The sequence below is a fragment of the Eumetopias jubatus genome, unplaced genomic scaffold (assembly GCF_037043125.1).
Source record: "Eumetopias jubatus isolate StellerSeaLion01/CBP00866 unplaced genomic scaffold, mEumJub1_p1.0 scaffold_8, whole genome shotgun sequence".
NCBI lineage: Eukaryota > Metazoa > Chordata > Mammalia > Carnivora > Otariidae > Eumetopias > Eumetopias jubatus.
The window spans coordinates 9,586,077-9,658,165 of record NW_028274814.1 but is presented as its reverse complement, the minus strand read 5'-3'; the positions used below and the strand labels follow the sequence as shown (position 1 = coordinate 9,658,165).

General features: G+C 39.7%; 1 protein-coding gene and 1 pseudogene across 1 annotated transcript; one reads left to right on the top strand and one right to left on the bottom strand.

The window, feature by feature from the left end:
* Nucleotides 1-13,383: 13,383 nt before the first annotated feature.
* On the bottom strand, nucleotides 13,384-15,290 carry LOC114205032 (RNA-binding motif protein, X chromosome-like; annotated as a pseudogene).
* A 19,423-nt stretch (nucleotides 15,291-34,713) lies between these two features.
* Nucleotides 34,714-69,415, top strand: LOC148163647 (patched domain-containing protein 3-like). Its single transcript, XM_088025518.1, is given in 9 exon segments — nucleotides 34,714-34,885; nucleotides 50,197-50,378; nucleotides 50,764-51,245; nucleotides 51,247-51,367; nucleotides 52,315-52,436; nucleotides 63,634-63,779; nucleotides 67,613-68,203; nucleotides 68,206-68,409; nucleotides 68,412-69,415. Coding segments are annotated over 9 exon segments (2,748 nt in total). The 3' UTR covers nucleotides 69,140-69,415.
* Nucleotides 69,416-72,089: the final 2,674 nt, after the last annotated feature.

Below are 72,089 nucleotides of genomic sequence, written 5' to 3'. Positions count from 1 at the left end.
CTTAGCTTAATGTGATCAAGGTTCATACATGTTGTAGCATATCTCAGAATTTCATCCCATTTTATGACTGAATAATGTTCCATGATATGTATAAACCACATTTTGTTTATCTGTTCATCGAGCACTTGAGTTGCTTCAGCCTTCTGTTGTAATACTGCCGTCAACATTGTTGTGCAAATATCTGTTTGAGTTTCTGCTGTCACTGCTTTTGGGTATATACTAAGAGTGGAATTGCTGCCTAATACGCTAATTGTATTTTCAGCTTTTTGAGGAAACATCAGATTTTCTTCTGTTCCTAGTTTGTTGAGCGTTTTTTATCATAAAAGGATGCTGAGATTTGTCAAATACTTTTCTGCATGAATTGAGATGATCATGTGTTTTTCCCCCCATTCATTCTTTAATGGGATATATTATTTTGAGTGATTGCTCATATTCCACCAATCTCGTATTATGGAGGTAAAACTCACTTTATCATGGTGTATAATCCTTTTAAGAGGCTGCTGAATTACGTTTGCTAGTATTTTGCTGGGGATTTTTTGCATCAGTATTCCTCTGGGATATTGGTCTATAGTTTTATTTGTAGCATCTTTGTCTGGCTTTGGGATCAGAATAGTGCTAGCCTCCTAGAATGAGCTTGGAAGTGTTCCTTTCTCTTCCGTTTTTTGAAAAGTGAGGAGGGTTGGTGTTAACTCTTTAAATGTTTGGTGGAATTTACCAGTGGAGCTATCTGGTCCTGGGCTTTTCTTTCTTGGGATGATTTTGATTACTTACGGTCTCTTCAGATTTTTTTTTTAATTTTATTTATTTGAGAGAGAGGCAGAGTGAGAGAGAGTGAGCACAAGCAGGGTGAGGGGTAGAGAGAGAAGCAGACACCCCGCTGAGCGGGGAGCCCAATGTGGGGCTCTATCCCGGAACTCTGGGATCATGACCTGAGCCGAAGGCAGACGCTTAACCGACTGAGCCACCCAGGGGCCCCAGATTTTCTTTTTCTTGATAAGTCGATTTTGTCAATTGTGTGTTTTCAGGAATTCGTTCATTTCATCTAGGTTATCCAGCTTGTTGGTGTATATAATCATTTTTTTGGCTGTAAAATTAGTGGTAATGTCCCCACTTTCATATCTGTGTTTTGTAATTGGAATCTTCTCTTTTTCCTTCGTCTAGTTAAAAGCTTGTCAGTTTTGTCAATCTTTAAAAAGAAAGAAAGAAAGAAAGAAACCAGGCCTTGGGCATGGATTTTTCTCTATTGTGTATCAATTCGCTTTGTCCTTTAATTTGGTTCTGATCGTCATTATTTCCTTCCTTTTATAGCCCTTAGTTTGCTCTTCTTTTCTAGTCCCCTAAGGTGTAAAATTAGGTTATTGAGTTGAGATATTTCTTCTCTTATAATGTGTTTAGAGCTGTAAATTTCCCTCAGCACTGCTTTTGCTACATCTCAAATTTCGGCGTCTTGTGTTTTCATTTGTCTCAAAGTATTCTCTAATTTTCTTGTGATTTCTTCTTTGGCCCATTAGTTGTTGTTTAAAAGGGTGTGATTTAATTTGCACATGTTTGTGAATTCTCCAGTTTTCTTTCTGTCACCGATTTCTAGTTTCATTAGGTTATGATAAAAAATACTTCAGATGAGTTTAGTCTTTTAAAACTTATTCATACTTGTTTTGTAGACACCATAGGGTCTGTCCTGGAGAATGTTTCATAGGCGCTTGAGAGAACTGTGTTCTGAAGTCGTTGGGTAGCATGTTCTCCGGGGCCTCACTGGTCTTTGCTGTTGTTCCGCTATCCTATTTCTCTGTTCTCTCTCTGGTTGTTTGATCCATTATTGAAAGTGGTGCATTAAGATCTCCAACTAATACTGTATTTGTCCCTCCAGTTATGTGAATGGTTGCTTCATAGATACTGGGATCTGTCCTTTGGTGTATGAGTCTCTTAAGAGACAGCATGTACACTTGGATCTTTTTTATAGATTTATTTATATACTTGGGTACTATTTTTATATATATTCCACCAACACCACCTTTAATATAATTACTGGTAAGGGAGGATTTACTACTGACATTTTGCTGTTTGTTTTCTGTGTTTCTGTGTGTCTCAGAGAGTTTTTGTCACTTATTTCCTCCATTACTGCTGCCTTTGGGATTAGTTGATTTCTTACAGTGACATGTTTTGATTTCCTTTTGTTTAAATTCTTTAGGTATTTTGTTTGTGGTCTGTTTCTTTTTGAGTCAATTCTGATAGTTTTTAATCTTTAATGGAAATTGACATTTCATCTGAATTGTCAAATTTTTTGGCATGAACTTGTTTGTAACATTTCCTCAGTTACCTTTTCACCTCTGTATAATCTGTAGTGATGTGATCTTTCTCATTCTTTATAATGGTAATTTTTGTCTTTGTTTCTCTTGATCACTTTGGCTAGAATTTATCAGTTTCTTGATTTTTCCTTATAGAACCAATGTTTTGTTTCATTGATTTTACTTACTTATTTTTATCTATTTTTAAGGATTTTATTTATTTATTTGAGAGTGAGAGAGAGTACAAGCTGGGGGGCGGGGCAGAGAGAGAGGGAGAAGCAGGCTCCCCACTGAGCTGGCAGCCTGACATGGGCTCTATCCCAGGACCCCAGGACCATGACCTGAGCTGAAGGCGGCTATTAAGCTGACTGAGCCACCCAGGGGCCCATTGTGTCTTCATACTCACTTACGTTTTCTTCTGTGATGTCTAATTTTTGTTAACCTCATCTCACGTATTTTACATCTCAGACATTGTCACTTTATCTCTAGATGTTTGATTTGGGTCTTTTTAATCTCATGTCTACTTTTTAAACATGTGCTATACATTTAAAATAGTTTTTAATTTCCTGTGTGCTAATCCTAGCATCTTTGTTCTCAGTCAGTTTCTGTTGATTGCCCTTTACTTCTGACATGGCAGATGATTCCATTGATTTGTTCTGGTTTCTCACTGACAAGGATCTCTTTATGATACAGTTGATAATATCTTTGGTAAACTTTCATGTTCCATTCACTGCTTGTTTTAAAGGTTTTATTGACCATAATGTCTAGTTTTAACTGAACTACCCCTCACAAAATAGCAGATATGCCTAAAAAAAGATTACTTTAAAAAAACTGAATTAAATATTGTATTAAAAGTGCAAGCCCAAACGAACAACAAGAAAAAGCTAAAATGGCAGTTCTTCTGTGGATATTGTGATTTATAAGAAATACATATTTGGCTCCTGGCAGAGAGTTTTTAAAACCCTTTGACTTGCTTAACTGATCAAAGCAGTGACGACGTCTTTTGCTTTTCATAACTAGCCCCTTCCAACCGTACCCGACTTTATGTTAGCGCTCTGACTTCTGGAAAGCCTCTAAGGGTGGAGGCTGGTTGCCTGGAGAACCACCCATGTGATTAGAGGGTTGGGATTTTCAGTCCTACTGTCTCCTACCTCAGGAGAGGGGAGAGGGAAGAGGGACGGGAGATTCTGTCCAGTCACTGAAGGACAGTGATTTAATCAATCATGCCTGAGTAATGAAACCGTCATAAAAATGCTAAATTTACTGTTTCTGAGAGTTCGGTTTTGGCAAACACATGGAAGTTCTGGGAGGATGGCATGCTTGGAGAGGGCATGGGAGCTTTGTGCCCCTTCCCCCCATACTTTTCCTTATTTGTCTCCTCCATCTGGCTGTTCCTGGGTATATCCTTTTATAATAAGATGATACTCTAGTGAGCAACTCTTCCTGAGTTCTGTGAGCCACAAATTAATGCAATCAAGGGAGGAGATTGTGGGAACCTTTGATTAATAGCCGGGTGGTCGCAAGCACAGGTAACAACCTGGATTTGGGATGGCATCTGAAATGGGAGTGCAGCAGTCTTATAGGACTTCTTATTAGTTGGCCCTTACCCTGTGGGATCTGACTGTATCAGACTGAATTGAACTGTAGGACACTGATGGCCGTCCCTGGACAGTCAGAGAGTATCTGGTCACAGAAGTGTTCAGTGTTGTAGGAGAGTAGAGGAGATACACAGGAGTGTTTTTCTCTAAGACGTTCAGCTTCAAACTGTTAAGAGCTCCTTGTCATCCACATGAGGAGGTTGAACAGATGGTTTAATCAAATCTAGTAAGAAGTTGGCAAAGTCAGATTTATTGAAAAGATTCCTACTGTGGCCACCTTTTTATAAAAGCAAGTTAAGAGCCACTGGCGAAACAGAAGAACCAGACTTGGTGAAGAAGCCGTTTGAGCAGGTGAAAGCTAAAGAACTCAGTGTCTGCATAGGAGATTCACCAGAGGGACCAAGGAAAGATGAAACCGGGACTTGCAGGGTCTGGATCCAGATGGGGTGCCCTTTCAGGCTACCTGTGTGTATTGACTTTGGTGGTAGGATGCCAGTGGGCATTGTTACCTGAGGATGTTCTCTGTCACTTTCAGATCTAATATCTCAGAAGAGTAACTTAATGATACATATGACAGAGACCGTCACTAGACTGTCAAGAAACATATGAAAAACAGGAAATTGTAAAAGGGAAGAAGGAGATTGGGAGAGGGAGGTAAACACAAACATTTTGGGAAAAGTGAGTTTCTTTTCTTGGGTAGCTAGGAAAAAGTCAGTCTGCCCTTGAGCATGTTGTCTGGAGTAATTAGGAAAAAAAAGTTCTTTATGCTCTGAAAAACTTTGAGAATTTAACTGGAGAGTGTGTATGACAGGTTTTCTCTATGTAATGTCTACAGTGGCCTTAATTTAGTACCTGCACCAAGTCAGAACCATTTCCCTCATCTGAATTTTCTCAGGCTTTGTTCTGTTTTTAAAGTATTATGAATAAAATGTAAATAATTTCATACTTTTTTAAAAAAGATTTTATTTTTATTTTATTCATGAGAGACAGAGAGAGGCAGAGGCAGAGGGAGAAGCAGGCTTCCCGCGGAGCAGGCAGCCCGATGTGGGACTCCATCCCTGGACCCTGGCATCATGACCTGAACCGAACGCAGATGCTTACCTGACTGAGCCATCCAGGCGCCCTTCATACTTTTTATATAAATGGTGTGGCATAATATTTATTTATCTAGACCTGGTGAATACAAGATTGTTTAATAGGAGATTTTTGTTTGTTTAGCTGCGAAGAAACTTTAACTTAAATTTTCCTGGGAATATGTTATTAGCACTGTCATAATTGCCCCTGATTCTAGGTATGGCTTTATCAACTCCTTTATCACTCTAGCCCAAAACACAAATTTTTTTTTTTAAATCTTTGGCATACAGAAAGACCTGGTAAAGTGCATTTTTTATTACCTAATTTGTGTTTGTAGTGGATCACCAGAAATCATCCAAGAATTACTCATGTATTTCCATATTGGTGACAGGTGTTCTCGTAAGCATTTCGTATATGAGGGTGCTGTTCATCTTACTTGTGACTGTTCTGAATTAATTGTGACAAGCTCTAATTAGAGCTTTTGAAAGTTTCATTCCAGGCTTCTTGAGCTGATGTTTTGCCTCTAGCCAGGGGGATAGACTGCACATTAATTTTGATACTCTTTAAAGACATGTGCGCAGTTACTGTTCATTTAAGCCAGATGGCATGTGTCAACTCCTGTTCCTGGAAAGGGAGAGGTTTTTTGGTGGGGGAGGGGGGCTTTGTAGTAAAACCTTACGTGTCTTCTTATGGAGCTCTTCTCTTTACATAATAAATTAGTACGTGTCTTCTTATGGAGCTCTTCTCTTTACATGAATTAGTACTTACAGAAGATTTTCATAGCAATGTAAGGGCTCCTCCTTTCACTTATGAAGAAGATTCCTAGGGGATTGGGCACAGATGTTTTCGTGTGTAAATTCTTTTGCAGTTGTGCAGTAGCAAGGGATCACTGATAAAGTTACATAGAACGAATACTGTTTTTTAGGATAAAAACAAACCAAGAATTCATAAGAGAAGGAGTAAGTGGCCCTTTTATGTTTTTACCAAGCTGCTTACAGTCAGAATCTGAGTCAGGGGATTGGCTGGCTCTGGACAGAACTCTTAATGATGGAGTGTCGATGCATTTGGAGCCCCTTAGAAAATTGCTCTGATCCAGAGTCAGCCATAGATAGTCTTCTCTACACGAGCACCGTGAATTCCAGCGCTTGGCTTTTAATGTGCATCATGAATCACCTTACATTGAAGTTTATTTTTCCATGAAAATTTTTATTTTTTTCAAGCAAGTACAGGTAAGTAAGTGTTTGAATTCTGCAAGCATTTGGTTTTCATTTATCCTGACTAAACCTTAAGCTGCTGAACTTTAGTGACACTTTTTGATTTTCAGATCCATAACTCCCAAGAATTTAGGGTGTGAATTTGGGTATTGGTAAAGTGGCTTTTCTATGTTCTTATTTTCTTGGAAATTGATTTTACAAGTATTATTTTACTGGGATGCTTATCAACATTTTCATTTTTTTCAAAGTGTTGACTTTAAGGTGAAAACAATTTCAGTGGATGGCAATAAGGCTAAACTTGCAATTTGGGTAAGAGTTTTAAAAATGTATTTTGTATAAATATTCAACTTGCATTTTTTAAAGAAGCAGAAGTTGATGTGTGTAGAGTTCTAGAGGGAAACAATTTGTATGAAATAATTTTTGGACAATTTGTTGGTTAATGGATAAACAATAAATGGCTATGTTTTATATTGGGTAATGAGGCAGAGACTTGTTCCACTTAATCAAAATTTTAAAATATACAATCCCTTAAGAATACTGAAAAACAAACTGAGGGTTCTAGAGGGGAGGGGGCTAGGGGGATGGGTTAGCCTGGTGATGGGTATTGAGGAGGGCACGTTCTGCATGGAGCACTGGGTGTTATGAACAAACAATGAATCATGGAACACTGCACCAAAAACTAATGATGTAATATATGGTGATTATCATAACAATAAAAAATTTAAAAAAAAGAATACTTAAAAGCAGAATAAAGTATAGAAAAATCATCTTATCTGCCAGAAGGGATTATTGCTATTGAATACGTTTCTTTAAAGTTTTAAGAAGACAGTGTATACTCAGCTAACACTGAAGGCAGTTGTTGGGGAGAAGGGGATGAAGTGATGCTCAGGAAAAAAAGTATTTTTCATGTTAGTCTGTTCGTATATTCCTGAAATTTGAATTTGCCAACTTTGGATCTATTTTCTACTCTCAGTGCCTAGTCTTTACTTACTGTCCTTTCATTTGCCTGTGAACCCAAACATTCTGATACATGTTGCTTTCCTAAGACCTTTTCATGATAGTGCTGACCAAATAAAATAGCCATAACTGTCAAAGACGTCCAAGATGCTTAGTGTCTGTCTCTGTCTGCCCGTCTCTCTCCCACTCCTGTCTACCTACCTACCTACTTCTCTCTCTCTATCTAAATGATTACCAATAGATTACATTACATATATAATTTATAAAACTATGCTCTTATATATCGGATTCCCACATATACTATGAGAACTAAATATATAAATACGTTTTTGTTACATGGGATAATTGGAACTGGTTAGCGGTCATCACACTGAGATGTACTTCAACATGGTGATGAAGTAGTAACTGGGCATCAGTTACAGATTGAAACAGCACGTGTTTATGTATTGTGTGATCTGATTCATTTTCCTGGCATTCTCCAAATGGCATATTATTTCTAATACACATTTTATCCCAAATAACAAGTAACTGTGTAAGTGTGTCTCATGTTTTTCTGTTAATTTTTTTCTAACATGCAATACTTTACACGATCGGTAGCCTATTGGCCCCCTCCCCAAAATATAATTATGATATTGATAAGAATAGTAATGTCTAACAGAAAACAATTTGGAAAATGTTGGACTAGGCCATAATAAAATATATCGAACAGTTTAAGAATGCTAGCTTCTCCCTGTACAAAAGTGGGAGCCTGATTTTCTGTATACTTTTCATGGTTGAATTTATCCCTTCTTTCTGCCCTTGCTACTGTTTTGTGAGATACACGTGTTAGAATAGGATCTAAGGCTTGGTGGTTTCCGTGAGATCTTTCTTTTATGCAAGAGGTATTGTTAAATTTACTTTTTAGTTCCTGTATAATAAAAAGGTTGGCAGGTATTACTGAAGTGACATCTTTATCATAGGCGTATAAATATTTTTTTAAATAAGAGGCTCAATCTCAGAACCCTGAGACCCTCATGACCTGAGCTTAAATCAAGAGTCAGAAGCCCAACTGACTGAGCCACTCAGGTGCCCCAAATGTTAATGTTCTTGTGTGTGAGTGTGTGTGTGTGTTTGTAATACTAACTCTGTCATGTGCTGCAAATATTGTTTTCCTGTTTGTCATTTGCCTTCAAATCTTGTTTAGGATGAGTGAGTGTGTGTATGGGGTATGGATGGTGTGGGGAGAGATGTTCTTGCCATACCAAGGTTTTAGTATTTTTGTGGTCAGACCAGTTTTTTTTTTCATGAATTTGGGTGTTACGTCATATTTAGGAAGGCCTCCTCACTCATAAATAGAAATACATGAGTCCATTGTTTCCTCTAATTCTTCTGTGGTTTTATATATATATATATATGTAAATCAGTTCCTCTCCTGCTTCGATGCTTCTCCTAGGATCAGTCAAGTAGAATAATCAAGTACAGCCCTGTCCTCACTGCTCCCAAAAGTGCCGCACACACATCACGGCCTACTTGGCACCTCTAAAGCTATTTTTCTCTATATCCTGCCCTCACTTCCACTCCCACATTTTAATATTTAGTCTTTCCAGATCCTTCCTTGTCCTTTGTCCATTTCTAATCTTTAATAATCTCTTTTCTCCTCTCCCATCAGAGAAGAAAACCACAGATAGTAAGCTCTGCTTTTCTTATCTTACAAGGATGCTATTACACTTATTGCAAATTCCTATCTTGAAAACAAAAACAAGCAAAAATCTTAACTTTTGACTATGTAAGCCTATAAATTTTATAGGTGTAATATATTCTGATCCAATATTGTGGCATAGGGTGTTTGCTCAAATTATCATACCTACTTAAACATTTTTATAAGTGGATCCAAAAAAATCAAGACTCTAAATAGCTGGATTAATTTAAATATTTGTGTGTAAATATTTTTTACTGTAGTATTTTAACATTAAACATTATTTTTTGGCTCTAGTCTTTTTTGTTTGTTTGTTTTTAAGATTTTATCTATGAGAAAGAGCAAGAGAACCTGAGCAGGGGGAGGGGTAAAGGTGGAGAAACAGACTCGACACTGAGCATGGAGCCTGACATGGGGCTCAGTCCCAGGATCCTGGGATCATGACCTGAGCTGAAGTCAGACGCGTAACCAACTGAACCACCCAGGCGCCCTGCTCTGGTCTTTATTTTTAAAACACTGGGCTTTATGGATATTTTAACTAGAATCACAGTTCTGATTTTTAAAAGATTTATTTATTTATTTTAGGGGGAGGGGCAGAGGGAGAGAGGGAATCCTTAAGCAGACTCCCCACTGAGCACAGAGCCCCACATGGGGCTCTATCCCAGGCCCCTGAGATCCGGACTTGGGCTGAAATCAGGAGTCGGATGCCCAAGGCACTCCACAGTTCTGATGTTTATGTTGTGTCTCCTCAGAGCAGTTACTAAGTGGATCTCAGTGACTATCAAGGGAAACAAGATTCATATTCAAATGCTTTCCACTGTTTCTGGAAATTAATTTATTAGAGTGTGGATACGGTTTTGATATGAAAACAGAATTTTTCTGTTACAACCAAAAGTCTTGTGACTAAAATATTTCTTGCTTGGTCCTTGCCCTAACCTATATCAAATTATCCAAAGTATAATCTGCTTTAGATAGTAAGTACACGTCACTTGATGCACCTTTAATTTATATTACTGTTTTTTGAAAAGTTGAGTCAATATGCAAATTGAATAATTTTAAATATCAGAGGTTTTGTAAGAAACTTTGAAGCAAAGGGAATTTTTGTAAAGAGAGAAATCATTTTTATCATAAATTTATCTGTTTAGAAAGTTTAATTTTGTTAATTTTTTCACTTCAAGATGGCAGGGCTGGGGGCAGTTTCTGTAGTGGTGAGAGTCTGGAAGCAAGGACATTCTGCATTTATGTAAGCGTAGCTGGGGAAGAGTAGTAGATTTGCAGAGTGGTTTACTTTGAAAGTTATTTTCCTCTTAAGTTTCTCTTCTGGGGCCATAAATTACTCATATATTCTCTACCTGTTGCTCTTATATTAAAGCAGTCTCTATTTTGGCCAGGGACAGAAAGTAGGTAAGTAGGAAAGTAAGTAGCTGGAGCCCGTCACTGCTGGTTTAAAATGCCTCTGCAATCTTATAAATCTCTTAGAGGTTACGAACATGTTTTCTATCTGAAGGAGCGTCTGCTTGCCCCATAGCTAAACTCGGATTTACAACCATGAGACTGGCAGCTAAGTTGATGTTTGACATATGTCTTCACTTTTCTTCAGGTTATTTGATATTAGCAGACTGGAAACTTTTTCTTACAGGGCAGAGAGTAAATATTTAGTCTAATCCTAAGGCAGGCCATGTGGCATTGCATAATCGAACAGGCCTGGCTGTGTTCCAGTAAAACTTTATTTAATAAGACAGGTGGTGGGCGGAGGGAGCCGTTTGTCAACTGCTGCTTTGCATGATCTTAGGTATCTTGAAGCCACAGTCCAAGGATGGTAGAAAGAAGACAGAAGGAACCAGGTCCGGAAGTACAGACTTGTTAATTAGTTTGGGTTGGTTGGTTCGTTGGTTTCCAAGGAAAGTTGAGCAACTGTCCTGTGGCAAGAATTGCTCTAGGCACTGGGGTTAAACCGATGATTAAGCAGATGAGGTCTCTTTCCTCACGAAACTTGCACTTCCTAGCTGGTGTGCATCTTTTATGTTCCTCTCCCCCAATATGTGTCAGAAACATGTGATAGCAAGTGGTTTGGTTTTATGCATTTTCCGAAAAGAAGATACAGAGAAAATACTTTTAAGAGTCCAACCTAAAAATTGCTTACCTAAAATAAGACATTCCTGTAATTCTCTTTAAAAAAAAAAAAACAAGTGGTTCTCAACCTTGATTCTACATTAGAATCACCCAGGAAGACTTTGAAAACTTCTGTCTTACTGTAGACCAATTAAACCAGAATCCCTGGGGGTTGGACCCAGGCATTGGAATTTTTCATTTCCCAGGAAATTTCACTATGCTTCTGAAGTTGAGAACCATGGCTTTCAAGGAAATGGGTTTCATGTGTGATAAAAATCTTGAAGAAATACCCCTTTACTTAGATGCATTTTTCTAGAGATGAGTCAGTATTTATTAATTTTATTTTATGTAACCCTTTTCAGTAAGAGAACACATCTAATTTAAATTTCAAGATTTAAATGAGCTTGTGCATGCATATTTTTAATAATGCTGTTTGACTTTCTACTCTTAATACTATTTATACTTTTTAAATTTAGTAATAATTGGTTGTCACCTTTAGGATACTGCTGGTCAGGAGAGGTTCAGAACATTAACTCCCAGCTATTATAGAGGTGCAGAGGGTGTGATATTAGGTAAGGTTTTACTTTACGATACTGCTTTAAAAATGTTGTTTTATTATTGCAATTTCTGATTTTCCTTATCTGTGAAGGTCAGTGAGTTTTTAGTTTTCTTCAGGGGTACCTTTAGGTAACTTGAAGTTATATTAGCTTCATTTAATATTAATGAATATTTAAACTTTCAAAATTTCTTTTCAGTCCTTTGTCTAACAATTAAAAGAGAAAGATCAGATTAATTTATTTGGTTTAAAAGCACATGTTGATGAAGACATAATTGAGGATTAATCCACATGTAATTGGTCTGTCTGAAGAGTGTTACCAGAAACTGATCTTCAGTCAGCAGTGCATTAACATTTGCTGTGCGTTTATAAAGAAAGAAGCATGCTAGTTGCTTAGTTGAATCTGTTTTATGAGTCCTAAAAAGTCTAACAAAGCACTTAACATCGTTGATTCATAATCATACAGAATTTAAAAACCAAATGTGGATTCTCATTGTAAGTTGTTGAAAAGTGCTTGTTACCAATATTCCTGGGAAACTTTTAAAAATAAATATTGGTCAATTTTAGGGAAAATTGTCTTTTTATATTATATCATAAATAGTGAGGTTCTAGGTTCATTTCATTAATTTAACAGCAACTCTTATTTTGGTTTAGCATCTTTAAGTTTAGAAAACACCTTTTTTTTAAAAAAAATTTTTATTTATTTATTTGACAGAGAGCAGGAGAGCACAGGCCGGGGAGCAGCAGAGGGAGAGGGAGAAGCAGGCTCCCTGCTGAGCAGGGAGTCAGAGGTGGGGCTCGATCCCAGGACCTGGGACCATGACCTGCCCCGAAGGCAGTTGCTTAAGCAACTGAGCCACCCAGGCGCCCCTAGAAAACACTTTAAATTAATAAGTTCTTTATATGAATAAGCCCTTAATATATTTTAATGCAGTGGGTTGGAAGATGAAAGTGATAACAGGGAGACAATCAGGATCTTATCCGTTAAGTTTACATATTTTTTCAAAGTTGCAAATTCTGGTCCTTGTAAGAAACAAATTAACAGGGTCATAGATGTTTGAATCCATGGAAAAAAGTTTGGTATTTTGCCACAGATTTGGATCTGAATGTTTTCGTTTTTGGATAAATGTCTTTTATTGTTAAGAACGGGAACAGCTGTTGTTTTGCTTAAATTAATTTTCAGTTATCACCCAGGATATAATTTCATTTCTCTCACGGTGTGTCTTAATGAAATTGAAGTGTGTGTATGTATATGTTTATTATTATTCTTTAATACACTTGTTTCTTCCATCTGGCTGAGTAGATACTGATTGTTAAGCATTTGAAGGCTTAGAAACAGACTTGCCTATATAGAAATATTAGCTTGTAGTGACATATCAGAAATATAATGCCATTGCTCTTATTTTTAATGCTTATTTAATAAGTGACCCTTTTTATTTCAGTTTATGATGTCACAAGAAGAGATACCTTTGTCAAATTGGATAATTGGTTAAATGAATTGAAAACATACTGCACGAGAAATGACGTAGTAAACATGCTGGTTGGAAATAAAATTGGTAAGGTAAGAAGTCAGACACTTGGCATTTTGACTGTATTTTGGTAGCTTTTCTTAATCCTTATATTTACCTTTTAGGAAAATCGTGAAGTCGATAGAAACGAAGGCCTGAAATTTCCACGAAAGCATTCCATGTTATGTATAGGTAGGTGTGTGAACATTTATCCTTTCATTAGTAATGAGGAATTTTAAAATGGAGTTTTTGCTACATTTTTCTCTTTATGAACAGTAAAATGTATGTACTTAGTTCATCATTTTCTTGTGCTAACTGTAGAGCCAGGTTCATTTTTCCTTCTGTAAAAAAAAAAAAATTGGATCTTTTTTTTTTTTGGTTTTGGTCAAACTTTTTATTTAGTATTCTGTAGTTGCTTAACACACACTTAAATGGTCTTATTGGGGGAGGGGAAAGGGGAGGCTCTTGTAGATTCCCAAGGAAATGTCAGAAAGGCAAAATATGGCCAGCATTATCCATTTGCTTTTTTGGGTTTACTGGGTGAATAGCACTTTCCTTACATAAGCATCTGATCTCAGGTTTTTCATACTGAGAACATTGAGATTTCAGTTGAAGACACTCTGAAATCCTAGAGTAGCATACCCCGACCACCCTCTAATAGCTAGCTTGTTTGTATAGGCAGAAGGATTCACCTCTCCATTTTAGATGGCTAGATGTTTGTGGAAGGTCTTAGAATTGCTTTGCCTCATTTACTGGGAAAAATCAGATATAGGAAGTGGCCTTTAGGGACACTTTTAACTTGAAAAATTACAACACTAGTACACAAGTCAAGTCTTAACACATTTAACATTTGCTTATTGAAAGCAATGTCATAAAGTCAAATAAGATTAAACAGGTTTTACTTTTTTTTCCCTCACAAGAACATAAAAATTATGGAAGGGGAACTTAACAGGAAATTTAAAAAAAAAAGTAACACAATTTTTCCTTTTAGTAGTCCTTGGGTAGTTATGACAGAAAAGGTTCCACTTTTTTGTTTGTTTCTTTGAACAGGGATTTTGGTCCAAAGTTTTGTTTTTAATATCTGCTTCTGACTCCCCCTCTATCAGATTGGCTTCCTCCACGGCCACCACCTCTTGGTGCTCCGCGGCTTGAACTGCTGTAGGAATCACGTGGAGGAGGGTACCCCCTTTCCATAGAAGGGGGAAGCCCTCTTTCTTGTCTGCCAACCCGATCACGACCACTTGAGTAGAGATCACTTCGGCTGCTTGAGTAACTGTCTCGACTTCCACCATATCCGTCACGTGAGCTGCTGTAATCATCATAGCGACTGCTTCCACCATAAGATGGCGGGGGCCCTCGTGTAGGTGGAGCACTACGTGAGTTACCCTAACTCTCATATGAATCTCTGTAGGAACCTCCACTTGGATGATCTGAATAGTCACGATCACGACCATAGCCATCTCTATCACTATAGCCTCTCGATGGGTAGTCATCACGTGAACTGGAATGACCATAATCACGGTAAGTATAATCTCTTGGTGGTGGTGCATAATCTCTTGTATCACGAGAACTTGGGTAATCTCTGCTTGAATAGCTGTCTTTAGTAGAGTATCCATCATCTCTTGGGGACAAATAAACATCTCTACCAGAGGGCAGGGGTTCCCGTCAAGGTGGGCCTCCATAACTATCTCTTCCACGTGACACAGGAGCTCTTCCTCCCATTCCACTGCTGCTGCGAACTGGTCCTGAAGGGGCAGATCTTTTAGGAGGAGGACCACCACTTCGTGGTGGTGGTCCTCTTTTTTCTGGAAGTGGTCCCCTGGAAGAACTCATGTTAAAATTCATGGAATAGCCACCATCATCCATGTGCCCTCCACGTGAGGGAGTCCCCTGGTTCCTCCACTTCCTCCTCTTCCACCTCTAAGACCTCTTGGAGGGCCTCTGCTTCTTGGAGGTGAAGGTGGTCCACGTCTACCACTTTCAAATGATGGTTTAGTGGCCCGTTCTACTTTGAGGGCTTTTCCATCTAAGGACTTTCCACTCATGTCTCTGGCTGCATCCTTAGCATCTGCTGGGCTCTCAAAGGTGACAAAAGCAAATCCTCTCGGTTTGTTGGTTTCACGATCTTTCATCAATAGAACTTCCACTATTCGTCCATATTTGCCAAATACTGCTTCAAGGGCTTTTTCATTTGTTTCTGTATTGAGGCCACCAATGAAAAGCTTTCCTGGGCGATCTGCTTCAACCATTTTTCCCCCGCTGGTGAGACACGGAGGGGTGACGACGGTTCCAAGCTCCTACGAGCTCGCCGGCAGGGGCTTCGTAGTAGCTCAGCACGAGCGAGTGCCGCCGGTTCCGAGAACGGAATAGGGAAGCCGCTAGCACTACTGCGCAACGAGCAAGAATTGGATCTTATTATGTGAAGTTGTATAGGACACAGATCATTCCTGTCAGAATACAGCGGCATTCGGCAAAGCCAGGCACCCAGTGTGTGTTGTACCTTGCGGGTCCTTGTGCTGGCAGCAGTGGTACCACCTGGGAGTTTGTTAGAAATGCTTCATTTCAGTCCCAACCCACCTTTTCTGAATTAGAATCTGTATTTTTTTTTTTAAAGATTTTATTTATTTACCTGTCAGACAGAGCACAAGCAGGGGGAGCAGCAGGCAGAGGGAGAAGCAGGCTTCCCACCTGAGCAGGGAGCCCGAGGCGGGACTGGATCCCAGGACCCTGGGACCATGACCTGAGCCGCAGGCAGACGCTTAACTGACTGAGCCACCCAGGCGCCCCTGGAATGTGTATTTTAACAAGATCTTCATGTGACTTGAATGCATATTAATACTTGAGAAGCATGGTAAAATAGGGTTTGGCAGACTATAGCATGGGACCAAATCTGGTTCCACCATTTGTGTTGGAACACAACCTTGCCTGTGCATTTACATGCTGTGCGTGGCTGCTTTTGTGCTTCATGGCAGAGTTCAGTGGTTACAGCAGAAACCATATGGCATTCAAAGCGTAAGATATTTACCATCTGGCCCTTTACAGGAAAAGTTTGTTGACCCCCTGTCTAGAAAAGTGGACAAGCTCTATCACTGTGGAGCTTTTTTAACGTTACAGGTTCCCTGGGCCTTGTCACAGGTCTGAAACTGGGCCTGGAAGACCGTTTCTAAAACCATCCTAGTTGATTCTGATGTGAAGCCAGCTTTAGGAATTACTGGTTTAGCTATTCCACTGTTAGAATCTTTTAGGAATTAGGAAATGGAAATAAAAGAACATCATCTATAGATAGAAGCAGGGTGCTGTAAGTGGAAGGTAATAGGCAGTTTTAGAAAGGAATTGAGTACTACCTTTTCTGTTTACTTGCTGCGTGTCCTTCATTTTGATACATTAGTTCAGTAAACGTTTACTGAACACTGAGACTATAACAAACAGATGAACAAAATGGACAAAGTCCCTGCCCTCATGAAGCTTACATTCTAGTAGAGGAAACAGACTTAAATAAGTAAGTAGTGCTATGAAGGAGAGAGAGTATGATGGCGATGGGAGGTAATTAGGGGAAGTTCTTGGAGGTAGTGCCATTGGAACAAGAATCCATAAAATGAAGATCTAGAGGGAGAACATCTCAGGCTGACAGAATAGCAAATATTTCCTGAGGTAAGAACGAGTTTAGTGTGTTTAAGGGATAGGAAGAAAGCTTGTGGGCTGGGAGCATAGTGTATGTTGGGGGCAAAGGTGGTGACGGTGGAAGGTGAAATTTAAAAGGTCATGTTGGGCCTTGTAGGGTATGGTAAAGAAATGGATTTTATTCCAAGTGTGGAAAGCAGGGGAGTAGTGCTGTGATCTGATATTCTTCTAAAAAGACCTGTTTGTACAGAAAATGGTCCATGAGAAGCAGAAGCAAGAGGCTTGTCATGGCCCAGATGAATAATGCTGGTGCCTTTGACTATGGGAGTGGTTGTGGGTGGCTTCCGGAAGGTTGGCAGATCGAGGAGATATTTGGTTGGTAAAGGTGACAGGCTCTGCTGATAGATTGGGTATTTTTTTTAAGGATTTTATTTTTTTCATTTGACAGAGAGAGAGAACTCAAGCAGGGGGAGTGGGAGAGGGAGAAGCAGGCTTCCTGCCAAGCAGAGAGCCCGATGCGGGGCTCGATCCCAGGACTCTGGGTATTGAGGATAAGGAAAGAGCAATCAGGGGTAACTCTGAGTCTCTGGCATTTAGGATGAAGACATTGGATTTGACAAGATGGAGAATGCTGGTATTTTTTAAAAGAAAAGTTTCAACCAGGCATGCTGGGGTGGCTCAGTCATTAAGCGTCTGCCTTCGGCTCGGGTCGTGATCCCAGGGTCCTGGGATCGAGCCCTGCATCGGGCTCCCTGCTCGGCGGGAAGCCTGCTTCTCCCTCTCCCACTCCCCCTGCTTGTGTTCCCTCTCTCGCTGTGTCTCTCTCTGTTAAATAAATAAATAAAATCTTAAAAAAAAAGAAAGAAAAGTTTCCACGGAGTGGTGAGAACAAAAACCTAGTTAGAGTACAGTTGACCCTTGAACAATGTGGGGGTAGGGGTCCCGACACCCGCCCCCCGCAAGTCGGAAATCTGCGTATAACTTTTGACTCCCCCAAAACTGAACTGCTAATTGTCTATTGCCCTGAAGTCTTACTGATAAAGTCAGTTAACACATGTTCTGTATGTTGTGTGTATTACATACTGTATTCTTATGGTAAAGCTAGAGAAAAGAAAATGTTATTAAAATCATAATAGAAAATACCTTTACGGTACTGTCCTGTGTTTATTGAAAAAAAGCCATGTGTAACTGGAACTGCACAGTTCACACTGGTGTTGTTCAAAGGTCAGTTCGAGTCTGAAGAGAAAATGTGAAATAAGGAAGTGGAAACGGCTTACATAGGTTAAGTTTTGATGACAATTTTGCTTCGAAAGAGAGGGAGAACCCAGGTGGCTTCTAGAAGAGTGTGTGGGCTGGAAGGCAGGGTGGTTGGTTACTTGGTTGGTTAGTAAGATGCACAGTAATTTTGGCAGGCTTTTTAAAGCTGACTGATGTGATCCAGTAGTGAGGGCACATGATTCTTCAGTGAATGAGAAGGGATGGGATCCGAGAAGTAGAAAAGGGGATGCTCCTAGATAGCAGCAGGGACAGTTCATCCACTTTCCCAGGAGCGAAGGCAGAGCCTAAGGTCACAAATGCAGACAGGTTGGTGACTCTCTCGGTGGGATGATCAATGCTCCTGTCAGATCGTTTCTATTTTTCTCAGCATAAAGTTAGGTCATGAGCTGAGATAAAGGAGTTTTGTGATAAAGGAATAAGAGAGTCATCTCAGTGAAAAAGGTCCTTTCTTACGTCCCATCACGTTCCTCAAACCTTAACCTAAGAGGGCAGGGGCCCTGGATCGCAGGGTCTTTTTTTTTTTTTTCGCCCAGCGGTACCTTTGGGCCCTGGTGCAGATCCAACCCCGCGTCCCCTGCGCGCTTCCCACTGTCCGGCTGCACGGGCACGGACGCGGCGTCCGGCCTGTTCAAAAACCGAGAACCCGATCCATCTCACTTCCCTGCCTGGCCTTCTCCTGTGGCCCTACCCGGGCGACCGACAGCAGCGCGCGTCGTCGCCTCGGACGCGGGGCGGGTGGGTGGAGTCGGCTGAGCGGCCGCAGCGGCGGCGGCAGCTAGTGGGTCCTTTAGTGGCTCTGGGGCGGGGCTGTGGGGAGGGCGCCGACTGACCGACGGACCCCGCCGGGATGGGGAGTGTGGCTGCTCCGCCAGGGTCCTGCGGGTGGGAGAGACGCTCCGCGACCACGGGTGTCCGGAGCCCCTCCGTGTTGTGCTAGAGATGCTCTTCCTCTCGGTGAGTTGTTTTTCTGTCTCGGCGGGCCGGCTCCTCGGCCTAGGTCACGCCCCGGGGAGGAGGAAGGAGCTGGGCCACCTCGATCTGTGTGGCCTGGATAGGGCCGAGCGACGGGGCAGTGACCAGCTGCGTGGGCCTCCTCCCTTTGGGCATGTTGATCCGCGGCTGCGCTCCCTGTTCCAGTTTCATGCAGGCGCCTGGGAAAGCTGGTGCTGCTGCTGCTGCCTGATTCCAGCCGACAGACCTTGGGCCCGGGAGTGGGGCCGGCGCTGGCGGCTGGAGATGGCCGACCCGAGATCCGTGCACGAAACCAGGTTTGAGGCGGCGGTGAAGGTGATCCAGAGTTTGCCGAAGAATGGTAAGTGCGCTGGGTCCCGGCTGCAGAAGCCTCCCCCCGAGGCCGGAGGCCCCGGTTTCTGAACCTCGCCTCCTTTAGTCTTTCTGCTTGTCGTCTTGCTGATTTAACCTCCTTCGTTTCTGCGTTTAAAAAGGAATGTAATTGGAGGGAAGGTAAAGAGTGTTAATTAATTACCTGCTGATCTTTCAAGATTGTGAGTAGTTTTTATTGCTGAAAACAGAAGTCTTACTTAATGACTGCGGATTAGGATATGTTTTAAAAAAAAAACTGGGCTGGGGATGCTTGGTGCCGCATGCTCATGAAGTGTACTATTTAAGCCTTTCAGAAACTTTCGATGTGAAGGGAGGGAAAGGAAAGAATAGCTATACTCACTTGTAAAATGATTTATTTTAATAAATACATATGATTGTGACTTTTTTGTGTGTGCTGTTCTCTTGTTCTAGTATTCTGTTTCTTATTCTTATATCGGGCCTTCCTTGCAGCTTAGGAGAAAAGTCAGTCCAGTTGTTCCTTTGTATTTAATGTGTCATTTCTCAGGCGACTTTCCAAAATTTTTCTCTTTATCCTTGGCTTTTAGCAATTTGACCGTGATGTGTCCAGGTGTGGTTTTCTTCAAATTTATCCTGTTTAGAGTTTACAGAGCTTTCTGAATTTGTAATTTTATGTGTTTGACCAAAGTTGGGAAGTTTAAAGCTGATATTCAAATATTTTTTTCTGTGGAGAGGCTCGGCAAGGGGAACTTTTATCTTTTACTTCCTATCCTTCTTCATTATATGAATTATTTTTCACAATAAACTTATATTTTTAAAAAAGATTTTATTTATTTATTTGATAGAGAGGGAACACAAGCAGGAGGAGTGGGAGGGGGAGAAGCAGGGAGCCCCACGTGGGGCTTGATCCCAGGACCCTGGGCTCGTGACCTGAGTCGAAGGCAGATGCTTAACGACTGAGCCACCCAGGCGTCCCTAAAATTGTATTTTTTTAAATGATGCCTTTAAGCACTATTACTGTGCCAGAGCATAAAACTCACTGAATACTCACTGAATACACCGTTATCGCAGTATTTAACATGTTTTCTATTTAATCATGAATTGTCTTGGTAACGAATATTCAACACTGTTTAATAAAAATTCATTAATTGGAGATTCAAAAGGTTTTGAAAACAAATATACACAAAATAGTATTCTTTTCGTAATCTCAAACGTCAGACTAGGGGAGGACATATGAGGGGGTTATTATTAAGAGAACAGGGGCCCCTGGGTGGCTTAGTAGCTTAAGGGTCTGCCTTTGGCTCTGGTCATGACCCCAGTCTCCTGGGATAGAGCCCTGCATCGGGGCTCTCATATAATATGTGTGTGACAGATTATACTTTATCGGGTGTCTTACACACAGAATATATACAATACCTTATGTTGATAAGCATCCCAGTAAAATAATACTTGTAAAATCAATTTCTAAGAAAATAAGAACATAGGGCGCCTGGGTGGCTCAGATAGTTAAGCATCTGCCTTCGGCTCAGGTCATGATCCCGAGGTCCTGGGATCGAGTCCCGCTTCGGGCTCCCTGCTCCTTGGGAGCCTGCTTCTCCCTCTGCTTCTCTCTCTTTCTCTCTCCCCCCCGTCTCTCATGAATAAATAAATAAAATCTTTAAAAAAAAAAAGAAAAGAAGAACATAAAAAAGCCACTTTATCAAATTCCCAAATTCACACCCTAAATTCTTGGGAGTTATGGATGTGAAAATTAAAAAGTGTCACTAAAGTTCAGCAGCTTAGGATTTAGTCAGGATAAATGAAAACCAAATGCTTGCAGAATTCAAACACTTACCTACATGTACTTGCTTGAAATAAATAAAAATTTTCATGGAAAAATAAACTTCAATGTAAGGTGATTCATGATGCACATTAAAAGCCAAGCGCTGGAATTCACGGTGCTCATGTAGAGAAGACTATCTATGGCTGACTCTGGATCAGAGCAATTTTCTAAGGGGCTCCAAATGCATCGACACTCCATCATTAAGAGCTCTGTCCAGAGCCAGCCAATCCCCGGACTCAGATTCTGACTGTAAGCAGCTTGGTAAAAACATAAAAGGGCCACTTACTCCTTCTCTTATGAATTCTTTGGTTTTATCCTAAAAAACAGTATTCGTTTTATGTAACTTTATCAGTGATCCCTTGCTACTGCACAACTGCAAAAGAATTTACACACGAAAACATCTGTGCCCAATCCCCTAGGAATCTTCTTCATAAGTGAAAGGAGGAGCCCTTACATTGCTATGAAAATCTTCTGTAAGTACTAATTCATGTAAAGAGAAGAGCTCCATAAGAAGACACGTACTAATTTATTATGTAAAGAGAAGAGCTCCATAAGAAGACACGTAAGGTTTTACTACAAAGCCCCCCTCCCCCACCAAAAAACCTCTCCCTTTCCAGGAACAGGAGTTGACACATGCCATCTGGCTTAAATGAACAGTAACTGCGCACATGTCTTTAAAGAGTATCAAAATTAATGTGCAGTCTATCCCCCTGGCTAGAGGCAAAACATCAGCTCAAGAAGCCTGGAATGAAACTTTCAAAAGCTCTAATTAGAGCTTGTCACAATTAATTCAGAACAGTCACAAGTAAGATGAACAGCACCCTCATATACGAAATGCTTACGAGAACACCTGTCACCAATATGGAAATACATGAGTAATTCTTGGATGATTTCTGGTGATCCACTACAAACACAAATTAGGTAATAAAAATGCACTTTACCAGGTCTTTCTGTATGCCAAAGATTTAAAAAAAAAAATTTGTGTTTTGGGCTAGAGTGATAAAGGAGTTGATAAAGCCATACCTAGAATCAGGGGCAATTATGACAGTGCTAATAACATATTCCCAGGAAAATTTAAGTTAAAGTTTCTTCGCAGCTAAACAAACAAAAATCTCCTATTAAACAATCTTGTATTCACCAGGTCTAGATAAATAAATATTATGCCACACCATTTATATAAAAAGTATGAAGGGCGACTGGATGGCTCAGTCAGGTAAGCATCTGCGTTCGGTTCAGGTCATGATGCCAGGGTCCAGGGATGGAGTCCCACATCGGGCTGCCTGCTCCACGGGAAGCCTGCTTCTCCCTCTGCCTCTGCCTCTCTCTGTCTCTCATGAATAAAATAAAAATAAAATCTTTTTTAAAAAAGTATGAAATTATTTACATTTTATTCATAATACTTTAAAAACAGAACAAAGCCTGAGAAAATTCAGATGAGGGAAATGGTTCTGACTTGGTGCAGGTACTAAATTAAGGCCACTGTAGACATTACATAGAGAAAACCTGTCATACACACTCTCCAGTTAAATTCTCAAAGTTTTTCAGAGCATAAAGAACTTTTTTTTCCTAATTACTCCAGACAACATGCTCAAGGGCAGACTGACTTTTTCCTAGCTACCCAAGAAAAGAAACTCACTTTTCCCAAAATGTTTGTGTTTACCTCCCTCTCCCAATCTCCTTCTTCCCTTTTACAATTTCCTGTTTTTCATATGTTTCTTGACAGTCTAGTGATGGTCTCTGTCATATGTATCATTAAGTTACTCTTCTGAGATATTAGATCTGAAAGTGACAGAGAACATCCTCAGGTAACAATGCCCACTGGCATCCTACCACCAAAGTCAATACACACAGGTAGCCTGAAAGGGCACCCCATCTGGATCCAGACCCTGCAAGTCCCGGTTTCATCTTTCCTTGGTCCCTCTGGTGAATCTCCTATGCAGACACTGAGTTCTTTAGCTTTCACCTGCTCAAACGGCTTCTTCACCAAGTCTGGTTCTTCTGTTTCGCCAGTGGCTCTTAACTTGCTTTTATAAAAAGGTGGCCACAGTAGGAATCTTTTCAATAAATCTGACTTTGCCAACTTCTTACTAGATTTGATTAAACTATCTGTTCAACCTCCTCATGTGGATGACAAGGAGCTCTTAACAGTTTGAAGCTGAACATCTTAGAGAAAAACACTCCTGTGTATCTCCTCTACTCTCCTACAACACTGAACACTTCTGTGACCAGATACTCTCTGACTGTCCAGGGACGGCCATCAGTGTCCTACAGTTCAATTCAGTCTGATACAGTCAGATCCCACAGGGTAAGGGCCAACTAATAAGAAGTCCTATAAGACTGCTGCACTCCCATTTCAGATGCCATCCCAAATCCAGGTTGTTACCTGTGCTTGCGACCACCCGGCTATTAATCAAAGGTTCCCACAATCTCCTCCCTTGATTGCATTAATTTGTGGCTCACAGAACTCAGGAAGAGTTGCTCACTAGAGTATCATCTTATTATAAAAGGATATACCCAGGAACAGCCAGATGGAGGAGACAAATAAGGAAAAGTATGGGGGGAAGGGGCACAAAGCTCCCATGCCCTCTCCAAGCATGCCATCCTCCCAGAACTTCCATGTGTTTGCCAAAACCGAACTCTCAGAAACAGTAAATTTAGCATTTTTATGACGGTTTCATTACTCAGGCATGATTGATTAAATCACTGTCCTTCAGTGACTGGACAGAATCTCCCGTCCCTCTTCCCTCTCCCCTCTCCTGAGGTAGGAGAGAGTAGGACTGAAAATCCCAACCCTCTAATCACATGGGTGGTTCTCCAGGCAACCAGCCTCCACCCTTAGAGGCTTTCCAGAAGTCAGAGCGCTAACATAAAGTCGGGTACGGTTGGAAGGGGCTAGTTATGAAAAGCAAAAGACGTCGTCACTGTTTTGATCAGTTAAGCAAGTCAAAGGGTTTTAAAAACTCTCTGCCAGGAGCCAAATATGTATTTCTTATAAATCACAATATCCACAGAAGAACTGCCATTTTAGCTTTTTCTTGTTGTTCGTTTGGGCTTGCACTTTTAATACAATATTTAATTCAGTTTTTTTAAAGTAATCTTTTTTTAGGCATATCTGCTATTTTGTGAGGGGTAGTTCAGTTAAAACTAGACATTATGGTCAATAAAACCTTTAAAACAAGCAGTGAATGGAACATGAAAGTTTACCAAAGATATTATCAACTGTATCATAAAGAGATCCTTGTCAGTGAGAAACCAGAACAAATCAATGGAATCATCTGCCATGTCAGAAGTAAAGGGCAATCAACAGAAACTGACTGAGAACAAAGATGCTAGGATTAGCACACAGGAAATTAAAAACTATTTTAAATGTATAGCACATGTTTAAAAAGTAGGCATGAGATTAAAAAGACCCAAATCAAACATCTAGAGATAAAGTGACAATGTCTGAGATGTAAAATACGTGAGAGGAGGTTAACAAAAATTAGACATCACAGAAGAAAACGTAAGTGAGTATGAAGACACAATGGGCCCCTGGGTGGCTCAGTCAGCTTAATAGCCGCCTTCAGCTCAGGTCATGGTCCTGGGGTCCTGGGATAGAGCCCATGTCAGGCTGCCAGCTCAGTGGGGAGCCTGCTTCTCCCTCTCTCTCTGCCCCACCCCCCAGCTTGTACTCTCTCTCACTCTCAAATAAATAAATAAAATCCTTAAAAATAGATAAAAATAAGTAAGTAAAATCAATGAAACAAAACATTGGTTCTATAAGGAAAAATCAAGAAACTGATAAATTCTAGCCAAAGTGATCAAGAGAAACAAAGACAAAAATTACCATTATAAAGAATGAGAAAGATCACATCACTACAGATTATACAGAGGTGAAAAGGTAACTGAGGAAATGTTACAAACAAGTTCATGCCAAAAAATTTGACAATTCAGATGAAATGTCAATTTCCATTAAAGATTAAAAACTATCAGAATTGACTCAAAAAGAAACAGACCACAAACAAAATACCTAAAGAATTTAAACAAAAGGAAATCAAAACATGTCACTGTAAGAAATCAACTAATCCCAAAGGCAGCATTAATGGAGGAAATAAGTGACAAAAACTCTCTGAGACACACAGAAACACAGAAAACAAACAGCAAAATGTCAGTAGTAAATTCTCCCTTACCAGTAATTATATTAAAGGTGGTGTTGGTGGAATATATATAAAAATAGTACCCAAGTATATAAATAAATCTATAAAAAAGATCCAAGTGTACATGCTGTCTCTTAAGAGACTCATACACCAAAGGACAGATCCCAGTATCTATGAAGCAACCATTCACATAACTGGAGGGACAAATACAGTATTAGTTGGAGATCTTAATGCACCACTTTCAATAATGGATCAAACAACCAGAGAGAGAACAGAGAAATAGGACAGCGGAACAACAGCAAAGACCAGTGAGGCCCCGGAGAACATGCTACCCAACGACTTCAGAACACAGTTCTCTCAAGCGCCTATGAAACATTCTCCAGGACAGACCCTATGGTGTCTACAAAACAAGTATGAATAAGTTTTAAAAGACTAAACTCATCTGAAGTATTTTTTATCATAACCTAATGAAACTAGAAATCGGTGACAGAAAGAAAACTGGAGAATTCACAAACATGTGCAAATTAAATCACACCCTTTTAAACAACAACTAATGGGCCAAAGAAGAAATCACAAGAAAATTAGAGAATACTTGAGACAAATGAAAACACAAGACGCCGAAATTTGAGATGTAGCAAAAGCAGTGCTGAGGGAAATTTACAGCTCTAAACACATTATAAGAGAAGAAATATCTCAACTCAATAACCTAATTTTACACCTTAGGGGACTAGAAAAGAAGAGCAAACTAAGAGCTATAAAAGGAAGGAAATAATGACGATCAGAACCAAATTAAAGGACAAAGCGAATTGATACACAATAGAGAAAAATCCATGCCCAAGGCCTGGTTTCTTTCTTTCTTTCTTTCTTTTTAAAGATTGACAAAACTGACAAGCTTTTAACTAGACGAAGGAAAAAGAGAAGATTCCAATTACAAAACACAGATATGAAAGTGGGGACATTACCACTAATTTTACAGCCAAAAAAATGATTATATACACCAACAAGCTGGATAACCTAGATGAAATGAACGAATTCCTGAAAACACACAATTGACAAAATCGACTTATCAAGAAAAAGAAAATCTGGGGCCCCTGGGTGGCTCAGTCGGTTAAGCGTCTGCCTTCGGCTCAGGTCATGATCCCAGAGTTCCGGGATAGAGCCCCACATTGGGCTCCCCGCTCAGCGGGGTGTCTGCTTCTCTCTCTACCCCTCACCCTGCTTGTGCTCACTCTCTCTCACTCTGCCTCTCTCTCAAATAAATAAAATTAAAAAAAAAAATCTGAAGAGACCGTAAGTAATCAAAATCATCCCAAGAAAGAAAAGCCCAGGACCAGATAGCTCCACTGGTAAATTCCACCAAACATTTAAAGAGTTAACACCAACCCTCCTCACTTTTCAAAAAACGGAAGAGAAAGGAACACTTCCAAGCTCATTCTAGGAGGCTAGCACTATTCTGATCCCAAAGCCAGACAAAGATGCTACAAATAAAACTATAGACCAATATCCCAGAGGAATACTGATGCAAAAAATCCCCAGCAAAATACTAGCAAACGTAATTCAGCAGCCTCTTAAAAGGATTATACACCATGATAAAGTGAGTTTTACCTCCATAATACGAGATTGGTGGAATATGAGCAATCACTCAAAATAATATATCCCATTAAAGAATGAATGGGGGGAAAAACACATGATCATCTCAATTCATGCAGAAAAAGTATTTGACAAATCTCAGCATCCTTTTATGATAAAAAACGCTCAACAAACTAGGAACAGAAGAAAATCTGATGTTTCCTCAAAAAGCTGAAAATACAATTAGCGTATTAGGCAGCAATTCCACTCTTAGTATATACCCAAAAGCAGTGACAGCAGAAACTCAAACAGATATTTGCACAACAATGTTGACGGCAGTATTACAACAGAAGGCTGAAGCAACTCAAGTGCTCGATGAACAGATAAACAAAATGTGGTTTATACATATCATGGAACATTATTCAGTCATAAAATGGGATGAAATTCTGAGATATGCTACAACATGTATGAACCTTGATCACATTAAGCTAAGTGAAAGAAGCTACTCACAAAAGGGCAAATACTGTGTGAATCCACCTAGGAGGTATCTAAAACAGGCAAATTCATAAAAACAGAAGACAGAAGAAAGGTTACCACGGGCTGAGGGGAAAGTGGAGTGAAAGCTATTGTTTAATTGGTACAGAGTTCCTCTTTGAGGTGATGAAAAAGTTCTGAAAACAGATAGTGGTGATGGCTGCAAAACAATGCAAACGTACTTATTGCCCCTGAGCTGTAAACTTAAAAATGGTTAACATGGTCAATTTTATGTTTACTTTACCATGATTTAAAAATAAATAGATAACTGGAGAGTCCTGCATCTATTAAAGAAATTGAATCTACGGTTAAAAACCTTTCCATGAAAAGAATTCCAGGCCCAGAGTGAATTCTACTGAACATTTAAATAATAATCCATTCTAAACAAACTCCTCCAGGAACGTGAAGAAGAGTGAATACTTTCTTAGTCACTCTATGAGTTATACATTACCCTGATACCAAAACCAAAGACATTATAATTAAAAGCTACAGACTAATATCCTTCATGATGACATATGAAAATCCTAAACAAAATTTTAGCGTAACTAATAAAAATATGTATAAGACAACAACACATCACAACCAAGTGGGGTTATCCTAAACAATGAAAAAAATCAATGGGGAAAGGAATGATGATTAACATAACAATAAAAAATTTAGAGCAAAAAAAGATCAATGGGGACTTTATTATATGATCATCAACAAATGCAGGAAGTGCACTTAACGAAATCCAACATGCATTCCTGACAAAACCTCTCAGCAAATCAGAAACAGAAGGGAAATTCCTCAGCCTGATAAAGGGCATCTGTGAAAAACATACAGCTAACAACACACTTAATGGTAAAAAACTGAGTATTTTTCCCCTTCATGCCAGGAACAAAAGATGGATATCAGGCTCTTCACCTTTTTTAAGATTTCTTTTTTTTTTCTTTAAGCCAGGGCAATAAGACAAGAAATTAAAAGAACCCAGATTGGAAAGAAAAAATGTAGAAATTCAATGGAATCTACAAGATTTAAAAAAAAAAAAAAGCTCGCAGAACTACTTAGCAAGTTTAGCAAGGTTGGCGGATACAAACTAAACGTTTAAAAGATCTATTGTATTTCTAAATATCAGCAATAAACAAAGGATTCTTCTCTTGAAATAACATTTTTTAATAAAAATCTATTGACTATTTAGGGCTAAATCTGACAAAAGATGTAAAAGACATGTAACCACTCTGAAAGAAATTTTGAAAGACCTAAATGAATGGAGACACATAACTTGTTCTGTGATCGTTAAGACCCAATATTGTTAAAAGGTCAGTTCTCCCCAAATTGATCTATATAGAGTCAATGCAACCCCTATAAAAATCCTAGCAGGCTTTTATTTTTAAATCAACAAACGGATTCTAAAATTCATCGGGAAACAGAAAAACATTAGAGCCAAAATAATTTTGAAAAAAGTAACAAAATAGGTAGACTAACAATATATGACTTCCAGGCCTACTATAAAGCTATAGAAATCAAGGGTGCCTGGGTGGCTCAGTTGGTTAAGCGACTGCCTTCAGCTCAGGTCATGATCCTGGAGTCCTTGGATTGAATCCCGCATCAGGCTCCCTGCTCAGCAGGGAGTCTGCTTCTCCCTCTGACCCTACCCCTCTCATGTGCTCTCTCTCTCTCTCAAATAAATACAATCTTAAAAAAAAAAGGCTATAGAAATCAAGACAGTGAAGCACCCTGACATAAGAGACCAATAGATTAATGGGCTAGAAGAGAATCCAGAAATAGACTTACCATATATAAACAACTAAGTTTTTACAAAGGTGCAAAAGCTATGCACTACAGAAAGGACAGTCTTTTCAACAAATAGTTTTAGAATATATAAGAGAAAAAAAAAAGAAAGGAAAAGAACAGAACTTCGATTCATATGCTTCATACTGTGTCCAAAAATTAATTCAAAATGAATCACAGACCTAATGTAACACATGAAACCATACAACTTCTAGAGGAAAACATTAAGAAAAATCACTGCAACCCTTTGTTAAGCAAAAGATATAACACTGAAACCATCATTAATATGAAAAAATTGGTATACCGGATTTCATCAAAATAAAAAACTTCTGCTTTTAGAAATAAACTGTTAAGAGAATGACAAGAGGAGCCACAGTCTAAGAAAATATCAGCAAAGCATATATCACGTAATAAGGGGTTCATATGCAGAATATACAAAGAACTCTCAAAATTCAACAAGAAAAAACAAAAAATGAACAGAAGATTTATACACTTCACTCACACACACTCAAAATACAGCTCAACGGACAGCAAATAAGACACTCAACATCACTGGTCATTAGACAATGCAAATTAAACCACAATGAGACTACCAACACATACATACCTATTGGAACGGTTAATGTTTTAAAGTCTGATTGTGCTAAGTATAACAGGTGAGGATGTGGAAACAGGAACTTTTATATACTGTTAGTGGAAATGTAAAATGATACGATCACTTTATTAAAACATGGATGGAATAGTTTCCAAACTTAAACATGCATTTACCATATGATCCAGCAATCCTATTACTGGGTATTTACTCTAAAGAAATAAAAATTAATATTCATATAAAATCCTGTACCTAAATTGTTTATACAGGTCTAATCATAACCACCAAGAACTGGAAACAATCCAATGTCCTGTAATAAGTGGATGGAAAAATCAACTCTGAAACATCCACACACAATGGAATACAACCCAGCAGTAACAAGAAACAAACTACTGGCATGCAAGAGCTTGGATACAGCTCAAAGGCATTATGCTAAGTGAAAAAAAGTGAAAACTTTACATGATATATTCCATTTATAGGACATTCTCAAAAAGATAAAATTATAGTGCTGAAGACTGACCAGTGGCTGCCAGAGGCTAGAGGCCGGGGAAGAGTATGACTAAAAAGACACTAGTTTTTTAGAAGGATGGAACTGCTTAATATCCTTACTGTGGTAATAATTAAATGACTGTATACATTTGTATAATACCTGTTAAAATTCAAAAAACTGTATACCAAAATGAGGGCAATTTGTATAGTAATTAAAAAAAAAACCACACTACCTACTCATATGCTAGGAATATAACAGATCAAAAATATTTTCTAAAAGAATAAATTACCAGAGAACATGTAGTATAAAATTTCTGCTTCTTTCTGATTTACGATTTACTTTGCTACTAAGTCCAAGACCGATTTTGTAAAACTGTTCCATGGGCTTTTGAAGTAATGAGTTCTTCCCTCAAAAGATTTATTGATTGGGTGCCTCGAATGGCCCAGTCGGTTAAGCGACCAACTCTTGGTTTCGGCTCAGGTCATGATCTCAGAGTCATGGGATTCGAGCCTTGCGTTAGACTCCGCACTCAGCACAGAGTCCGCTTAAGACTCTCTCTCCCTCTCCCTCTGCCCTTCCCACCCCCCTACCCCGCCCTACCCCCGGGATCTCTCTCAATGAAATAAATCAATCTTGTTCATTGAGGGGCACCTGACTGGCTCTGTCAGTAGAACATGCAACTCCTGATCTTGGGATGGCAAGTTCAAGCCCCAACGTGGGTGTAGGGATTATTTAAAATTAAAAAAAAAAAAAATTGTTGATTGTGTTATTCTATTTCCCTATGGTCTCATTTGTGATTTCTGGATCTATTTAATTATGAAAGAGATACAACAAATCTCGTAATATAACTGTATCTTCATCAAATTCTCTTGTGTTTTGAACAGGTTTTGCTCTGAAATATACCATCTATGTTTGGTGCCTACTTGTTATGACTGTTACAGCTACTTTGTTAATTAATTGGGCCTTTCATTATTACATACTATCTTATTTCATTATATCCAGTGCATTAACCTTAAATTCTACTTTAAATTACATTATATTACCACCTCCGCTTTTACACTGTTTGCATTTGCCTGGCCCATCCCTTTATTTTCAACCTTTCATTATGTGTTTTGAAGTACTCCTCAATTCCATCTGACACTATGAGTTAGTAGAATTGGACCTATTCACATTTAATTAACGGATATATTTTAATTCTGTTACTTCCTTCTTATGTTTAACATTTTTGACATTCTGTTCAAATCTGTGTTTGATTTAATCTTTTTATATCTGTATTACTATGTTGTGATTAAAAGAATACCAAGTTAGAAGTTAGGAGGCTGGGTTTAGTCTCAGCTCTCTTACTGAGGTCTAGCTAGGCAGGAGCTTCACCTCTTTACGTCAGTCTCCCCCTTCTCATCAAGGAATATAAAAATTCCTGCTTTACCCGCTCGTTATTTTGGGGGGAGGGAGGGTGGAGAACATCAGGGTAAGGGGACATCAAGAGGGATACTCTAAAAGCCTGAAGGATCCAACAGGGAAATAATTGAGGACCTAGATCCCCAAATCTGAGTGTGCAAACTTTAAAAGTATCAACAATAAAATGTTACCTCTGCTACCTCAGAGGATAGAGTAAATATGTCTTAAGAGTTGAGAAGGAGGGGAAGCTGGGGGTGAGAAAAGATGTACAAAACCTTATGAAGATGAAAGTCTCAGAGATGAAGAATAACCTGGGAAGCCAGGGCTTGTTGTGATGACTACTTAAAAGGAGACAAACAGTATGATGGTTTTATGGCAGAAAGTAACAGCAAGATAAAAAATGTTTGGAGAGGAAAGAGGGCTGTGGAGAAAGGTCTTGTCAGAAGCGGGCTGAATTCCAAGACTCCCAACTTGGCTTCTGCTGATGGACATGGGGCTGGCAGAGGGTTGGATGGTCTCATTCCAAACCAGTATCATTAATCAATAAATAAGAAATTAAATGACAACAAAACAGCTTGGAAATTAAAAAACACATTCCTAAATCAAAAATTTCAAATGTTCAAAGACAGCAAAACTGAAAATTCAAACTATCCAGAGAGCAATGAAAAAGAAACACACCCTACCAAAACCTATGGGGCACAGCGAACTTGTTCTTAGAGGACATCTTTATTAAGGAGTAAGGACTAAAAAGAAGGGAACTTAATACTACTCTTAAAAAACTAACAAAATAAACTAAAAGAAAAGTAGGAAGGAGAGAAGGAAAAAAATGAAGCAATTTCTCAAACACTTAAATAAATAGATTCCTCAGGATACCAGAGTGGCTCAGTGGGTGAAGTGTCCAACTCTTGATTTCAACTCAGGTCATTGTATCAGGGTTGAGAGTTAAAGCCCTCTGTCAGGCTCTGCACTGAGGATGGAGCCTGCCTGAGATTCTCTCCCTCTCCCTCTGCTCCTCCCCCCACTCGCACATGCACGCTCTCTCTCTCTCTGGAATAAATAAATAACATCTTAAACAAAAAAGCAGAGAAATCGTTTTAAATTTTAATTTAAACAAATAAATTTTCTAATTTTTTATTTGAAAAACTTTTACTCAAAGCACTCTTTACACTCAAAGGTCACCTAAAACAAAGTAAATTAAAAAATAAAAAACAAAAAAATAAACACTTTAACATGAAGCAAATTTTGCCTCTTTAATCAGATTATATAAAATCGGTGTAACTAATTTCTACAAGGATCTAATCTCCATGCTTAACTTTCAATCAGTTCTATCTATGCAGCTGATTAAGTACCATCATAAGGCCTTGCCATAAGCAGAAAAAGAAACCTGATGCCTTTTGTTTTTCCAAACACCCCCTCGCAGGAAACAAACAAAAAACCCGGTCAAAATATTCTTAAAATTTTGTGTGTGTGTGTATTTATTTTTATGTCAGAAATATTAAATATTTGTTGTCTCATTCTGAGATTCAAATATACATATGCTGAATCTCCTTTTCTGATTTCCACATTTTCTTTTAAGATTTTATTTATTTATTTGACAGAGAGAGACAGCGAGAGAGGAAACACAAGCAGGGAGAGCGGGAGAGGGAGAAGCAGGCTTCCCGTGGAGCGGGGATCCCGATGTGGGGCTCGATCCCAGGACCCTGGGATCATGACCTGAACCAAAGGCAGATGCTGAACGACTGAGCCACCCAGGCGCCCCTCCACATCATTTTTTCTAATGTGTTTTAAACTTTATTCATTTTGGTAAATTCTACCCACTTTTTTCTTTTAGCTTCTATTGTCCTTTATTTTGTTTTCCACAGTCTCTACTGTCCCTTGTGATCCTTCTAATTTCGCCCTTCTTTCAGTGATGGTTTTATTTTCTTAACCTTATTTTTCTTTCTGCTCAATTAGCTTACATTGCATTTTCTCATGCAGTCACACTATCTCTTCCTGACCTCTTTTATCACTGCTTTGTGCTCTCAGTGGTAAATATTTCCAAAAAGGGTTTTAAATTCATAGCAAAACAGCTGGGCATGATTTTCATCTACTTTACAGAAGTAATTTTTCTGTTGAGCATTCATCTGTCCTTTGTTTTGCTGCTACTTTCTTCCTTTTTGATTCTTGAGTGGTAGCAGTAGTGTTTAGCTGAAATCCTTTTGATAATTCATCTTTAAAGGAGGTGAGGTTCTTTTGGACAAGCTATCTGTAAGAGATTCATGCAGAAGGCTATCGTGGTTCCAGTTCTTGACCAGCTAAACTTTGTCTTGATTCAAGGTTTTATATGAGAATCATTTAGGTTTTTTGTTTGTTTGTTTACTTTTCAACAGCCAATGAAGATAGGCAGCCTTGAGGTTTTCACAATGCAAAGACATCTCTTCCCCTACTGCTAGGAGACAAATGTAAAAATGCCTTGTTTGTATGATTCTTTGTTTGACACCTGATATTCTTTCCTTTGTAACTTTCAGCAAATTTAATGGCACGATGTGTGAACTTGGTTGACAGAAAGGGAATAGGGTATTTTTTTTTAAAGAGTTTATTTATTTATCTGTCAGAGAGAGAGAGAGAGAGAGAGAGAGAGCACAAGCAGGGGGAGGGGCGGAGGGAGAGGGAGAGGGAGAAGCAGGCTCCCTGCTGAACAAGGAGCCCAACACGGGGCTCGATCCCAGGACCCTGGTATCATGACCTGAGCCAAAGACAGACACTTAACCAACTGAGCCACCCAGGCGTCCCAGGGGAATAGGGTATTGTAAAATTTATATTTTTGGTTTCTTTTTTAATTTCTAGATTATTAATCAAATCATTTATTTTAATTCTAAAATTAGTATTACTATTATTATTTAAGACAAAGGTAGGTTTTTTTTTCAAAGTTCTTGGCAAATTAACTTAAACCCTCCCAAATATTTCATGGCAATATGGTGCAGAGATAAAAGAGATAAAATCGCTTTATTTTATCTCTGCGCCGGAAGAGACAAACACTCTTCCACCTTCCCTCTTACCCCAAATCCCTACAAATGACAGGGAAAGAAAAATTAAAATCTGTAACAGTGCCGGAAAGCAAGAGAAAAGAAAAACTCCTGAGCCATTTCTAACAGCCAGAAAGGAGATAGGACTGGCTGAGGAAAGAACTGCTGCGAACTGGATGCTCTGCAAGTGTCCAGACTCAGAGGCGATGCATGCGAGATGGATGCTAGATGCATGGACCGCCTTCCTCCTACTGCAAAGACCCTCTTCCCCGTGGTCAAGGAGCAAGTCGCTGAGGCATCTGCTCCAGGCTGGAGAAGTGACTATGGAGAGTTAAGCTGCCCCTTGCAAATGGTGTCACGCCAGCCAAGCAAAGTGGTCCTCGCTGAGGGTATGGATGCCTAGCGTTCTACATCCGCTAACCCATCCTGTACCTTCTCCCCATCGTGGAAGACAGACCTCAACAAATACTGTACCCACGCCCAAAACTGCCAAATATATGAGGAAAATCAGTGCCCATGAAAGAGAGGTACCAAACTTCATTCACACAACTAATACTGGAGGGGAAAAATGCTTAATAGAGCAAACAAAAGGAGGCTTTAATAGAAGTGAAATTAGTATCTTCAGTAGAACATCATAACTATGAAAAAAGAACAGGTATTATAAAAATGCAACTTTAGATCTTAAAAATAAAAAATGTTTTTATTATTGCAATAAAATTCAATATATCGGCTGAATGATAGAATGGACACAAGGGAAGAGCAAGTTAATAAGCTGAATACCCAGCCCTAAATGCAGCACAACAGAATGACTGGGTGGGAAGTGTGACATAAAGGTTGAGTGTTGAGAGGGGTGCCTGGGTGGCTAGGTCGGTTAAGCATCTGACTCTTGGTTTCCTCTCAGGTCATGGTCGTGAGATCGAGCCCTGCATCAGGCTCCATGTTCAGCACAGAGTCTGCTTAAGATTCCTTTTCTCCCTCTCCCTCTCCCTCTGCCCCTCCCCACTGCTCCCTCTCTCTCTCAAATAAATAAATCTTTAAAAAAAAAAAAAGAAGTTGAGGCTTGAGAGAAAGTCCCAGAAAACCTTGAATCCACCAAATAGGAGTTCCAAGGAAAAAGAGAAAGAGGACTCAAAAAATAATAATAAAAGCAATGACAGGAGAACATCAAAAGAAGTGAGTCTCCAGATTTAAAGGGACTAATAAAAATGAAGCAGGAAGAGAAACAACCATAGATATTAAAGGGGTTCAAAACAAATCTCCCCAAAATGTGTCACTTTGGCACGTGGACTATTTTAAAATGAAAACAGTCAAGACCCAGCAAACTCAGGAAAAACTTTTACTACTCCCTTAACGACCTGAAAGAATTTAGATAGGGGCCTGGCCCAGAAAGAACTATTACCAGAGATAATTTGTTTTATCTGAATGACAGATCTGTATGGCAGGGCAAACACCTAATTCCCAAACATCCAAATAAGCTTGAAAAGTAGAAGGAAATTTTTTTCCTCCCCAATAATCTGTTCTTATGAAATATTAAAGGAGAAGAATAATCTTAAAAGCCTTCAAAGAAGAAAAATAATTATCTGCAAAGAAGCAAGAATCCAACTGGTGTTAAATTTTATTATAGCAATGCTGGATACAAGAAGTCAATAAAGCAAATTCCGAAAGCAGCAAATGAAAATAATTTGAATCTAATTTAACTTTGAATCTAAACAACTAAAATATCCACCAGTAACAGGATGATTAGATAAGATAGAGTATATTCATATGACGTGCTATGATTCGGCAGTTAAATATAATGCCATCTCTAAGACATATTGTTAGTGAAAAAGCAAGTTACAGAAATATAAATGTCAGTCATGGTTCAACCAGGGGAAACAGAATCAGTAAGAAATATATAATAGGAGATTTATTGCAAAGACTTGGCTTATGCAATTATCAGGGCTGGCTAGGCAAGTTGGAAAATCACAAGGCGGGCCTTCAGGAAGGGAGTTATCTACAACTGTCAGGCACAAACTGAAACTGCTGCCCCCAGACAGAATTTCCTCTTCAGGGAAGACTAAGCACTGTTCTTAAGAGCTTTCAGATACCTCAATCAGTTCCACCCAGATTATCTAGGACAATCTCCCTTCCTAATAAGTCAACTGGTTATGCACTTTAATCACATCTACAAAACACCTTCAAAGCAACACCTAGATTAGCGTTTGATGTGATAACTGGGAATTATATAGTCTTGCCAAGTTGACACACGAAACTGACCATCACAACCACATGTATATGAATGTATATACACATTTGTATTATGATACTGATGCACTATGGGACTGTGTGTGTCTATGTTTCTATGGAGACAGAGAGTTGAGGAAGGATGCACACCAAATGGTAACAATGAAACAGTAAAAACTGAAAAGGGGGAGTGGTGTAGGGCAAAGAGGAGATTCATTTCTTATTCTTTATAGTTCTGGTGGGGGATGTTGATAAGGAGGGAGACACACACGTCCAGGGACAGGAGGAAGATGAGAAAGCATTGTACCTTCAGTTTAATTTTTCCGTGAACCTAAAATGATTCTAAAAAGTAAATTCTATTCTTTTTTTTAAGATTTTATTTTATTTTTTATTTTTATTTTCATTTTTACTCATTTGACTTTTTTTAGAAAAAGAGAGCATGCATGAGCAGGGATGGGGAGAGGCAAAGGGAGAGGGAGAGAGAGAATTTTTTTTTTAAGATTTTATTTATTTGTCAGAGAGAGAGAGGGAGAGAGAGAGAGCACAAGCAGGGGGAGGGGCAGGCAGAGGGAGAGGGAGAAGCAGGCTCCCCGCTGAGCAGAGAGCCCGATGCGGGACTCGATCCCAGGACCCTGGTATCATGACCTGAGCCAAAGGCAATGCTTAACTGACTGAGCCACCCAAGCGTCCCAGAGAGAGAGAATCGTAAACAGGCTGCACGTCCAGCACGGAGCCCAACATGGGGCTTGATCTCACAACCCCAAGATCATGACCTAAGCCAGAATAAGGAGTCAGATGCTTAACTGACTGAGCCACCCAGGCACCCCTAAGATTTTATTTTTAAGTAATCTCTACACCCAACGTGGGGCTTGAATTCACAACCCCGAGATCAAGAGTCCCATGCTCCCCCGACTGAGCCAACTAGGCGCCCTGCTGTTCTTTTTTTTTAATGACAGATTACTTACCAAAAACCCCCCCAAACAACAATCAGGTTGGTAGCAGAGCTCTAATCAGCAAAAATAAATGCCAAAAGGTAGCAAGAAAATATCTTTTACATACTAAAGAACTCAGAACCTAGAATTCTATGTATAATAAATTATTCAAGAAGGAAGATAATTCAATATATATTCAAGCATGAAAAAATAAGAGTTTACTCCTCACTGACATTTGTGAAGAAACTGCTGAAGAATATGTATGCATCAGCCATAAAACTGATTCAAAGAATGAAGGAGGAGATTCAATGGTGAGCAAATTCATTTGAAAAACACAGCTAAACTAAATGGAGTATTGAGTGCGAAAAAAATAACCACAGTATGGGGTGCCTGGGTGGCTCAGTTGGTTAAGCGTCTAACACTTGATTTTGGCTCAGGTCATGATCTCAGGGTCCTGGGATCGGGCTCCATGTTCAGCAGGGAGCCTGCTTAAGGATTTTCTCTCTCCCTCTCCCTCTGCCTCTCCCCATCCCATTCTCTCTCTCTCTCTAAAATAAAAATGAATAAATCTTTTTTTTAAAGATTTCATTCATTTGACAGAGAGAGACACGGCGAGAGAGGGAACACAAGCAGGGGGAGTGGGAGAGGGAGAAGCAGGTTTCCCACAGAGCAGGGAGCCCAATGTGGGGCTCGATCCCAGGACCCCGGGATCACGACCCAAGCCGGAGGCACATGCCCTACAACTGAGCCACCCCGTCGCCCCCAAAATAAATAAATCTTAAAAGGAAAAAAAATAACGACAGTAATTTTCATGGACGTGTGTAAAAATCGGAATATTCTAGATAACAACACTAGGAAAGCTGAGAGCAGGGTGTTTCAACTTGAAATAAAAAAATATAAATATTTCCGCTGCTTTTGGAAGAGAACAGCTAATAACTAACCTTAGAACTTGTTGGAGAGGGGCACCTGGGTGGCTTAGTTGCTTAAGCGCTCAACTCTTGATTTTGGCTCAGGTCATGATCTCAGGGTCATGAAACTGAGCCCTGGAGTCAGGCTCCCCACCCAGTGAGGAGTCTGCTTCTCTCCCTCTCCCTCCTCTCCTTCTGCCCCTCCCACTGTATGTGTGCTCTCTCCCCCTAAAATAAATAAATCAATCTTAAAAAAAGGAAAGAACTTGCTGGAGGAATGTAAAACTAAGATACATGTTAAAAATTTAAGAGTAACTTTTAAAGCAAACCATGAGAATTAAGGAAAAAGTGCTACTCCAACAAAAGGAGCAAGAATAAAAGTAGAAAAAGCAAGTAGGGATAAGAGCTTGGTAAAAAGATGACATAAGATAGGATAAATTCTAAGGAAATTAATAAATTTTTGAAAATTTATCTTTAGAACACTACCCATCAAAACCTATAGGGTCATTAATCCAGTACGTAAGTGAAAAGTCATAGTTTTACATGCATTTATTATAAAAATCATGACCTAAGCCAGAATAAAGAGTCAGATGCTTAACTGACTGAGCCACCCAGGCACCCCTAAGATTTTATTTTTAAGTAATCTCTACACCCAACGTGACTTCAGCTGTCAACTTAAGTCAGAAAAAAATTTAAAAAGTTGGAAGGAGGAAATCAAGGCAAAGGTAGAAATTAAAGAAACAATGATCAAACCATTTTAAAATAGAGTTCAACTGCAAAATCAAAACTTGCTTCTCTTAAGAGAGTAGTAAATAAAAAATAGCTTTAAAAGCCTTCCTAAGGAAAAAAGATAATAGACACAGATTAATATTAAGAATGGAAAACGGGTCAGAAGTACAGAAAAAGAATAGATTTTTTTTACTTTAAAAAAAATGTTTGAAAATATTACCGCAATTTAAAAATTAACGTCAAACACATTTTTAGAAAAATTATCAAGTTGGCCGAAGGAGAAATTTAACACCTGATTCACCCGATACTATCAAAGAAATTGAATTGGTTGATAAAAATGTCCATCTCTTAAAGGCACTAGACCCAGAGAAGTCACAGGACAGATTTAGCAATCTTTGAAGAAATAGGTTGTTTCTGGTCCGCTGGGAAGAAGGCAGAGTAGGAGGGCCCTAAGCTTGCCTCCTCCCACGGATACAACTCGATAACACTCACAGCAATGTAAATCACCCAGAAAACGACGCAAGACTTACACAAGAAAGAGAAGAAGTCACATTGAAGAAGGTAGGAGCTAAACGGACCGTGGACGTCCTTGGTGGAGAGGGAGCTGGTGGTGCAGAGAAGGGTACAAAACAGACTTGCACACTGGAGAGCCCACAAACAGGGAGGACAAATCCCCAAAACATCTGCCTTTGAAAGAGAGAGAGGCCGAACTTCATGAGTTCTTATAACTAGTGGGACTTAAAGCCTGGAATCTTAAAAATTGGCAGGCTCACCTCTGGGGAGCCTGGAGGGTGTTAGAAAGCAGAGTCCCCACCCTTAAAGAGACAGCCAACAAACAGCCCATGCAGATGCAGCACCAGAACCAACAGTTTGAAAAACAGATGGGGCACACAGGAGGGAGAGTGATTTCCTCATATCAGAATGTGGCCCACAGAGAGAAGGATCATGGGAAGACCCCTCCAGGGACAAAGGAATCAGCAGGTGCCATTTCCCTCCCCCTACCCCCCAGAAAAAACAATGGCCATCTGTGGGAACAAGCGCTGTGTCAATACATGCTACCTAACTTGTTTGCACCAAGCCCCCAACCCCTTGCTTGGGCAGATCTGCCCTTCCCAGTGCTGCAGGGCCCCTCCCAGAGAAGACCAGGCCACCTGTCCACCACATCTCCAGACCAGCACATTTTGCGGGACCTCAGTTCCTGCAGCACCAGGGGCAGGTCTCATTTTCAAGGAGACCACTACACACCTTGATAAAATGCACCCCCACCACTGTTGGGGACCAAACACTGCCCACAATAGGCAAAGAGAGCCTCTGCAGACAACTGGACGGAAGGAAAAAGAGGCCAAGCCTCAACAGCAGAGCACACACAACACAGAGGAGACACTCCCTGAAGCCCCAGGGAACAGGGGACACTGCACTGCAAGGCACTACAGGACCTCTTCTTCATAAGGCTACTATTGTTAAGAGCAAGAGAAGCAGCTGATTCTCCTAACACACAGAGACAGACACGGTTAGACAAAATGAGGAGACAGAGAAATATCTCCCAAATGAAAGGACAGCGCAAAACCACAGTAAGAGACTTAAGTGAACTGGATATAACTCTGATAGAGGATTTAACGACCATAAAGATATTCACCGGACTTGAGAAAAGAGTGGAGGACATCAGTGAGACCCCTTAACACACAGATAAAAAAGAACCAACCAGAGATCAACAAGACAATAAATGAAATTAAAAATATACTTGGTGGAATAAATAGCAGGCTAGATGAAGCAGAGGAATGAATTAATGACCTGGAAGACAGAGGAGTGGAAAGTAACCAAGGTGAGCAAAAGAGAGAAAGAAAATTATGCAAACTGAGAACAGTCCTAAGGAACTCAGTGACTCCATCAAACATAGTAACATTTGTATTGTAGGGGTCTCAGAAGAATAACAGAAAAGGTGGCAGAAATTCTATTTGAAGAATTAATAGCTGAAAACGTCCCTAATTTGGGGAGGGAAACAGATATCCAGATCCAGGAGGCATAGAGAGTGCCCCAAAAACTCAACCCAAGAGGCTGAGATAAAGAAAATATTTTAAAAGCAGCAAGAGAAAAGAAGACAGTCACTTACTAGGGAAAACTCATAAGGCCATCAGCAGACTTTTCAACAGAAACTTTGCAGGCCAGAGGTAGTGACATGATATATTCAAAGAGCCCAGAGGGAAAAATATGCAGTTAAGAATACTCTGTCCAGCAAGACTATCATTCAGATAAAGAGTTTCCCAGACAGGTGTGCCTGGCTGCCTTGGTCAGTTAAGCCTCCAACTCTTGATCTCAGCTCAGGTCTTGATCTCAGGGGTGTGAATTCAAGCCCCTCATTGGAGTCCATGCTGGGTGTGGAGCCTACTTTAAAACAAACAAACAAACAAACGGAGTTTCCCAGACAAATAAAAACTAAAGGAGTTCATGGCCACTAAACCAGCCCTGCAAGAAATATTAAAGGGGACTTTTTGAGTAGAGGGGAAAGACCATAAGGGAGAATATGAAAAGCAAAAAAACACAAAAGCAGTAAAAATAAATATTTCTGTACAAATCAGTCAAGGGATTCATAAAATGAAAGGATGGAAAATATGACACCACATACCTAAAATGTGGAAGGAGAGGAGAAAAGAATGGGTTTTAACTTAAGCGACCATCAACTTAATATAGACTGCTATATACAGGAGATGTTATATACAAACCTAACGAGAACCACAAATCAAAAACCACTAATAGATACGCAAAGAATAAAGAGAAAGGAATCCAAGAATATCACGAAAGAAAGCCAACAAGCAAGAGAGGAAAAGATCAAAGAAAATCTATTGAAACAACCACAAAACAAGTAACAAAATGGCAATCGATACGGAGATCTATCAATATTTACTTTGAATGTAAATGGACGAAAGGCTCCAATGAAATCACATAGGGTGACAGAGACCCATCTGTATGCTACCTACAAGAGACTCAATTCAGACCAAAAAACACTGCAGATTCAAAGTGAGGGGATGGAGAAATATTTATCATGAAAATGGAAGTCAAAAGAAAGCTGGGTAGTAATACTTAAATCAGACAAAACAGACTTTAAAACAAAGATTGTAACAAGAGACAAAGAAAGACACTGTATAATAAAGGGGACAGTCCAACAAGAGGATATAACAATTGTAAATATTTTTGCACTCAGATCCATAAATCAGTTAATTAAAAACATAAAGGAAATAGCTGATAGTAATACAATAATAGTAGGGGACTTTAACACCCCACATACATCGATGGATGGATAATCCAAGCACAACATCAACAAGGAAACAGTGGCTTTGAACGACACACTGAAGCACATGGATTTAACAGACATTCAGAACATTCCATCCTAAAACAGCAAGAATACCACCTTCTTTTCAAGTGCATAGGGAACATTCTCCAGAAGAGATCACATATTAGGCCACAAAACACGTCTCAACAAATTCAAAAAAATCGAAGTCAGACCATGCATCTTTTCTGACCACAATGTTATGAAACTAGAAACTAACCACAAGAAAAAGTCTGGAAAGAGCACAGATACATGGAGGTCAAATTACACGCTACTAAACAATGAATGGGTCAACCAAAGAAATGAAAGAAGAAATAAAAAATTTCATAGAAACGAGTGAAAATCAAAACACAATGGTCCAAAATCTTTGGGATGCAGCAAAAGTGGTTCTAAGAGGCAAGGTTATAGCAATACAGGCCTGCCCCAAGGAACAAGAAAAAAATCTCAAATAAACAATCTAACTTTTACCTAAAGGAGCTAGAAAAATAAGACCAAACAACATTCAAACACAGCAAAAGGAAGGAAATAATAAAAATTAGAATAGAAATAAATGATATAGAAACTAAAAAAACAAAAGAACAGGTCAATGAAACCAGCAGCTGATTCTTTGAAAAGATCAACAAAATTGATAAACCTCTAGCCAGACTCATCAAAAAAAAAAAAAAAAGAAAGAAAGAAAAGAAGAAAGAGAGAGAGAGAACCCAAATAAACAAAATCACTAATGAAAGGGGAGAAATTACAACCAACACCACAGAAATACAAATATTTTCAACAGAGTATTATGAAAACCTATATGCCAACAAATTCAACAATCTAGAAGAAATAGATAAATTCCTAGAAACATATAAATTATGAAAAGTAAAACAAGAAGAAATAGTTAATTTGAACAGACCAATTACCAGCAGTGAAATTGAATCAATAATCAAAAAACTCCCAAAAAATAAAAGTCCAGGACCAGACAGCTTCACAGGCAAATTCTACCGAACATGTAAAAAAGAGTTAATACCTATTCCTCTCAAATATTTCAAAAAAATAGAAAGGGAAGGAAAACTTCCAAATTCATTCTGATGAGGCCAATATCACCCTGATACCAAAACCAGACAAAGACACTACAAAAAAGAGAACACAGGCCAGTATCTCTCATGCAAAAGTCCTCAACAAAATATTAGCAAACTGAATCCAACAGTATGTTAATAAAAAAATCATACACCACAATCGAGTGGGATTTATTCCCAGGATGCAAGGGTGGTTCAACAGTCCCAGAACAATCAACATGATATGTCACATCACTGAGAGAAAGGATAAAAACCATATGATCATTTCAATAGATGCAGAAAACCCATTCAACAAAGTACAACATCCATGCATGATAAAAGCTCTCTGTTAAGTAGGTCTACAGGGACTATACCTCAACATAATAAAGAACTTATATGAAAAATCCACAGTCAACATCATAATCAACGGTGAAACAACAGAACTACCCTTTGATCCAGTAATTGTACTACTGGGTATTTCCCTCAAAACACAAAAGCACTAATTCAAAAGGATACATGCATTCCTATGTTTACTGCAGCATTATTTACAATAGCCAAAATACGGAAGCAGCCCAATGTCCATCAACAGATGAATGGATAAAGAAGTGGTATGAGTGTACACACACACACACACACACACACACACACAATGGAATATTCAGTTATAAAAAGGAATGAAATCTTGCTATTTGCAACGGCATGGATGGAGCTAGAGAGTATAATGTTAAGCAAAGCAAAATAAGTCAGTCAGAGAAATACAAATACCATATGATTTCACTCACAGGTAGAATTTTAGAAACAAAAGAAACCAGCAAAGGAAAAAAAGAGAGAGAGAGAGAGAGAGAGACAAACCAAGAAAGAGAGTCTTAACTATGAGAATAAACTGATGGTTACCAGTGAGGAGGGGGGGGGTGGGTGAAACAGGTGGTGGGGATTAAAGAGTACACTTATCATGGTGGAAAAATAAAATAAAATAAAGAAAAAGAGGGGGGAAAAGAAACAGGTTATTTCTATCTTATATAAACTTTTGCAGAGAATAGAAAAAGAGAGAAAATTACCCTTATAAGGCTTGTTAACCAAATTGGACCATAAAAGAAAATTAGAGGCCAATCTCACCTCAACATGAGTGCAGTATTGCTATATAAAAGTTAGCAGATGGAACCCGCATTATATTCTGACATTTAGGGTTTTCAAGCATTTTTTTCCCAAGATTAAAAAACAATAATACCATTTGCCACATACATAGATGAAGGAGAGACTCCATAGGTTCTTCCCAATAGATTAACTCACATGATTTGATAAAAATTTAACTCCATCATGAAAAAGCAACTTTGTAGCAAACTTTCCTTACCTTCATAAAGGTACAAAACTAAAACAAACAAAAAATCCCACTCAGTGGTGAAAATATTTCTAATAATAATAGTCCTTACTGAATTTCATGTTTTAAATAATTTCACGTGTATTCAATAATTTAATCCTAAGAACCCCAATAGCAAGGTATTATCTTCTCCATTTGACAAGTGGAAAATGTGACAGAGAGAGGTTAAGTAACTTGCCCAAAATCACACAGGTAGTAAGAGGTAGAGCTGGGATGTGAACCCAGGCACATTAGCCTCAAAGTCCGTCCATACTTTTAACCAGGATGCCATAATTTCTTGAAAAATATCCAAAACCGCTTAATTTCCACTGGCCGTGTAGACCATGCACTCCTGGGTTGAGTGTGGATTCTGTCTAGTCCTGTTTGAGCAGAACTTATGTGGGCCCTAGAACTTGTGTCTTAGGGTCACTTTCCGCTGAGGTCCCCATATCCATTTCAGCGGTAGAGTCACCCTCAGTAGATTCCTGAACAGAAGCTGTTATTCATGCTCCTAAAGTCTATGCCCCTTGGGGTCTAGCAAGGATCAATACTTCTGCCATGTTCTCTCCCCACCAAAACTAATCTTTTTCAGCTTTTGGATTTTTCTCTACTCTTAAGAACTTACTTCACTTCAGTGGGAGGCAGGAGATCTTCCCTTTCTCACATTGCTTTCTGTGGTGGAGATCCAGGACATAGACTACCCGCTCCTCCGGGCTGCATTTGCTCTACTCTTTTTAAGAAGGTTCCCTTAGTTTTAGAAATGTTATCCTGCCCCTCAGAGTGATCCCTTTCCTTCTCAAAAAACCTGTAAGCAGCCCTGTTTGGTGGCACTGAGTGCTCTCCCTTTACTATTTCCCCTTGATTTAAGGCTCAGACATTTGGTTTGCTAACATAGTCTTCTAGTTTTGTTTTGGGAAGGCTCCCATAAGACAGAAGTATAAAGCCAAGGAGTTACTGAATGATCCAATTACCCACTGCTTACCGAATCTTGCCCACCTTCACCTTCACCTCCATTGGATAAATTCATACTCTCCCAGTGGACTTCAAGTCCAGGGTCAATCACTTTCGTCGCCCCTGGTTCCTTGTCGCATTTCTCCTCTTACCTGTGCTTCTCTTTTGAGAAGATTTAACTCTAGAAATTCTTGGTCCCCTAGGGCTCAGGAGATACAAAAATCTTTCCCTAAATAACTTCATCACTTTGAGACCGACTTAATAATATGCGAAAGAGTCTAATCTAATTGCCCACGTTCTAGACTTAAAAGTCTACTCAGATTTTTTGTAACCACTGTGACTAGCTCTCCCGTTCTTCAAGGGAACATCCCCAAGGGCACCTGCAGTTACTCAGGTATCCCGTGGATTTGTGCTCCCTCTGGGAGCATTAGTCTGGTTTCCTCTGTTTCATTTTTTAAGACTCTAGTCACTCTCTCTAACCTATTAATTTTTAATTACCCCCTCCCCCTTTAAAGTCCTCCACAGTCAGCTGTCAAGTCTGGTTACTGTTGCTGTGTTTCCCTTTCTGTACGTTGAGCGTGGCCTTCAAGATCTCCGCTTTCCTGTTCTGTCTAATGTGCTCTCCCAAATTCCAACAATTCCTTTAAGGAAATCTTAATTTTTCTTTCTCTCAAGCATTCTCTAGCTTGTCTTCTGCTATTTCCTGAGCCATGTTTTTGGGCATCGCTATAGTATAAAAAATGAGAAATTCACCTTATTATATAAAAAGGAATTTAATGAAGGTCAATGATAAAGTAACTACTTCGAAGAGTTTTACCAGCAGCACTGCGAACCCCAAGCCCATAAAAACCTGAGTTCTCTTGCTTCCAAGAAGTCAAACCCCAAATGCACAAGTACTTATCAACCTTCTGCTTGTGTCACAGTTGCTAATGTCCCACTGAACCAAGTAAGTCACATGGCTAAACCCAGAGTCAATGTGGGAGGGAACTATGAAAAGTCATAAATACTGGGAGCCACGATTCATTGGGGACCTGGGTAACTCAGCCAGGTGTCTACTCTTGATTTCGGTTCAGGTCATGATCTCAGGGTTGTGAGATGGAGTCCCAAGTCAGGCTCTGCACCGGGCATGGAGCGTACTTGGGATTCTCTCTCCCTCTTCTTCTGCTCCTTCTTTCTCTCTTTCTGTCTCTCAAAAAAAAAAAAAAAAAAAAAAGTTTCTTCCCCATCACTACATTCAAGATCAATTCTTGCTGCTGTCCTTTCTTCAGTTTCTTAATTATTCATATTTCAATGTTAGAGCCTCTTCTCAATGGCCAATCGTTTTATTAAATCTTTAGATTTCAATCTAGAAAAGGAAAACCGAGTGACTTCATTACGCTCTGTGACAGATTATTATGCGAGTTAGGAGGAATGGCTATACTGTTTTAATTCCAGAAAGGAAAAGGAAAAAAGCTTAAGATAGGGCAGGTGAAAAGATGCAAAAAAATACCTGCTGTCTCAGTTACAACACAGGCATCTGGGCAGTCCCTACGGGATCCACAGAATATATTTCAGCCCTTATGTCTGCCGTATTTGAATTATATCATTTCTAGAGCTGTGGAAAGACAAGCAGGACCACCTCAGTTATGACTAACATTAGAGTGTCCTCTGAGTATCAAACACAGGGATGAACAAGATGCAGTCCTTGTGTCTGAGGAGCTCATACTCAAGTGTGGGAAACAGATTATCAAGTAACTAAAATACAGACTTAAAAGAGAAGCATCCTATAAATAAAAATGGCAAATAAATTTTTAAATAAGAAATAAAAAAATAACGGGCAACTGCCCTTTATTTATGCCTAAGTCAGTTTGGCTAACCTGAGAGAATGGGACTTAGAAAAGGAGAAACAGGGGGAAGAGAAAAAAAATTGGACAGGCTTGAGAAGGGACTGGGGAACAGAAGAAAATGGAATCAACGTGTAAGAGAAAAGAAAAGGTAATGCTTTGCCTGCTTCATTTTATCTAGACTGAAGAAGGGTAAGAAGTATACTAGATAAAATTTTAAGTTCTAAACTGTATTCTTGAATTCCCAATACCCACCCCCTTCTCATCCAGAAGGTATTTTATAAAGTATGGAGAATCCTATCCTGACAAAGTAGACACCATTCTCACATTAAGGCCAGAGGGTTGTCTGAATTGAAAGGAAGAAACTTCAGAGACTTGTCCCTTAGGACATGTGACTTCTAGGCCATGTTATAGCTGCACTTGGATTAGTCTAGAGCTCTGAAACCAATAGAAAGGGTGTCACGACTCAAATAGGGCAGATGAGCTCATTTTAAAAGTGCCAAATTCCTTTTATGGAATAATACAGTAAAACCGGTGGGGAACAAGTATTAGTGGTATTTTTTATTGACATTCTAAACCCACACAAACATTAGTAATCTAGATAACTAGATTAGCAAAATTACGTAATCTAGAATCAATGAACTAGAATGAAAAAACTCGATAAAATCAAACCTTCAGGTACATATTTTCCTATAGAATTTAGTACTTCACAGTGGCTGATTTATGAGCAATTGTAGAAATTTTGTTTTGAATGTTGTGTTTGAGAATAAAAAAAAAAAACACGCTGATGCTGTGCTAAAGAAATACCATAAAGATGGGCAGTAAGAGGCCCTGTGTTTGGTTTTGCACATTACAGAATACTTGTGAACACCCTCCCTCTAACATTACATCCTAAATGTTTAGGAAACCAGCTGAGCCATTTCTCTCCATAAAGTTAATATGGTTTAACAAATGGAATTCCCAGATCAGTTCCTCCATTTAAATGTGGTACAGGTGCCTCTAGATTTATAGCACACCAAGGATAAACTCCAGATGTAGCTATAACTAGGACTTGCAACATGCAGATAAAGGAGAAAAGGAATCCTCGGTCCCATTTACCCTAACTTTTTTTAAAATAGAAAACGGGGTGGGTGGCTCAGTCCTTAAGCGTCTGCCTTCGGCTCAGGTCATGATCCCAGGCTCTTGGGATCGAGCCCCATGTCAGGCTCCCTGCTCAGCGGGAAGCCTGCTTCTCCTTCTCCCTCTGCAGCTCCCCCTGCTTGTGTTCCCTCTCTCGCTCTCTCTCTCTGGCAAAAAATAAATAGAATCTTTAAAAAATAAAAAAATTTTAAAAATTTTAAAAATTCTATAGAAACTGTGTGCCATCTTGTGGTTATTAATGTCACTCTTAAGCAATGACTTTCTGTAAAGCCAACTTAACAGTATCTCTTATTACTTTCTCCTTTAAAATACTGTTAAAGGTATCTTCCTTAAACTCTTGGCCTTGGTATTCTTACAATCTGGAGATTTCGGTAAAATGCCATAACTCCCCACAGAAAAACGCAATCACAATTAATGCTAGGTGACTGTCAACTATGGAAAACATGGCAAGCAATTCTCCTAACTCTAGGAACCGCTCACCACCTGCCTTTCAGTTCCTGCATGTTAAAAGGTAGGTGAGGACTTTCATAAAAAGGGTGACATGAACACAGGGGTCCCTCCATCCTGGGAACTGTGGAACAGACCAAAGATAAACACTCACTTCTCATTCTACATCTTGACTTCTAACCTTTTACAAGGCGAATGTCTATTTTAGCTTGTAGTTAATAAAAATAATAAAGTAAGTGTACCAGGTTCACCTTAGCCAATAACTGTGTTACTGGATGATCCCAGAAAGGTTAGGACATGTGTGTGTGTGGACAAACCAAATTCCCCCAATAAAATGTAAGTCTTGTAGAACAGGCACGCATCTTACTCACCTTTAGGAAGTGTTTCTGTGTTAACTAGACTCCCGAGGGCACAGGCATGCCCCAGACAAATTTGGGGCTAGTGAGGCTATGGGTCAAAACACATGATCCCTGGGTCGCCTAGGTGGCTCAGTCGTTAAGCATCTGCCTTCGGCTCAGGTCATGATCCCAGTGTCCTGCGATAGAGTCCCACATCGGGCTCCTTGCTCAGTGAGGAGCCTGCTTCTCCCTCTCCCTCTACTGCTCCCCCTGCTTGTGCTCTCTCTCTCTCTCCCTCACAAATAAATGAATAAAAATCCTAAAAAAAAAAAAAAAAACACGTGATCCCCAACCACGCCTCCAGGCTCCCGGCGTGAACCGCCAGAAGTCAAACAGACTCCGGTAGAATTTCTCCAGGAAGCCGTTGCTCCCCCAAGTAGCTGCAGTCTCATCAGCTGTCCAGTTTGAGAACGTTGCTTTTCCTTGCTGAAAGTGAGCCTTAGTCCCTCCACGGGTGGTGCCAGAGGCCTGGCCCGAGGCGGAGGCGAGGCGGAGGCGAGGCAGGAACCGGAGCTGAACTGGGCTTCCCGGCAGAGCATGCAGTCCCTTGAGCATCCCAATCCCAGTCGGTGTCAGTGCGGGGACGTTCAAGTCTGCCGGTTCCCCGGTCAGAAAGTCAGTTGTGGGAGAGACCCCGCTGCCACACCGACTGCCTAGAGGCGCCCCTCTCCCACGCCTTCGGAAGGCTGGGGTGGGAGGTGGGCTCGCACCCCTGGATCTTCCTGCTGGCACCCATGCTGCTGACGGCTGCTCTGGGCACTACCTCGATTTACTGCCCCAAGGATTTATTTATTTTTTTTATTTTTAGATTGTTTTTAAATTTATTTGAGAGAGAGAATGAGAGAGAGAGCACATGAGGGGGGGAGGGTCAGAGGGAGAAGCAGACTCCCTGCTGAGCAGGGAGCCTGATGTGAGACTCGATCCCGGGACTCCAGGATCATGACCTGAGCCGAAGGCAATCGCTTAACCAACTGAGCCACCCAGGCGCCCCTGGCCCAAGGATTTAGAAGAAAACCTCGAGGAGAAGTACACCCCCATAGGGAGCCCGGCCAAAGCTGAGCGGCGCTTTGTGCAGGGACATGTTACCGGCAAGGACTCTTACCGCTTCTCCATCTCCAGGAAGAGCACCGAAGTCAATTTCGCCTGTATTCTGGCAGTCTCCAACACGGCCTCACTGCTAGAACAAGAAATCCTAGAGGAAATTGGTAAACTGAAGGACGTGGTACAGGATCTGTATGTGACAGAGGAAAACGGAACCCAGATCCGCTACAGTCAGGTGTGCGCTAAGAACCAGGGCCTCTGCATGCCCTCCAACCCACTCCTGGCTGCCTGGCAGATGAACAAGAACCTCGACCTGAGACACATCACCTTCCCAATCTTCAACCAAACAGGTCAGCCCATCTACATGGCCGGCACCATTGGAGGAACCCTTTCAGGCAAGAGGATGGGAAGGAAGCAGTTACTCGTGAAAGCCAAAGCTGTGACTTCTGTACTACCTGAAGACTGAGGATGGAGAGATCAACGAGCTTAGCAAGATGTGGTTGATCCATTTCCTGGACCAATTTAGCAACATCGAAACGAGTCTGGCCCTGAAGAAGATCCAGGTACCTGGTGGCTGGGCTTGATAGGGAGGCCAGGAGAAGGTGGGAGGAATAAGGACACTCCTTCCAAGGATCATAGCAGTAGCACTCCCTGATTATTTGAGGGAGTCCTTGGCTTGAAGCTGGGAGTGCTCTACTCTATTTGGTACTTAATCCAGAGTCCTTAATCTCACGCATCAAAGGATGCCACAAATCTTAAATCTTTAGTAATGTTCTGGTGGAAAACACAAATCCTACATCCTCAAGGTAGGTCTGTTCCATACAGACACTGACCATCAGGTTTCCTAGTCAAATGACTTTGAAATTCCTACTTTTAGTTAAAATCTCTGCTGTTTGGGGGAGCCCCCTAAAACTTGTTTGGACTTCACTGAAATAAAAAATAAAATTAAAAAAAAAAAACCTTTAAGCAGAAGTTCCATGCTGTTTTTGAAAAGAGAACTAGCTTAGCATTTTCCGAGTAAGTGATCGCATAGTGCCAGGCACATGCTAACTATTCGGTAACGTTGGGCCAGCAAGCCTACTAGTACTTGTGAATAAGCCTGGTCAGAGTGAGACAACTACTGGAAAAAGCCTTTGAATGCTAGATCTTTCTGAAATATCAATGCAATTAAAATAGTAAAAGATAACAACCTAATAAAATTTAGAAAAAGTGACACTTTTCTGTGGCTGTTAATGACTTCACGGTCTCATACAGAACTCAGATTTTGTATAGTCAGGAGTTTCAAACTTCGGGTTTTTGCAAGAAACTTTGGAAAGCATGGCAGGGATTTGCGGGAAGAAGCATATCTATGTTGCCTTCTTTATTCTAAAGTCATAGTTCACATATTTTGATCTTTTACTAAATTTTAACCTGTTGTTTCAATGAATAAGCTATAGTGTTTCAGTAGTGTTTGTAACACACACAGATATTGGAGTGAAAAGTTATTTACTTGGGTATATTTTTGTGGCAGGTGGTCTATTTCACGTCACTTTCCAGACAACTAGAATTTGAAGCAACTTCTATGAACGTGATCCCTTTGTTGCACTTGGCATACGTGCTAATCATATTATTTGCAGTCGCATCATGCTACAGGTAAAACAGCTTTACTGGTTGTTTAACTCTTTTTAAAAATTATTTGCGTGCGATGAAATACATATAAAAGATATAAAATATGTCATTTCAATCATTTTTCAGTGGCATTAATCAGATTCACACTGTCAGCCGTTGAATTAGATTCAACGTGCAACCGTCACAACTATCTGTTTCTAAACATTTTCCATCACCCCAAACAGAATTTGTATAAGCATTAGGCAGTAACCCTCCACGGCCTCAGTCCCGGTTAACCTTCATCTACTTTCTATCCCTATGAATTTGCCTGTTCTAGAGATTTCATATAAGTGGAATCATACAATATATGTTCTTTTGTAACTGGCTCATTTCACTTAGCACAATGTTTTCAAGGTTCAGCTATGACGTGGCTTGCATCAAAACTTCATTCCTTTTTATGACTGACTAATATTTCATCGTGTATAAACAGCACTGTTTATCCACTTGTCTGTTGATGGGCACTTGCAATGTTTCCACCTTTTGGCTATTGTAAATAATGCTGGTGGACAAATATTTGTTTGAGCTCCTGTTTTCAATTCCTTTCAGTATATACCTAAGAGTTGAATTGGTGAGTTGTATGATAATTCCTTGAAGAACGGCCAAACTGCTTGCCACAGAGGCTACCCCATTTTATATCCTACCAGCAATGTATAAGGGTTCCAATTACTGCACATCCTCACCAACACTTGTTACTTTTTGTTTTATTGATTATAGCCATCTTAGTAGTGGCAAAGTGTGGCTTGATTTACAATTCCCTAATTACTGATGATGTTCAGTATCTTTTCATGCGTTTATTGGCCATTTGCCTATCTTCCTTGGAGAGATGTCTATGCAAGTCCTTTGCCCATTTTTTAATTGGGTTATTTGTCTTTCGGTTGTTGAGTCCTGTTGTTGATGAGTACTTTGTGTATTTTGGATATTAAACCCTTATCAGAGATATGATTTCTAGGGGTACCTGGGTGGCTCAGTTGGTTGAGCGTCCCAACTCTTGGTTTCAGCTCAGCTCATGATCTCAGGGTTGTGAGATCGAGCCCCTCGTCAGGCTCAGTGCTGGGTGTGGAGCCTACTTAAGATTTTCTCTTCCCCCCACCCGCCCCTCTCCCCTGCTCATGCTCTTGCTATCTTTCTCTTTCTCTCTTTCTCAAAAAAAAAAAAAAAAATACATGACTTGTAAATATTTCCTCCCACTTCCATGTACTGTCTCTTCACTTTTTTGATAATGTCTTTAATGCACAGGATTTTTTAATTTTGATGAAATCCAATTTGTCTTTTATCATTTTCTTTTTGCTACTTATGCTTTTGGTGTTACATCTATGAATCCATTGACAAGTCCAAGGTCATGCACATTTTCCCTGTGTTTCCTTCTAAGAGTTTCATGGTTTTACCTCTTATATTTAAGTTGTTGATCAGCTTTTATTTTTTTTATTTTTTTAAAGATTTATTTATTTATTTGAAAGAGAGAGAGAATGAGAGAGAGAAAGCACATGAGAGGGGGGAGGGTCAGAGGGAGAAGCAGACTCCCTGTTGAGCAGGGAGCCGGATGCAGGACTCGATCCTGGGACTCCAGGATCATGACCTGAGCCGAAGGCAGTCGCTTAACCAACTGAGCCACCCAGGCGCCCTTGATCAGCTTTTAGTTCATTTTTGTATACGGTGTGAGTAGAGGTCATTCTACTCACATATGGAATTCATTCTTGCACATATGGAAATCCAGTTGTCCAAGTACCATGTGTTGAAGAGACTGTTCTTTCCAAGTTGGTTGGATTTGGCATCCTTGTCAAAAATCAATTGGCTGTAGACGTATGGGTTTATTTCTGGACTCTCAATTCTATTCCATTAGCCTACAAGTCTGTTGATTTGCTAGTACCACACTCTTTTGATTGCTGTAGCTTTGTTGTGGAAATCAGAGTCCTCCAGTTCTTTTCTTCCTTTTCATGATTAGTTTGGATTATCCAGGGATCCTTGCAATTCCGTAGGAAGTTGAGGGTTGGGTTTTCCATTTCTGAAGAAAAAAGGCCAATTGGAATTTTGTAAGAAAGAGTGTGTTGAATCTATAGGTTGTTTTAGGTGTGATTGACATTTTAACAATACTGTCCTCCTCCCCATGAACTAAGGATTTCTTTCCATTAATTTAGGTCTTCTTTAGTTTCTTTACCAAATTTTTGTAATTTTTAGTCTTTCACTTCCTTGTTTAAATTTATTTCTAAATATTTTATTATTTTAGACACTATTTAAATGGAATTGCTTTCTTCATTTCATTTATGGATTGTTGATTGCACACAAATAGAAACAACTGATTTTTGTGTGTTGATCTTGTATCTTGCAGCTTTGCTCAATTTGTTTATTAACTCTATTAGTTTGATTGTGGATTCTTTGGAATTTTCAGATATAGGATCATGTAATCATGTAAAAGGAATAGTTACCTTCTTCATTTCCAGTTTGAATTCCTTTTATTTCTATTTCTTATCTTATTGCTCTGGCTAGCACTTCTACTTCAGTGTTGAATGCCATTGGTGAAAATTGGCACCTTTATCTTGTTCCCGACTTTAGAGGGAACTCTTTCAATCTTTCACTATTGACTATAATGTTAGCTCTGCAGTTTTCATAAATGCCCCTATCATTTTGAGGAAGTTCATTTCTATTCCTTGCTTCTTGAGGTTTTTTTTTTTTTTATCATAAATGGGTATTAGATCTTGTCAAATGCCTTTTCTGCATCTATTGAGAAGATCATGTGCTTTTTATCCTTTACTCTATTAGTGTGGTGTATTACACTGATTGATTTTCCCATGTTGAACCACTCTTGCTTCGCTGCGATAAATCCCACTTGGTCATGATGTATAATCCTCTTAATGTTCTATTGAATTGGGTTCGCTAGAATTTTATTAAGGATATCTGCATCCATAGTCATAAGAGATGTTGATCTGTAGTCTTCTTGTAGTCTTTGTCTTGCATTGGTATTAGTGTAATGTGGCCTCATAGAATGAGTTAGGAAGTGTTCCTTCCTTTTCAATTTTTTGGAAGGATTTGAGAAGGATTGGTGTTAATTCTTCTTTACGTGTTTAGTAAAATTCACCAGTGAAATGATTTGGTCTTGGACTTTTCTTTGTCGGGAGGTTTTTGATTACCGATTCAATCTTTTTCCTTCTTACATGTCTGTTGAGATTTTCTATTTCATCTTGAGTCAGTTTAGGTCTTTTGTGTGTTTCTAGAAATTTGTGCATTTCATCTAGGTTATCTAATTTGTTGGTGTAAGTCGTTTATAGTATTTTTTATAATCCTTTCTATTTCTCTAAAATCAGTAGTAATGCCTTCACTTTCATATCTGATTTAGTTATTTGGATCTTCTTTTTCTTCGTCACTCTAGATAAAAGTTTGTCAATTTGTTGATTTTTTTAAATAACCAACTTTTACTTTTGTTCGTTCTCCTTTGTTTTTCTATTCCAGTTTTATTTTTCTCTGTTCTAATCTTTTCATTTCCTTCCTTCTGTTAGCTTTGGGTTTTGTTTTGTTTCTATTTCTACAGAATGTCTAGAAATCACCATAAGGTGATTTAAGATCTTTTTTCTTTTTTTAATGTAGTAGAAATTTATCTGTGAGCACTGGTGTTGCTACATCCAGTAAATTATGATATGGTATACTGTGTATTTCTTTTCATTTGTTGCTAAGTATTTTCTAGTTTCCTGTGTGATTTATTCTTTGGCCCATTAGTTGTTTAATTTCCATATATTTTGAATTATCCAGTTTTCCCTCTATTATTGATTTGGAGCTTCATTCCATTGCTGGTTGAAAAGATACTTTGTGTAATTTCAATATTTTTACACTTTCAGACATATTTTGTAACCTAACATATGATCTATTCCAGAGGATGTTTCACGTGCACTTGAGAATTCTGCTATCATTGGGTTGAGTGTTCTATATATCTCTGTAAGGTCTAACTGATTTATAGTGTTGTCCATTTCTTATGTTTCCTTATAGATTATCTGCCTAGGTGTTTTATTTATTATTGAAAACGGTATACTGGGGCACCTGGGTGGCTCAGTTGGTTGGGTGGCTGCCTTTGGCTCAGGTCGTGATCCTGGAGTTCCAGGATCGAGTCCCGCGTCAGGCTCCCTGCTCGGCGGGGAGTCTGCTTCTCTCTCTGACCCTCCCCTTCTCATGTTCTCTCTCTCTCATTCTCTCTCTCAATAAATAAATAAAATCTTAAAAAAAAAAAGAAAATGGTATACTGAATTCTCCAACTATTACTGTAGAGCTACCTATTTCTCTCTACAAGTCTGTCAATATTTGCTTCATGTATTCTGGGTCTCTATTGGTGGCGCATGTATGTTTGTAGTTTTTCTATCTTCTTGATGAATTGGCCTTTTTATCAATATATAATGTCCTTCTTTGTCTCTTTTAACCATTTTTAAAATAAAGTCTCTTTTGTCTCATATTAGTATATCCACCCCTGCTGTCCTTTGGTTACTATTCGTATGAAACATCTTTCTCCATCCTTTAACTTTCCATTTGTTTATGTCTTTGGATCTAAAGTGAGTCTCTTGTAGACAGCAGAGGGTTGAATCATGTTATTTTATCCATTTTGTCAATCTCTACGTTTTGACTGGAGACTTTAGTACATTTATATTTAAAGTAACTGCTGACAAGAAAAGACTTCTGCTATTTGGCTCTTTGCATTCTGTGTATCTTATAGCTTTTTGTCCCTCATTTCATCCATTATGCCTCTTGAATATTTAGTTTCCATTTTTCTAGTGAGCTGTTTGATTCTCTTGTCATTTCCTTTGGCAATGACTTTGTGAGATTTTCTTACCATGGAGATTCATATAATTCTAAATTTTAAACAATCTACATTAAATTGATACCAGCTTAACTTCAAAAACACACAAATAGGGTGGCGCCTGAGTGGCTCAGTTGGTTAAGTGTCTGACTCTTGGTTTCAGCTCAGGTCATGATCTCATGGGTGGTGAAATTGAGCCCCACAGCGGGCTCTGTGCTCAATGTGGAGTCTGCTTGAAGATTCTCTCCCTCTGCCCTTCCCCCCACTCGCTCTCTTGCTCTCTCTCAAATAAATAAATGTTAAGCATAACATTATTTTAATTTATTATTATAAATTTAAACATTATTTTTTTAATTTCCTTATCAGTGCTCTCCTTTAGCTCTGTCAGCATATGTAGAACAGTGTTTATAGTGTTTGTTTAGTTAAGTCCTATCTTTGTCTTTACTCAAGGATTATTTCTGTTGATTTATTTTGTTTCAAACATATTTTGAGCCACTTTCCTCTTTCTTTGTGTACCTTGTGATTTTTGCTGTTGTCGTTGTTGTTGAAAACTGGGCATTTGGCTGTCATGAGGTAGTAACTGGAAATCAGATTCCCCCTTCCCTAGAGTTTTCTGTTGTTTTTTAATGTGTTTATTTAAGTCTGCAGTAGTCCATTTTCTTAGTGATTTCCTCAAACTATTATTGTAAAGACTGTAATTCTTGTTTTTGTAGTCACTAAAGTTTCTGTACCTTAGCTTGTGTTTAGCTAGTGTCTTTTTTTTTAATTTATTTATTCATGAGAGACAGAGGGAGAAAGAGAGAGGGAGAGAGAGAGAGAGAGAGAGAGAAGCAGAGGGAGAAGCAGGCTCCCAAGGAGCAGGGAGCCCGATGCGGGACTCAATCCCAGGACCCCGGGATCATGACCTGAGCCGAAGGCAGATGCTTAACCATCTGAGCCACCCAGGCGCCTTAGCTAGTGTCTTGACATAGACTTCCTTGGATGCCAGGAGCTCTCCCACTTTTTGCAAAGTGGTTCTATGCCTGGACCCTCCTTCAGCACTTAGCAAGGCTTACACTGTGCCTAGGGATCAGCCCTAGGTGAAAGCTTAGGGTCTTCTCAGGTTTTTTCTGAGCATACATCTTGCCCTGAGTAACTTTCGAAATTCCCCAGTATACCTGAGTGCTTTTTACTGTCCTAAATTCCCAGAGAAATGCTACTCATCTTTAGCCACCAGCGGTCTTTTGTATTTTTGAGCTGTAACCTTTTGCTCTATGCACTTGAGGTTTGTTAACTCAACCTGTGGCATTTCCAATTTTCTCAACCTGAGTTGAGTTAGACAAAACAGAGGAGTGCTTCGCATCAGTCCTTCAGGTAGCCCCCAAACATGTTGGAACAGACATAAAATGTTTTAGGAATACGATCTGCTCTGCTTCCTCCAGAAACAGGGAATTGGTTCCATACTGGTGACATGAGCTGTTACGGCTTTAAGACTGCCACTGCCTTAATGCTGTGGCCACCTTGAGCCTGTGGCCGCTTTAACACATCTGCCACTTTATGACTTCTACCACACTGGAGAGGGAGAGGGACAGGGCATGTAAATTCACTATAAAACCTTCCTACTAGTTTGAAGTGCTCCCCCACCTTTTCTTTTATTCAACACTTGCTTGGTTGTTGTAAGCTTTTGACTATTTTTCAGAGTTCACAGAATTCTGAAAATATATGCTTCTTTTTCTATATTTCTGGGGCTTGGGAGGGGTGATGAGACTTGGGAAATTCCTACTCCAGGTTTTGCTGACGTCCAGCACTAAACTCTTATTATTTAAACTTTTTTCCCGATTAGCCATAGGGTGCAATCAGAGAGAATAGTAAAAAGACATAAAGAAATTGTGGCCAGGGACGCCTGGGTGGCTCAGTCGGTTAAGTGGCTACCTTCAGCTCAGGTCACGATCTCAGGGTCTTGGGATCGAGCCCCACATCTGGCTCCTTGCTCAGCAGGGAGCCTGCTTCTCCCTCTCCCTCTGCCCGCCACTCCCCCTGCTTGTGCGCTCTCTCTCTGTCAAATAAATAAATAAAATCTTCAAAAAAAAAAAAAGAAATTGTGGCCAGTTTTGTTTGATTTGGCGTATGTTTTTTATCTTACATATTGTGCCAATTATGACTAATTATTCCATTTGGAGGCAGATATGCTGATAGAACTAAACAAGTCCTTATTTCTGTTATAAGCTTGAACTAGCACTTCTAAGTATATAAAAATTTAATCTCTAATTTAACTGACTTAGGTATCTTCATTGTTCTGATGTGGGGTTTACCTTGTTAAGCGCTTAAAAATTGTTATCTAGGCATTAGGGTTGACTTGGGCTCTTGTGATCAGACAACCAAAATATGAAAAATATCAGCAAAACAAAAGAATTGAGGTGTAGAAAGAACCCCACAGATTATATCATTCCAGTGATTCTCAGCAGTCACAGAGAGATCTCTAAACCCACATATTCTGAGGCCCTGCCCTATTGAATGAAGTCTCTGTGGGTTCAGTTAGGAAATCTATATTTCAAAAACTTCTCTAGTTGATTCTCATGCGTAGGTTGGTTTCGAACAAATGATATCATTTAACTCTCTAGATTTTAAGGTAGAGAAAAATGAGGCCCCAGGAGGTAAAGGGAGTTAACCACAGTGGGTACTTCTCTGGAGTCAATAAACTATCTCACAACTTTGTTATTCTGGAAAGAAAGACCACATCCCCTAGAAAGCAAACAAACCAAAATACTAAAGAGGAAGGGTAGGAGGGAGGGAGAGAGGGAGGAAGAATGGGGAGGGGAAAAGACAAAATTCAGTCTTGTTAAAGTCGGTAGAGTAAAAAAAAAATGTTAAACTAGTGTGGAATCTACAAGGTACCAACAACTGGTTTGGTACAAGTTTTCTACTAGAGAAAGTTTTCAACTAGAGTTTTCAACTAGATAGTTGGTTCTGAAGATACAAGTTTATATCAATTCTTGCTTCTCTTCACAAATGATTATGGACAGGGGCGCCCGGGTGGCTCAGTCGTTGGGCGTCTGCCTGCGGCTCGGGTCGTGATCCCAGGGTCCCGGGATCGAGCCCCGCATCGGGCTCCCTGCTCCGCGGGAGGCCTGCTTCTCCCTCTCCCACTCCCCCTGCTTGTGTTCCCTCTCTCGCTGTGTCTCTCTCTGCAAATAAATAAATAAAATCTTTAAAAAAAACAACAACAGATGATTATGGACAGTAATACAGAAAATCTTATACCAAAGGCAATTAGAAAATGATTTATATTTATGTCTCTTTGAAGACATTATGTGGATGTAACCAACATACTGAACACATGGGACTCATGAGGTATAAACATACAGCAACTTTATTTTGGTCTCCCTTTGTTCCCTTGAAGTTTTGTAGGTCGAGCAAGTTCTTCCTCTGTCGCCCGAAAACTCAGGCAGGTCCTGTGACTTTTGTGGTCATTCTTAGGTAAGACAAAACGCTCCATTCAGAATTAAAATGCCAGTGTCCATGTAATAATCAAGAGGGGTAACTGGGTTTGAAGCTAAGTTTCCCCCCAGCACTCTTAGCCAGAGCAGGCTGCGCGGGATAGTCCTTAATGGGGAAAAAGGGGACTCACCAGCCCTCTTCTATCACGTCTCTCCCTACTTTCCATCTTGCTAAGGTGCCTCCTGGGTTGGAGCATGCCCAGGGAGAAGAGGAAAGGGAGCAGGAAAATTCTTAAGGTACAGATGCTGCCATGATGGTTCAGTTCGATGATTCAATTCAATTTCAAGCCTTCTCTGGGCTCGCAAATAAAACTAATTCCCCCACGAATGTGTTTGTAAGTTCCTTGGACATCTCCCACACCTACCCCTCTGTTATCACTGAGAATCTCTTCTCTCTGTTCTGGGCGGGGCCTCCTAGACAGTCCCTAAGCCATTGCCTATCCTGCTTGTGTCAGATACTTACGTATGAAGGTTATTCTTTGCATGCATGCATTTGCCTCACACAGAACCCGTATTTTTTTTTAAGAAAGATTTTTCTTTCTTTCTTTATTTGACAGAGAGAGACACAGCGAGAGAGGGAACACAAGCAGGGGGAGTGGGCGAGGGAGAAGCAGGCTTCCCGCGGAGCAGGGAGCCCGATGTGGGGCTCGATCCCAGGGCCCTGGGATCATGACCTGAGCCGAAGGCAGACGCTGAACGACTGAGCCACCCGGGCGCCCCCAGAACCCTTACTTGAACACATTTTAGGGTTCTGTGTTTATTGTCTTGTAGTGAAGTCATGTGAACAATAGTAAGACTTTTTCAAGTTTATGCTCTAATTTAAACCTTATTCTACAGCAAGTAGTGGTATATTGAGCTTCTAGACTATTTCAGAATTGTCTAACATTCTGGAAATGACAAAACTTACCCCAAATATTAGATCAGTTTCTGAAACAATCTGGGGAAAATCTTTCCCTTCTCAAACACACTCTAAATTATTGTTTACTCGTGGGAGACATCATTACCTTTCAAGGAAGGTAACCCTCACCAAACATACAGATTGTTTTCTAAGGGCAGTAATTTCTAATTTAGCCCTTCTCTGCTAAGTGAATAAAAAATTCAGAAGATTGGCCATTTTGCTGCCAGTGATGCCCAAATCGGCCTGAGCACTGCAATCGTATGAGGAAAGTTTTAGACACAGAGACTCAGCAGCTTCACTACAAACCTACTGAATCAGGATCTGCATAGCTAGGTTCCAGGAAATCTAAGGTTCTAAGACTCTCCTAGGTCATTCTGATAAACTGCTTAAAGCAAAATCCTTCTGGGGGACTGGAATATCTGCGAGTGTATTCACCAAACTCCTACAGTGTTCCACTTTCAAATCTTTTCTTCCATTGCCTATTGAACATTAAAATAAAGGTCATTGAGAGAAAGTCAACTGAGCAACTAGTCAAAGTAAAGTCATACTCCCCCATCTGAAAAATTCACACCAAAAAATCCGGAAACTTGAGAGAAGAAATGGAAATAAATGTCATATGTAACTTTTATTCTCCTTAATCTTTCTGATTTCAGAGTTCATCTTTGTTACTTTCTTCTTTTAAACTGCTATAAGCCAGTAGTGTTTGAAGAAAGTATTCATTATAGTCAAATTTTATTCTAACAAAGCAATTTACTTTTGCTCTGGAATTTTGCGTGTGTGGTTGATTTGGGGCCCTGAATTTAACTCCTAGCGCCGGTGGGCTGAAAAAAAGTGAAATACAACCATGGCGTAGACCTTTTTTTCATAATAAGAAAGTTTAGCTACTTTATTGTTACAACAGTAAAAGGTCTTTAGTCGTGTTCTTGCTGTGTTAGAATCAGTGCTTCCATTTCCATAGTGGACTCCTAGTTTTCAATCCAAACTTCGTTTCTCTCTCTTCCTAAAAATATCTAGAGACGAATATCAGTCATTTGTTTTGAAGCAGTTAACAAACAAGTGAGGTATAAAACCAGAGATTGTTGTCAATATTTTTAAATGTAATGTGGAGGGCCCCTGGGTGGCTCAGCGGTTAAGTGTCGCCTTTGGCTCAGATCATGATCCCAGGGTTGTGGGATCGAGTCCAGCGTCAGGCTCCCTGCTTCTCCCTCTCCCTCTGCCTGCCATGCCCCCTGCTTGTGCTCCCTGGCTCTCTCACTGTCTCTCTGACAAATAAATAAATAAATAAATAAATAAATAAATAAATAAATAATCTTTTTAAAAAATGTCATGTTGTGGTTGTTGGGTAGGTCAAGTACCGAATCCATACTTTAAAATGCTGTCTATATATTCTCATTTCTGGGAAACAGGCACGTCTTTGTTACTCAAAATGGACTACATTTCCAACTCTTTTGCAATTAGTAGCAACTTTTCTAGAGCCCACTTCAGCAGTAGACAAGAATCCTGAAAATGTTTTAGGAGGAGTCTTTCTACATTTTGCTAAGCACAATGCATATTGAACCTGGCTCTGAAATACAGGAGCTATTTAGGATTGCATCTATGGCTAGCTGGGGTCAAGGGTTGGGTGAAAAGAGCACTGGGTATGGGTACTTTCTCTGCTACAGCTTGCCCTCCCTTTGCTGTTGTATTCCATTGACACCCTTTGAAGAGCAGAGAGGAATTAACCATCGGGAGTGCTTTAGTGCATCTTTGTGGTTCTCAGCTACCAGTCAGTGGGGAGTAGTGCTTGCTCAGCTGCAGAAGAATCACCCAGGAAGTCTGGCAAAAGCACAGATAACTTCTCTGTTCCCTCTCTCCTTTTTCCCACTTGGTCTGGGATGGTGCCTGGGAGTTAAAGGTCTCCAGTAGACAGGTATGGGAATGATTGCCCAAGAGCTTTCTGACCAGGTGTCCAAGTCGAGAATGCTATAAACCGATGGAATTTCCGTATAGAAGCTACCACCACAGATCCCATGATTTTTCTCTCCAAATATACAGGAGTGACTGTGTATGCAACAAAATGTGAGCTGCAACCTTTGGAGTGATTTCTGCGGCCTTGGCAGTGGTGAGCGGTTTTGGCCTGATGTTGGACATTGGGGTGCCATTTGTGATCCTAGTTGCAAATTCACCGTTTCTTATTCTGGGTGAGTAAAACAAAACGTTGAGACTACACGTTGTAAATGTGGGGGTGCAGGGTAGATAAGGGAAGGAGTTTAGGTTAGATTAAGCAAAATAATTATATTTAAGTGGCTCTATAGATCCAAAATGAGGTGACAGGAAAAAAGAAAGTCAAATTGAATTATGTGTCCTTAGAGGTAGAGAAGTCTAGTACCCCAGATGGGAAAACACAGACAAGGGACATGAACAGGCAGTTCACACCCCAAAAGTCCGAAATATGAATCCCCCGAAATATAAGAAAAAAATAATTTCCTCTCTCAATTAACTGAGGGATGAAAATTAAACCAAAAGTGAGACACCTTGTTTTCTTACCAGATTAATAAATGTCAGCAAGATTGAAGGAAAGTTGTATGGAAATGAACACTCATTCTGCTATGGGACAATGATAAACTGGTACACCCTTCTGTTAGTCCAGTTTTGCAACAAATCAAAAGACTTAAAAATTAAACAGGGAATGCCTTTGGCTTACTGATGCCACTTCTAGGCATTTGTCCTAGTAATTGGACAAGTGCTTAAAAAGTAGAAAAATTATGTTCATTTTGGCATTATGTAGAACAGGAAGGTTTTGAAAGCCATCTAATCCCCTATCAACATGGGATTGGGCAACTCAAACATAACATATTAAGATTTTGAATCCTATTCAGTCCTTAGAAAGAGGTAGATTTATAAGATCTGTAAGGTACATATAAGACCTAAAACCTCTGCCAGAAAAATGCCGGTTATGAAACAAGGTGTTCGAAATAGAGAGATACAGTTGTACGGGCGTATTTGTACAGGACAAATTCTGGATGGACATATGTAAAAATGAAGGGTGGAATTACAGTTGCTCAAATTTTTCTCTGTATTTTCCTGTACTTTCAGAATTTATAATAAGCATGAGAAAACAAAGGTGTTTATATTTGAGGAAGCAAGGAGCTTGGAAGTAGTAGTATTTGGTTTCCCAGGGCAGACAGTGATGAGCTGTATACTGGATGTCTCGTCCACAGCTATACTTAGTCACTCAGTACCCCCCACAGCCAATAACAACTATGGTTAAGGTGTATATAATTGATTTAATGTAAACCAGGATTGGATAGTATGTGTATTCACGGGAGTGTGAACGGTTCTGTGTGTGTGTGTGTGTGTGTGTGTGTGTGATTTAAGCAACTCAAGCAAGAAATGTGTGAGGACAATTTCTGAATAAGGTTCTATAAATAATAAAACTAGTTTTTAAATACCTGATAAATATCGATGAGTTCATTCTTGGTCCTTAGTACTTCTGATTCTCCCTTTTGTCCAGCTGACTACAACTGAAATCCTCAAGGCCGCTAGCCATGGGATGGCGGGATGCAGTTTGTGACAGACTGTGTAGACTTACGTTCTTTTAGAGCCTTCTGCCTTCTTGATCATACCCATAGAACATCTGATCAGAGGCAAAGTTGCAATTCCTAGCGCCCTCCCATGGAGAAGATCCCCCCAAATTGAAATGAAGATCAGCATTTTATTCCACTTTTTGTATTTACTTGTTTATTTTATTGAGTTTGTATCAGTATACATGAGTGGAAGTAGGTGTCAACTCTAGTAGAAAGCTTGAGGGAGGTGAACTTTCTCAGCAACATGCTCATGCTGTCCTTACTAATTCCCCTTTCTTCTTGCTAGTCCCCCTTTCCAAGTTTTCAGTGGTGATTTCAAAGTCCTCAAATGTTCTTCTGCCGTCTCTATTCCAAACCAGTCGTGAAACATCCCTGTGGAAAAGAATTACCTTAGTAGGCATTAATATGTAAGGGATTCTTAAGATTGACTTTGGTGCGTGTGTCTGACCTCAAGAGTACTTGCATTTTACTAACAATTCCCTAACCGGGGAAAGTAAGTTTAAATCCTGACATTCTGGGTACCAAAAACAAAGTAGGAGGAAAATGGTGTGTGTGTGTGTGTGTGTGTGTGTGTGTGTGTGTGTGTGTGTGTGTGTGTGACAGAGAGAGAGAGAGAGAGAGAGAGAGAACTATGTGGTCCCTCTCAAATCATACCACATTGATAGTTAGATGCTAACTGTAGAACAGATAAGTCCAGCTTATATTTTAAGCAACAGAATGTTGGCTTGATGTGTTTGGGCATCTGTATAAAATGGTTTATGAGGTTCCTAGAAACATCGCCAAAGGCAAGGGAAGCAAGGGCAAAAATGAACTATTGGGATTTCATCAAGATAAAAAGCTTTTGCACAGCAAAAGAAACAGTCCACAAAACCAAAAGACAACCGACAGAATGGGAGAAAATATTTGCAAATGACATATCAGATAAAGGGCTAGTATCCAAAATCTATAAAGAACTTATCAAACTCAACACCCAAAGAACAAATAATCCAATCAAGAAATGGGCAGAAGACATGAACTGACATTTTTCCAAAGAAGACATCCAAATGGCCAACAGACACATGAAAAAGTGCTCCACATCGCTCGGCATCAGGGAAATCCAAATCAAAACCTCATGAGATACCACCTCACACCAGTCAGAATGGCTAAAATGAACAAGTCAGGAAATGACAGATGTTGGCGGGGATGCGGAGAAAGGGGAACCCTCCTACACTGTTGGTGGGAATGCAAGCTGGTGCAACCACTCTGGAAAAGAGTATGGAGGTTCCTCAAACAGTTGAAAGTAGAGCTACCATACGATCCAGCAATTGCACTACTGGTTATTTACGCCAAAGATACAAATGTAGGGATCCGAAGGGGTACGTGCACCCCGATGTTTATAGCAGCAACGTCCACAATAGCCAAACTGTGGAAAGAGCCAAGATGTCCATCGACAGATGAATGGATAAAGAAGATGTGGTATATATACACAATGGAATATTGTGCAGTCATCAAAAGGAATGAGATTTTGCCATTTGCAATGACGTGGATGGAACTGGAGGGTGTTATGCTGAGGGAAATAAGTCAATCAGAGAAAGACATGTATCATATGACCTCACTGATATGAGAAATTCTTAATCTCAGGAAGCAAACTGAGGGTTGCTGGAGTGGTGGGGGGTGGGAGGGACGGGGTGGCTGGGTGATAGACATTGGGGAGGGTATGTGCTATGGTGAGCGCTGTGAATTGTGCAAGACTGTTGAATCACAAATCTGTACTTCTGAAACAAATAATGCAACATATGTTAAGAAAAAAGAAAAAGAAGAAGATAGCAGGAGGGGAAGAATGAAGGGGAGTAAGTCAGAGGGGGAGACGAACCATGAGAGACGATGGACTCTGAAAAACAAACTGAGGGTTTTAGAGGGGAGGGGGGTGGGGGGATGGGTTAGTCTGGTGATGGGTATTAAAGAGGGCAAATTCTGTGTGGAGCACTGGGTGTTATGCACAAACAATGAATCATGGAACACTACATCAAGAACTAATGATGTAATGTATGGTGATTAACATAACAATAAAAAAATTTTAAAAAATGGTTTATGAGGGAAAATGGTCTCTCAAGTAATCCAGTGGAATCAAAGATACACTGCTAATCCTGCTTCGACTAACACCCACAACAGTTTCCTGACTCGTCATTAAAACACCCTACATGAGGACTAGGAGTAGAGCATCCTGTGCTAGGTACAAATAACGGGAGTACGTACGAAGCACAGAGTTGTTACAGAGGAAGGGGTGAATTCTGTGGTGGATTCAGAGGCAACCAGAGAAAGCAACTGGGAAAATAGTATCAAAGCACAGATTGGGCAAGATAAATAAGACCCCTTCTAAGAGATGGACAAAGAAGATGGTTTGAGTTTATGTGTTTAGTTTTTAATGGGTATTAATGTGCATGAAGATTGTTTCCCTTTTTTAACAGGTGTTGCGGTTGACGATATGTTCATAATGATTTCTGCCTGGCAGAAGACTAGCCTCGTGGATAACACAAAACAGCGGCTGTCCAGTGTCTATTCCAAAGTGGCGGTGTCGATTACAATCACCACCATCACCAACGTCCTAGCCTTCTATACAGGGATTATGACCTCTTTCAGGTCCATACAATACTTTTGCATCTATACGGGAACAACCCTGCTCTTTTGTTATTTCGATAACATCACCTGTTTCGGAGCATTTATGGCTCTGGATGGTAACAGAGAAGGAGTCTGTCTACGCTGGTTGAAAAAGCCAGAAACTCCTGACCAAAAATGTTCCTCACTGAAAAGGTCCTGCTGTCTCCCATGTGATTCTCTCCCGGATGAACAAGAAACTGATATCCATCCGATGAATTTGTTCTTTCGAGACTGTTTTGGCCCTTTTCTCACAAGCACTGAGTCCAGAGTTTTTGTAGTGCTTATATACATTTTGTACATCATGAGCAGTATCTATGGGTGTTTCCAAGTGCAGGAAGGTTTAGACCTTCGAAATTTGGCAAGTGACGATTCCTACATCACACCATGTTTTAATGTAGAAGAGGATATTTTTTGGATTATGGTCCCAGGGTTATGGTTGTTGTTACTGAACCTCTTGACTACTGGGATAAAGATGCTAGGCAAAAACTGGAACTACGTCTGGCAGATTTGGAAAACAGTGACTATGTAGATAAAAATCTCACAGAGTTTTGGTTACGAGAGTATGTGCAGTATATGGAAAACAGCAAGCAAGATGTAAATGATAAGGACATTTTATGAACGGCTTGCCCAATTTTTTAACACGTTTTCCACTTTTTGTGTCTGATACTAATATTTCATCGTCACATGAAATCATTTCTTCCCGGGGCTTCGTTCAGACCGTGGGTGTTTCTTCTTCAGCCGATGAGAAGAAGGTGTTATCCCAGTTACGCAGCAGAGCTGAAAAGTGCAAAATCCCCCTAATGGTGTATAACCAGGCATTTGTATATTTTGATCAGTATACCCCCGTATTGGAAAACACTGTTCAAAATGTCATTGTTGCATCAACCGCTATGTTCGTTGTTTCCTTATTGTTAATTCCTCATCCACTGTGTTCCTTGTGGGTAACTTATGCTACTGCATCTGCGATTGTGGGAGTAACGGGTCTCCTGGCATTCTGGAATGTCAGTCTCGATTCCATATCCATGGTTAATCTTGTCATTTGCATAGGGTTTTCTTTCGATTTTTCTGCACACATTTCTTAGGCATTTGTTTCCAGCTCTAAGCTGTCAGTAAACCAAAAAGCAATTGAGGCAGTGTATGGGCTAGGCTACCCACTGTTACAAAGTGCACTTTCAACAGTAATAGGGTTGTGTGTTTTATCTGCAGCTAAAGCATACATCTTCAGGACATTTTTTAAGATGATGTTTCTTGTTATGGTATTTGGGGCTGCTCATGGCCTAATTTTTATTCCAGTATTCTTAACCTTTTTTTTGAAGGTCTGTTTGAATATCCACTAACAAATCAAAGACTAATTATAAAATTCCTGATTGTCGCACTCCAATCTGATAACAGGGCACTATTAGAAATAGTCAATAAACTAAAAACAAAGGCATGTTTCCTTGGCTTGGAAATCCCATTTAAATTGTTATTGAAAATATCCTGGAAAAATCAATTAGGCTTACATTAAAATATCTTTACTATAGGAAGTGTTGTCATCTTTATTACGGTCTATACAATCATTCATAAGGTATGACTTTCCAATTATTTTTTCCTTTTGTTTCATTGTTAGAAGTTTCTGCCTGAAATTCAAATATTTTATGCATTGTAATATAAATGGAATATTATTTTCATTGTACTTCCTAGATCATTAATATGTAAAAGTATAACTTATTATTTATTCTTCCAGTCTGGGGGCTTCGTATGCATTTTATTAACGGTGTATCTTGATAAAATGAAATTTTTAAAGTTTTGAAATCCAATTTATCATTTATCATAAAAAAATGGTCAGTGTTTTCTGTGTCCTCTCTAAGAAGTCTTTGCCTATTCCAAGATTACAAAAAAATCCATCTATGATTTCTTCTCAGAGCTCATAATTCTAATTTTACATTCAGGTCTATGATCCATAGATCTGTATTTTTTGAGACGTGTGGATAGAAGTTCATTATCTTCCCATAATAGTTACCCATTCAGTTTTCCAGCATCATTAGTAAAAAGACTACATTTTCAGCATAGGATTAATTTGGCACCTCTGTCAAAGAATCAGCTGACAGTTTATGTGTGGCTCTATTTCTGGGCATTGATCTGTTTGTCTATCCTAAAGCCAATACCACAGTGCCTTGATTATTGAACCTTTATATTAAATCTTGAAATTAGGTTGTATAATAGGTCCAGCATTTTTCTTTTCCAAATTATTTTGGCTAGTCTTCGTTCTTCCCATTTAGATACTAATCTTAGAATCACTTGTCAATTTATCAGAAAGCCTTCCGGGTTCATGACTCGGTTATAGTGAATTACAGATCAGTTGGGGGAAAATAGGTATCTTAGCCATTTGGAATCTTCTAATCTGTGAACATGGTTTACCTTTCCATTTATTTGTGTCTTCCTTAATTTCCCTCAGGAATATCTTATAGGTTCAGGTTGATTTACTTTCCAAGTATTTTTATCTTTATGGCACTGTAAATAAATTTGAATTCCTTTTCCATTTTGTTTTTACTACTACATAAAAATACAATTGATTTCAACATACCTAAATTATATTGTGTAACCTTATTAGGTTCATTTATCAGTTCTTGTAGATCCTTGTAGTTTCTTTAGCAGGTTTTATCTGTGCAATTACGTAAAGGTCACATAAAGGCCATTTTATTTCTTCTTATATAATCTTTATCTCTTACTTGACTCATTGCAGTGGCTTAAAACATCCAGTAAACTGTGGGAAAACACACTAAAGGCAGATCTCATTGCCTTGTTCCCAACTCTAGAGGAAATGTTCAAAATTTCATCATTAAATATGATGATGACCTTGAGGTATTTCATAGTTGTTTCTATCAGATGGGGGAAGTTCCTTTCTCCTAGTTTGCTAAGATGTTTTACCATGGATGGGTATTGATTTTGTCAAATAATTATTGTCCATCTCTTAAGATTAGCATGTTATTTTTTCTATTTTAATCTGAGAGTGTGGCAATTTATGTTGAATGACTATTTAGTATTTACACCAACCTTGCATTCCTAAGATGACTCACATTTGGTCATGGCATATTAGTGTTTTCATATATTACTGTCTTAGTTTTCTCATATTTGTTTATCATATCATTATCAAACAATGATATCTGTTCCTATGATCACGAGGGATATTGGTCTACAGTTCCCTTTTCTTCTAATGTCCTCCTCAGGTTTTGATAACAGGGTAGGGTTATGCTACCCTCAGGGAATGAGCTGGTAAATAGTCCTCTTCTATTTTCTGAAATATATGATGTATGGTTGATACAATTTCTTACTTAAATGTTTGGTAGAATTCACCAGTGAAGTCATCTGGGCACAGAGTTTTTCTGAAAAGGCTTTGTTTTTTTTTTAATTTAAAATTCACTAGTGAATTTCTAGCCCTCTCCAATCACATATCCTTCTCATCTCCAACTTGCTAAGTTGGCTCCTGGGTTAGAGCATGTAGGATGGGCTCCGCAGCTTCTCCGGTTCTCTGACTAGGCTTCCTGGTTGGGCGGGACTGTGGGCTATATTCTGCAGTAGACAGGCTTTGAATTTGCTTCCCTGCCTGGGTGTGGTGACAGAACCGGCTCCAAAGCTGGTGTGACTGGCCGGATGGGTCCATGAATCAGGCAGAACTTGCCACCAAGTTCCCTGACCAGACCGGCCACTGGCTAGCTCTGGAGATCGGCAGAGCCACTGGCTGGGCTCTCTGTGCAGCTACTACTATATATGGGTCTGTAGGATTGTCTATGCATCGTCCCAGGTACTCTGATTAGGCTTCCTGTTCTGGCAGGACGGAAGGCTATATTCAGCATTAGGCAGGGCTTTGAGCTCGCTTTCCTGCCAAGGCTGAAGGATTGAATGGGCTCCAAGGTGTGTATGGTTCATTTACCGGGGACATAATCAACCTGAGCTGCTCCCTGGCCAGACAGGGCCACCAAATCAGCTCTGCAGATGGGCAGAGCCACTGGCTACAATATCTACTTGGTTGCTCCTGCAAGGAAGAATGCTGTTGGCCAAGATCTGAGCACTAGTTGCTGTAAACCCTACCCCAACTCCTCCATCTCAATCTGATCCCCAGGGTTCAAGCCTCATAGATTTCCCCTACGAGCCTTGTGAGGCAAGACCCAAGTGGGCCCTCCAGGAAGCATATCCCACAACGCTGGGAGAACTAGGTGTTCATCTTGGGCTCTTTTTTCCCCCCACTGGAGAAACCATAGGCCCAGGGGAGGGGAAGGAGGGGGGTGCCTCTCAGTGCCTCGCTGT